At 38.7% G+C, this 72,089-nt stretch overlaps 2 protein-coding genes and 1 long non-coding RNA gene across 3 annotated transcripts; 2 read left to right on the plus strand and 1 right to left on the minus strand.

The window, feature by feature from the left end:
* Positions 1-6,879: 6,879 nt before the first annotated feature.
* LOC131225458 (uncharacterized) lies at positions 6,880-10,887 on the plus strand. Its single transcript, XR_009161360.1, has 3 exons — positions 6,880-6,989; positions 7,182-7,266; positions 10,751-10,887. It is a non-coding gene; the product is annotated as an uncharacterized LOC131225458 (long non-coding RNA).
* An 8,705-nt stretch (positions 10,888-19,592) lies between these two features.
* On the plus strand, positions 19,593-21,332 carry LOC131225738 (uncharacterized). The gene is made up of 3 exons (XM_058221328.1): positions 19,593-19,788; positions 20,312-20,686; positions 20,979-21,332. The coding sequence occupies exons 1-3, from the start codon at positions 19,627-19,629 to the stop codon at positions 21,054-21,056; spliced, it is 615 nt and encodes a 204-aa protein (XP_058077311.1). The 5' UTR covers positions 19,593-19,626; the 3' UTR covers positions 21,057-21,332.
* A 6,033-nt stretch (positions 21,333-27,365) lies between these two features.
* On the minus strand, positions 27,366-53,406 carry LOC131225739 (uncharacterized). Its single transcript, XM_058221329.1, has 7 exons — positions 53,203-53,406; positions 52,947-53,116; positions 43,153-43,229; positions 29,430-29,495; positions 28,868-28,942; positions 28,694-28,768; positions 27,366-28,128 (listed from the first exon to the last, which is right to left on the minus strand). Exons 1-7 carry the CDS (start codon positions 53,352-53,354, stop codon positions 27,640-27,642), a joined length of 1,104 nt encoding a protein of 367 aa, XP_058077312.1. The 5' UTR covers positions 53,355-53,406; the 3' UTR covers positions 27,366-27,639.
* Between the last annotated feature and the right edge of the window lie 18,683 nt (positions 53,407-72,089).

Below are 72,089 nucleotides of genomic sequence, written 5' to 3' on the forward strand. Positions count from 1 at the left end.
AGTTAGCCTTAACTATTTACCAAATATGCAATGCTCGCATATATTAAGTTCGATACTTTAAAAATAATAATAATAAATAAATAAATTCAAGTAACAATCAAAAAGTACCTTATTATTACAGTAGCTCATGTAGCCTTGGCACGCATGCCATAATCGTGCCTACATGGATTTCGCTATAGACATTGCAACTCTACCCATTTCAGTGTTTCTGATCAACTTGCATAGATTATGTCTCCGTTGTGCTTTCATCATAATAAGTGTCCCTTTCAAAACTTTAAGCACCCTATCATAACCAGTGAACTTGCAACCAAGTGTATCAAGAGCCCCTAGATATATCAAATTCTTCCCGAGGTCTGGAACATGTCGAACATCTATCAGAATGCGTTCTACCTCATCGAACATTCTGATGTGCACTGAACCCATTCCAACAACTTTACATGCAACGTCACTACCCATAAAAACTTGTCCACCGTTGTACTTATTGTATATGATGAACCAATCCCTATGAGAAGTCATGTGGTATGAGGCCCATGAATCCAAAATCCAGTCATTAATAAGATAACCAGATTTGGATGCAGTCAAGACATCACTACCATCCACCTCCTCACATAATTGCATTGTGTTGGTTACTTTTGGCACATTCTCTGATTTTTCTCCCTTTTGAGCCTTAGGGTTCCTGCTGTCCTTCTTTATATGACTTGTCATCCCACAATTCTATCACTTCATCTTGCCCTCTCCTTTCAATTTAGATCATGATCGAGAATTGTCCTTCTCCCTTTTAGTATTCCTTTCACTGGCAACCAATGCATTCATAGCAGTAGCTCCATTACTGTCTTTCTTTCTTAACTGCTTCTTATGAAGGTCGAGATAACAGTCACCACATCGATGGTATCCATATCATGGATCATTGTGTCTACTAGATTCTTGAAAGATGGTAAAAGCGAATTCAAGAGAATCAAGGTTTATTCTTCCTCTTCGATCTTAATATCTGAATTCATTGGTTTATATAGAAACTAGCTGAAAGTTCTCATGTGTTTATTAATGTCAGACCCCCCTGTCATCTTAAGATTATAAAATTACTTCTTAAGATACAAACAACTAGCCGGGAAATTCTTCATGGAACAAACCATCAAGTTTTGTTCATACCATTGTAGTGGTCTTTTGATCCTGGATATTATATAGGACATTGTCTTCTAAACATAATTATATTGAGGTTGTAGCCCTCTTATCTAGGTCATTCAACTCTTCATCAATCATCACTACCAAAAAAAGGGGCAAAGGATTTAGACCATGTTACTTTTTTGCTACAGACATAAACCTTAGCTATGATTGCTACGGTTTTAATCCGTAGCTAAAAATTTGATACAACATTAATAATTAATATTGTTGTAAGGGGTTTTATGAGGCCTAAGAAAAAATATATGTTCTATCTAAGCAGTCTATATGTTTTAAAATATTACTTTGGAGGATGAAAAAAAAAATCAGCTAGATCTAAGGCTCAAGTGGACCACACAGTAGGAAACATTGATATTAAATTATTGTTGCTTCTTATGGCGTGGTCCACTTGGGCCTTCAATATACCTGAAATTTTTTATCATAAAGTAAAATAATTTATTAAAATTATGGAACGGAATAAATTAATGAAATATGTCATGGTGGGCCCCACAGATCCCCTGATCGCAGCTTCTGCGTCCGTCCGTAAGTAAAACTCGTAATTTGGGCGTGGCTCTATTTCGAGCGCGCACCCAAACACCCGTATTTTTCACTCTCTCTCTCTCTCTCTCTCTCTCTCTCTCTCTCTCTCTCCATTCCCTAATCAAAGCTTCGGGAAAGCTCTTCTTTCCCTAATCCTCTCTCTTCCTCCCGATCTTTGCTTCATCTCTCTCATTCTCCTCCCTCTCTCTCCAATGCATTAGCCATGAATGCCCTCTCTCTCTCTCTCTCTCTCTCTCTCTCTCTCTCTCTCTCTCTCTCGATTGCAGCAATCGTGAATCTCATACCCGAAGAAACACACACCATGAAGCTCCTCTCCATAGGTTTGATATCTTCTTCTATTTGTATCTCTTTTCCTGTCTTTCAGATTTAATATATGCTAATTGTTTGATGAAATGGCATGCTATATGTTTGTTGAAATGACTGGATGAGATTTTATTTTTTTTAATCTTCTGTAATATATACATGATTAGAGAGTTAATTTGAAATGGCATGGTATATGTTTGTTGAAATGGCTGGACGAGAAATCATATGATCACTGTCCTAAAATGCTGGTAAACTGCCAGCATAGTTTAGGGCCGACTTTGAGGCACCCAATTAAGATAGCCGGAATCTCCTTCCGCAAATATTGTTTCTACCTGAGAGAACATTTTTTTTTAAATCTCTATTCCAATATTCTCTTTTTATCTATTTATTATTTCAGCTAGAAGAAAGAAATGGAAATGATAGACTCCCTATGATTCCAGATATCCAAAACACCCCATTATTCAAATAGTTCTCAGATTCTAACAAATTTCAACTTTTAAGTCACTTAATTGCAACTTGGAATTTCAAGCCTCGGGCCTCAACATATATCTTGGTTATTTCCGTTTTACTATGGACTAGTAATTGTAACTCAATTCGACAACACATCCAATCTATGGACAGGAGCATTTTCGCCAAGAACCTACAAATGACATCCATTTTGTGCTCTCTCATCTGGACGCCAGGGTGCATTTGGATGCACTACCAAATTGAATAGCAATTATTAGTCTAATGGAGTGGAAATAACTCAACTGTCTTTTCCTTTATTTTCCTTCCATTCATATTGATGGGATATGCATCAATTTACAATTACATCTCGGACATGGAAAGAACAAAACTCCAATTTGGGGGCCATGCTTCCTAATTATGAACACCAGAAAACATCTCATTTAATCTCAATTGAATTGATTGTTCATGATGCAATCAGCTCATGCACCCAAATGAAGCAAAAGAGAGTGATAAGGCAAGGCAGCCTCTTCAAAACCAAACAGATGTGTCTCAGTTTATAATATATAATGTTTCCTCACATTTGATCAAGATTAAGGTGGGTCAAAAAGCTAGCTGTTCAAGATCAGCTCAAACAACTCTTACCAAGGGACATTGCTGTGCATAGTAAGGATCTTGACAAGCAGAACAGCATTTATACAACCATCATTCTCTGGATTATTTGTAACTTGAACATATTTCCCTGCATCCATTAGTGAAATTGAAATTTAGTTCCCAGGGAATGAGATAAGGATACAAGGAATTGAAATTTATACAACCATCATTCTCTGGATTTTTATTTTTATTTTTTTTGTCAAGTCTATATTATAATCATGATATATATGAATTAGTTAATGAGAGGGATTCTTTTGATTATCTTTGAGAACTTAATATTGGACTCATCATCCACTGGCAGAGGGAGAGTTGCAAGTTGTGAATCTTAGTACTACATTAGCCATGACCACTTATAGAGAGTTTAGATCAATTGATTAGACTATCTAACTGAACTAATGTAATTAAAAGTACTTGATCATTCCTCAAAACTATGTACAACCGAGAATATTTTTAATGTGTTTATACGTACTATCAAATTGAATTGCAATTATTAATATTGTAAGGTGGAAATTGTTAAAAATAAAAATAAAGGAAACAAAAATTGCTTAACTTGAATCAGGAAGGGATTCCAAGAAGTCTTCCTTCATGATAATCTAGGTCCACTCATAAGATCGTTGTTATACAATCGATATGATATTATTGTACAACTCAAATACCATTTAGAAACAATCCAAAGAGTCAAAAGGAGAGGACTTAAGAGATTATTATTATTATTATTATTATTTTAAATTTTTGGCTTCTTCCAAAAACTGTTTATATTGAATTTAAATGGTTATTAAAAAGGGCCTGAGAGGATTCCTTGAAAAAAAAAAAAAACACTTGGGACTTTTGTCAAGAGACACTTCTTTGTCTTCTGATTTGAATTAGGAGCATCATGATAGTTTAATTACAACAATCAGCTAAACTAACTTGGTTAATGCACTTTCACATCAACCTAAACCTAAACCTATAACCTAAACCTAAACCATGAATCTTGCCTATATAGATTAAACAATCCATGATTGGGACTTGAGGAAAAGTTGAGGTGTATTGTTTTCTCCAGTCAAGTCATTATTTTGTTTGAGGTAAATTTGAGTTTGGATTCTTGTTTGTTGTAGTTTGATGCAAGATAGGTGTTTATTACCTAGGAGTTTCTGAGGATGTTGCGGCGTCTTCTCAGCCATGGACTTCTAGCATCTTGTTATTGTTAGGCTTTAGTAATCTCTTTTAGCCATGTAGTGGTGTCGTGGTTATAATTGAACATAGTTGTATAGCCTTCTTGACCTTAGGTAGTAAGGATCCTTGGAGTCTTTGTCCCCAGTGTTGATCATTCTTAATTCTTTCCATTAAGTCATGCATGATATGCTTGATACAAACCCATGAACATGCCATGATAGAGGTCGACACCACATGTGTCAAAATGGCATGTATGTCCAACATATGAGCCTGGTGCCAAGTCTGGCACTACATATACATGAACATGCCTTGTACCTTTTTTTTTTAGAAATAAAAAACAAGTTAATATCCTTCACCATCATGTCTTAAACCACACTTAAAATTTCTAAAATAAAAAAACCAATAAAGAAAAGCTTATGCCATCGATATCAAAATCCCAAATAACTTGGAAGCATCTCAACTTTCTAATAGTTTCAACGAATCTGATCTGACAACACAAAGTCACAGACATCATTGATCAGAATTACATGAACAAATTAGCTAGGCCTCGATGCCTTGAATGTTGTCTTAAGCTTCCTAGTTGGTGGCCTAACCTTCTTAAACACCAACGGGAACTTGATTTTGGAATCATGAAATTACTTGGGATTCTCTCTCTTACAAAGCGAGTCAGGTATGGTAGCTGTCTTGATGATCTGAATGCAAGGAGACCTTACCCTGTAGCGAGAAGCGATCTCATCATACATCTGCTCAACAGCACCATTAAGAGTGGTATCCCGGTATTCCTTGTACATATTGTGGTAACCAGTTCTACTCTGGTACCGCAACCAAATTCCGTAGTTCTCAACAATGGCGGGATTCCTCTAAAAAATCTCATTAATGGCAAGCACTTGCCCGATACTGATGGAACATGCCTTGTACCTAAATCCAAGTTGGTCCCAACCCTTAATATGGGCAATCCATCAAATGGGTCCATCCTTGATTGCCCCTCTCTCTCAAAAAATCACTTTTGACTAGATGATCTTAACTATCCAATCAATGGCTAAGGAAATTGATGGTTTATATTGTTCATACTACAAACAGTCTATTAATCTAGACTTTCCATGATGTGGGTCCTGAGCTTGATTGTCCATTCATTTTTCCATATCATCGCGAATCATGAGCCCAAAAATGAATGGGCGTTCAATAATCATTGTTTCATCTTTTGTAATCCACATAAGATTTGGATCTTCCTTTTTTCGGTCTCATGCCCTAACATGATGTAGAAAAATGGATGAATGGCATGGATGAAACACATACATCATGCGGTGACCCACACAGCATCGTCAGTAGGCAATCCAGGTCCCTCGTGATATGCCCATGAAAAGTTAAAGCTATTCAAAGACTAAACTTCAATGATAGTCATAGATGCATGTGTTTAGAATTAGATCTGTGAATGGGTGAAAAAGAATAATTATTATTATTATTTTTGTAAGGTGCAGCTTCAAAATGAACCCCGTGGTTAATCAGGATCTGGATATAACAGATAGGGAGTGGATGACACTAAGTTTTCCGAACCCTCGTTTTATTTCTGGAATCAGAAGTTTTGTGAAGTTTGCACGAGAACACCTTCCTGCTAGAGAAACCATTCTTTGTCCATGCGCCACTTGCAGATGTTTACGATTACCAATTTCTTATGATGATTTGGAAATACATCTAATGAAAAATGGATTTGACTCAAGCTATAGGGTTTGGGACATGCATGGTGAGCATGTATCACCTAAGCGTACTAACTATGCATCAAGTTCCCAACAGTACCACAATGTCCTAAACTTAAATGAGGTTCATAACGTGATTGTTCAAGAACTCGGTGGTAATAACCTTCATGAAGTTGTACAGGATGAGCTGAATGTGACTCATGTAGTTGAAGGCGTCTTTGGGAAAAATGAAACTGATAAGTTTGAAGAAAATCTACGAGACGCAATGACTGAGCTATACCCAGGGGCCCAAGATTTTACTATGTTGAGTTTTATTGTACAACTTTTCAAATTAAAGGTGAACCATGGATGGAGCGAAAAAAGCTTTACAGAGCTCCTTCAACTACTAAAGAAGGTGTTACCTTCCAGTAACAAGGCCCCTACTAATACCTACCAAGCGAAGAACATCATTACAAAGTTGGATCTTGATTATGTGAAGATCCATGCTCGTCTAAATGACTGTATCTTGTACTGGAAAGAGAACGAGATGAAAACCAGTTGTCCAACTTGTAAAGCTCCTAGGTTTAAGATAGAAATGAATGTTGAGAAAAAACAATCTCGAGTACCTGCCAAGGTGTTAAGGTATTTTCCATTCAGCTTTGAAATGGTTATTTTTTCACTCAGATGTACTCAAATTTTAGCTCTTTATTTATATTTTCAGATACACAATTTTCTGGTTGTTGCTTCTGTGTTGCAAATTGGCATTCAGCTTTTACATCTAAGTTAATTTTCATTTTATTGGTGTTGTTTATTAATCTGTCCTGCTAGTGCAGATAAAACCTTTGGTGAAGCCAACCAAAGACATAATGAAAGTTTGTCACATTAAATATGCTGGCATGAGTTTTTTCTTGAGGGCACTCATCTTCCTCTTAGTCCATGATATCCTGGCTTTTTGTCATTTCATTCGTATAATTTTTTTATTTTGTCAATGCAGCTAGGTACAACATTGGTGCAGTTATCTTGCTCTGGGCACCTGTAGTCTTGGTATGTCTCATTGTCCTTCAATAATTTAATATATTAAGATTTCTTTCCCATCATCATTTACATTTTTCTTCTTAATCGATACTTGGAAGTTAATATAATCATTTACTCTGTTTTACAATCTTTAAAATCTTTATATATAAATCTGGGCCCATATGCATTGTCGGAGAAACTAAAAAACTTACTCATTCTCAGATTGCATTGTGGAATATGCATCCATTATTCAAAGAAATGGCGACATTCCAAGCACTCACACTTTCTCTCCTTGCTAGCTAAATTGGTGAGTCTTCTTTCCTTCATACTATATGATTCATTGATGAAGTGGCCTGGTCATTTGGACAGGCCCATGTTTATATATTATCTTAAAATTGATGAAGTAGATCCGGATGTGCGTCGGAGCTATTCGGATGTTGAGTGGGGGTCCCTGGAAGGTAAGAACCGCTGTTATGACCATGATGAAGCTGTCCATTTCCTATGGACAGCATTGGAGGGGCCTGGCCATTTGGACAGGCCGTGTTTATGTATTTGCTCAAAATTAATGGAAAAGACTCGGATGTGCGTCGGAGCTATCCGGATGAGCGGGGTCCCTGGAAGGTGGGGACTGCTATTATAACTATGATGAAGCTATCCATTTCCTATGGACAGCATTAGAGGGACTTGGCCATTTGGACAGGCTGTGTTTATGTATTTAATCAAAATTAATGGAGCAGACCCGGATGTGCGTCGGAGCTATCCGGATGAGCGGGGGTCCCTGGAAGGTGGGAACCGCTGTAATGACCATGATGAAGCTGTCTATTTCCTATGGACAGCATTGAAGGGGCTTGGCCATTTGGACAGGCCATGTTTATGTATTTGCTTGAAATTAATGGAGCAGACCCGGATGTGCATCAGAGCTATCCGGATGAGCGGAGGTCCCTGGAAGGTGGGAACCGCTGTCATGACCATGATGAAGCTGTCCATTTTCTATGGACAGCATTGAAGGGGCCTGGCCATTTGGATAGGCCGTGTTTATATATCTATATTTGTAGGGACCACACCCTTAACCTAAACCACACCCTAAAGCTATAACCTAAACTTATTCTCAATTCCCTAAAGCTATAACCTAAACCTAACCCTAAACCAAAACCTATAACCTAAACCTTAACCTAAACATAAACCTAAACCTAAACCTATAACCTATATTTATAACCTTAACCTAAACTATAACATTAACCTATAACCTATACTTATAACCACCTAAACTTATAACCTTAACCTAAATCTTTTCTCAAATCCCAAAACCTATACTTATAACATAAACCTAGACCTAAGCCTATAACCTATAACCTAAAACCTAAACCCAAACCTAAACCCGATCCCGAACCCAAACCCGATTTCATAAACCTAAACCTTAACCTATAACCTATACTTATAACCTTAACCTAAACCTATTCACAAATCTCAAAACCTATACCTATAACCCAAACCTAAACCCGATCCCGAACCCGAACCCGATTTCCTAAACCTAAACCTTAACATATTCTCAATTCCCTAAAGCTAAAACCTAAAACCTAAACCTAAACTTATACCTATAACCTAAACCTAAACCTAAAACTTAAACCTAAACCTAAACCTAAACCTAAAACCTAAATGTATTCTCAAATCCCCAAACCTAAGCCTATACCTAATCCTAATCTCAATTCCCTAACCTAAACCTAAACCTAAACCTAAACTTGAAAACCCAAACCTAAACCCGATCCTGAACCCGAACCCGATTCCCTAAACCCAAACCTTAACCTATTCTCAATTCCCTAAAGCTATAACCTATAACCTATAACTTAGACCTAAACCTAACCTAAACCTAAAACCTAAACCTAAACCTAAACCTAAACCAAAACCTATAACCTAAACCTAAACCAATACCTATAACCTATAACCTATAACCTAAACTTATAACCTATAACCTAACCTTAACCTAAACCTAAAACCTAAACCTAAACCTAAACCAAAACCTATAACCTAAAACCTAAATGTATTCTCAAATCCCTAAACCTAAACCTACACCTAATCATAATCTCAACTACTTAAGCTAAACCTAAACTTGAAAATCCAAACCTAAACCCGATCCCGAACCCGAACCCGATTTCCTAAACCTAAACCTTAACCTATTCTCAATTCCCTAAACCTATAACCTATAAACTAAACCTAATCTAAACCTATAACCTAAACCTATAACCTTAACCTAAACCTAAAACCTAAACCTAAACCTAAACCTATAACCTTAACCTAAACCTAAAACCTAAACCTAAACCAAAAACCTAAATGTATTCTCAAATCCCTAAACCTGAACCTACACCTAATCCTAATCTCAACTATTTAACCTAAACCTAAACTTGAAAACCCAAACCTAAACTCGATCCCGAACCCGAACCCGATTTCCTAAACCTAAACCTTAACCTATTTTCAATTCCCTAAAGCTATAACCTATAACCTATAACCTAAACCTAAACCTAACCTAAACCTATAACCTAAACCTAACCTAAACCTAAAACTTAAACCTAAACCTAAACCAAAACCTATAACCTTAACCTAAACCAAAACCTATAACCTATAGCCAAAACTTATAACCTATAACCTAACCTTAACCTAAACCTAAAACCTAAACCTAAACCAAAACCAAAACCTATAACCTATAACCTAAACCTAAACCTAAAACCTAAATGTATTCTCAAATCCCTAAACCTAAACCTACATCTAATCCTAATCTCAACTACTTAACCTAAACCTAAACTTGAAAACCCAAACCTAAACCCGATCCTGAACCCGAACCCGATTTCCTAAACCTAAACCTTAACCTATTCTCAATTCCCTAAACCTATAACCTATAACCTATAACCTAAACCTAACCTAACTTAAACCTATAACCTTAAGCTAAACCTAAAACTTAAATGTATTCTCAAATCCCTAAACCTAAACTTGAAAACCCAATCCTAAACCCAATCCCGAACCCGAACCCGATTTCCTAAACCTAAACCTTAACCTATTCTCAATTCCCTAAAGCTATAACCTATAACCTAAAACCTAAAACCTAAACCTAACCTAAACCTATAACCTAAACCTATAACCTAAACCTAAACCTAAACTAAAACCTATAACCTTAACCTAAACCAAAACCTATAACCCAAACCTTAACTTTTAACCTATAACCTATAACCTAAACTTATAACCTATAACCTAAACCTAAAACCTAAACCTAAATCTATAACCTAATCCTATAAACTAAAACCTAAACCTAAACCTAAATGTATTCTCAAATCCCTAAACCTAAACCTACACATAATCCTAATCTCAACTCCCTAACCTAAACCTAAACCTAAACTTGAAAACCCAAACCTAAACTTAATCTTGAACCCAAACCCGATTTCCTAAACCTAAACCTTTACCTATTCTCAATTCCTTAAAGCTATAACCTATAACGTATAACATATAACCTAAACATAAACATTAACCTAAACCTATAACCTAAACCTAAACCTTAACGTAAACCTAAACCTATAACCTTAACCTAAACCTAAACCTATAAACTAAACCTTAACCTATAACCTATAACCTATAACCTAAACTTATAACCGATAACCTAACCTATGGATTTTTCCATAATTGAGAAGATTTGTAGGTACAATTTTGATTTCTTCATATATATGTGTTTTTTTATCTTTCGTCCTTTTGAGATGTAAACAAAGGCATGCTTGTTTGATTGTGTCTACAAATGTTGTTTTATATAGGCTGACAAGCTAAAGAAGTCAGTGGAGGATGAAATTCATTTTCTCAAGGGAAGGGTTTCAAAACTTGAAAGTGATCTTGTATCGAAGTCTACAGAAGTTACATCTGCAGTTTCAAGGAAAGAAGAAGCTCTATCTTCTGCATTTGCTAAAATCGACCGTCTGAAGGAAGAAAATTTTGTAAAAATGTGAGCATTATTAAATGCATATGGAGGGTGTTTACTATGTTGGAGTGTATTTGTTTCTTGTACATGAGGGCGTTGTAATTCTTATGATAGGTTGAGCAAAGTGAAGTATTGTTTATTTAGAAATGTGAATGCAGGATGCATTGTATGATTTGATTGCTATTTGTAATAAATGCATCATTTTTTCTCTGATTGCATTTTATGTACTATTTCTATCAACATTAAGCTTAGATGAGTTATCAATCACAGCAGGTTCTTGCAATGGAAACAGGTCGTATTATTACAATTTTTTTAAAAATAGCTACGAATATAATCTGTAGCTTTGGTATCTATTGCTACGGATATAATCCCTAGCTATTGGTATCTATCGCTGCGGATATAATCCGTAGCTATACCTTTAGCTACCCCACCAATAGTGACGGACGTGCTACGGATAAAATCCGTAGCAAAATGGCTTTTGCTATGATTTTTGGTCATAGCCTTTACCCCTTTTTCTTGTATTGCTTAGATGCAGGACATTTCGCCTTACCAAGGAGAACATGTTGTAATCCTTGCTGAACTAGGAGGCATCTCATCTTAACCTTTCATAGTTCAAAATTTTTTCTCCTAATGAACTTCTTCATTTCATACAAAATATTAGATCCCTTAGAAGACATGTTTTCAAATTCAAAAAACTCAAAACCTTAATGTTAGCTTGGATCCACTTGTTAGGGGAACGCGTGGAAGCAACCACGAGTTAGAATCAAACAATAAGAGATCAAACAAACCAAATACACAGAGAACACAAGGTTTTACATGGAAAACCCCTCGCGAGAAAAAACCACGGCATAAAGCAACAATAAATCCACTATGATAATTAATGTTATGAGAGATTGAAGAGCTGATCGATCCGAGAATACACCTCGAATACTAAAAAAAACCCTAGCTTTTAATTCCCTTTGCTCACCAAAATCCCTAAGCAATATTTCCAATATCCTAATCCCCGATTACAAACCCTTAAAAATAATTAAAAATAAATTAGGAAACAAAACCCATAATTTTGTAAAACTGCGCAAGTCAGTCGATGGGAGCTTTAATCATATCAAGTGCCATTGACGACCCATCAACATGATCGAAACCACCTTCGATCAGATCAATTTGGACCCAAAAATTGTCCAACGAGCAAAGGCCAAAATATGGGATTTTCTCTATGGGATCGAGTGGGCTATCAATGGGATTGATAGTTGCTCGATGGTATCGAGTGGTCTGTCGATGCCAATGATAAACCCAGTTACAAATAAATTAAAGACATCTGACAACAAAAATGAGCTGAAAAAAATGAATGGACAGCATGGATAATAAATTTTAGATCATGATGGCCCCACGGATTTTACTTACACATTGTAGCGTGGTGAGTTACTACACAATCCGCGTCCACCCAGGTGAGGGAGGGGTTATCGCTTTGTGGGTGAGGCATTGACCATGGGCCCACCTTGATGTATGTGTTTTATATCCACTCCATCCATCCTTTTTGCTAAATAATTTTAAGACGTCATTCCAAAAAAGAATCAAATCCAAATCTTAGGTGAACTACATTGTAAGAAACAATAGTCATTGAATGCGCACCATAAAAAGTTCCAAGGGCCCACTATAATGTCCATATGCCATCCAACTTGTTAATTAAGTCACGTAGATGGAAAACACATGAGTCAATCCCTTGGGAAGTTTTTAACAGTGGGCATTAAACGACCACATTTCCAAGTCGTGTGGTACACATATGAGATTTGGATTTGCATCCTTTTTTGGTCGGGCGCATGTGTAAAATGAGTTGGAAATTCATGTAAGGTCTTTTCCACCACCAATGTCTATATCAGGGGTTATTACCGAATCGAGTCTATAATAACAATCATACACTTGCATACATCATGTGTGCACATGGTATGTTCATAAGATAATAAACCATTCAAACTTCTAAATCATCGTAGATAATGTTTCTAATAAAATTCGTAATTGAAAATTTGAACATGTCTTTCTGTGCAGTGGCCTACAAATGAATGGTTGAGAAGCAAAGTATTCAATGAAATTTTGAAAAAGTAAATCAATGGTTAGGTTCGTACCATAATAAAGAGATCGTCTAATACATAATCAAAAGTAGACACCTTGATATGTACGGTTCGGATTGAGATAGATGCATGCCACATGTACATTCGGCATTTATGTGAGTATGATATGCAAGACATGCAGGAATAGTTGCAAATTCCGAGTTCTGACAAGAAAAAAATGTGAGCCCGGGATGAGAAGTAGTTTGTAAAGAGACTCGCGCGAAGAGACTGTGTGCACATCCTCACGGCACACCTACCATCTTGGCACACATATAATCATGAGGCGGGAGTCACATGAAATTGCCTGGCCGAAAACTTAGGCTCTCCCACCCATCAAGTGGGCCACATGTGTATAAGAAAAATAGATGGTTAAATTTGTTATATTTTGGTGGTAAAAATAACTTTTATTTAAATTAAAAATTCCTTCCAAAATTTTCAAAAAGCAACGAGTGCATTTTGTCTTGTAGTGGTGTGGGTTTAGTCCTACATCGGATATTAGATAGGCAAGAAGAAAAACTTGGGTTTATAAGAAGAGAATTTTGGATAGGGTTTAAGCCCCTTTTAGAGGGCATGTAAATTTGGTTGTTTAGGGGCTATGCAAACAACCCCAATCTATACCATGAATTGCGTGCACGTTGAACCAGGCCGTGGCGCAGTGTGGTGTGCATGTGCACGCAAATATACTTGCAAGCCTACACTTTTTTGTTGCCTTTTGAAATTTCGTTTTGCAACAGTTGAGCAAAACAATTACAACCATGACTGTTGGCATGGGTGCATACACACCCATTTGAGGCAACCTTTAAAGTCTATATGAGAGACTTCTCTAGTTCTGAATTTCATAATCAATTCAATCTTTTGGCTATCTTTCCCACTTCAAATCTTTGCAACGGCTTCATTTGGTTCAGTCTTCGAGTTGACATACAGTGACGGTTCAGGTCATCGTATATCGAGTGCATCGATGTGATGAGACAATATTCGAGGGTATCTTTAAGGCTGATTATCTATTGTTCCTGCTACACTGCGGACATCATCCAAAGGAGAAGAAATCAATTTCAAGCCAAAGTGACCTTCGTCGCACATCGAATCTAGTAAGTTTTTTAAATTCTTCCTTATTCGGAGTTTCAATTTTGCTTAAATTCTTTTTACAATTTTTAAATTTTGAATTTTCATAATTACTGATTTACATATCCAAAATTTCTATAAAATAAAAATAAAAAAGAGGAACCGCCCATGGACCCACAACCAATTTTGGGGTTAAGTAGCAGCTACCACCTAAATTCAATCAAATGGCTCTCTATCGGCACACATCTTGCCACTTTGTGCTTGTATAGCCGTATCATTTACGTACAAAACCAGTGGCTTCGAACATAATTCTAAAACTCACCAACTTGATTCAAAACTTAGCCTAGTTGAGTTAACTCAGCAAGATTTCAAGCCTAGTTGTTAGAAAACTCAACCAATAAGCTCCTAAGTGCTTTGACATTTGTTTTGTTATGATAATCACATCATCATAGCTATTATCATCTAAACCTTATCTGAACTAATTCAGGTCAGCCACGTGAATCATTTTTCAATGTTCCACTTTATCAAAGGCCATCATTTCATTTAGTAGACAGCTCATCATGTCTATACTTATTACCTCACATTCTGTCCTTTTAGAGCTTTCAATTTATACAAAGGCACTCTTTCTAACTAATATAGTTTGTGGTCTCAATTACACATGATCAAATCATCTTAATCTACTTTTCTTAGTTTATTATCTATTGATGTTACTCTTAATTTTCTCAAATGAATTCACTTTTAGTTTTATCTTCCACAGCATGTCCCTCATCCATTTGAACGTCTTCATTTCAGCTACACTCATCAAATGGATATGTCATTTTCTTAACTGTCCAATATTATGTCTTTTAAAGCATGGTTAGTCTTATAATCATCCTATAAAAAATCCTTTTAGTTTTAGTGCTACAGAAGAATCACATAAAACTCAAAAAGCTCATCTTTGTTGCTTCTACCCTGCTTGAGTTCTATGGGAAATGTCCTTCTCAATCTCTTCGCTCTCATAAATTATCGGCCCAAGATATCGAAAGTAGTCATTTCAAGAAACTTCTTGATCAACAATCTGTAAGTCTCTCGATTTGTCAATAATATGAGTCTTTGTCTTGAATCGGTTAAGCCTCATTGAAAGATGAAGACATCCAAAGACTTGAAAACTTGCAACATCAAGGTGTGAAGATTCAACTAAATTGAGGTGCCTTGGTGAAACTAGTTAGATCCAACCGACAACTAGTTGTTATAGATCTTTTGGAGCATTTTTCTTATAAAATTGACACTCTGACTTTTACAAATTAGACGGGGTTTTAGTGGCTTTAGAGGCTCTATGCATGCAACTCATTTTTTATACATTTAGACTCTAAATCAAAGTGTTCATGTCATCTTCCTTTTTATTCATCACTCTGTATAAGCATTCCAAGCGAACCTTGAAAATGTACATGTTCTCTTACATTCTTTAGAATGTTCATCTAATTGAATCCACATTTGGAACCAATTATCCCATTAGTTGTAAGAGATGTAACCACCCACTCTCGCATTACATTGCAAGATAGCCAATCATTAGAGTTGAAAAATATACACACCAAAGATCGGAGGAGCTAAAGAAAGCCATATCAAGATTGGTTAAACATCTCAAGAAAGACACTATCAATGGGGTTTACCAAAACTTGTAAGAGTTTTATTTAAAATCTATTATATACTTAAGTCTTGTGTGGATTTGAGTATAGAATTTGAAATCCAAACTTGAAATTAAGTCTCTCTGTGAACCACTGGCAAGTGTGTACGTGTAGTCTCTGTGTGAGCTTTCGGCTGGAGTGTACGCAATCTCTGTGTGAGCCTTTAGCGGGACTGTGTGGGTCCTTGTGTAAAACCGTAGGAGTTAGTAATGAACCTATAGAAAACCATTATAAAGGTTAATTGTGAATCTATAAAAAATCATTGAGATAGTGAAATCTGAAAAACTCGAGTTTGAGTTCGTCATCTAGTAATGGAGTAGGGATTTAGCTGAACCATTATATGTTGTTATGTTTGCAATTGTCAATTATGTATGTTATTTTATTTATATGCTTGTGATTTGATTTATTTATTTCATAATGATGCATAAATAGATTGTATGTTAAGTACATAATTCATTACACACAATAGATATAATTATCTCACATTATATATTACTTTGCATAGATAATTAAATCTTTTATAGTCTATAATCTTGGATCTATTTCTTCTTGTGGTGTAAATTGCATTAATTGGTAAATAATTTTAAAATGTCCTATTCACTCCATTGCACACATTAGATATAATTATCTCATATCATATACTACTTTGCATAGATAATTAAATCTTTTATAGTCTATAATCTTGGACCTATTTCGTCTTGTGGTGTAAATTGCATTAATTAGTAAATAATTTTAAAATATCCTATTTAAACCCCCCCACCCCCCTTAGCCATAATTCAAAGCTCTAGAAGCTTCCACGCAATTTCACAATCTTAACTAGTTTCTCATTATTACTCACAATTATTATTTAAAATTGCACTTTATATACTCTATTCTAGTTTGACTAATTTTAAATCATTTAAATTCTAAAGCATCTCTCTATAAATCTAACTTTGTGTTTTTGCCCTCCCTCATCTTGTAAATCAAAATTATATCACCTACAAATAACATACACCATGAGATCTCTTCCTCAAAATATCTCATTAAGTCATCCATAACAAATGCAAGGTATGGACTTAATACCAACCCTTAGTGTAAGCCTATAATGATTGGGAACCCACTCATTTCTCCACTAACAATCCTCACATTTGTTATTGTTGCCTCATATATTTCCTTAATCATATCAATATATTCTCTTAAAACTCTTTTATCTGCCAACACCCACCATTAGCTCTCTAGGAACCCTATTGTAAGCTTTCTCTAAATCAATAAAGACCATGTGGAGATCATTCTTCATCTACCTATATTTCTCCATCAATTATTTAAATAGAAAAATAACTTCAATACTAGATCCTCCTAGCATGAAACCAAAGTGATTTTCTAATACATTTGTCTTATGTCTTAATTTTTATTCAATCACTCTTCCCTAAAGTTTCATAGTATGATTTATAAGTTTAATCCCACGTTAGTTAGTACACCATTGTATTTCCTTTATTTTTATAAATAGGTATTATGGTACTTTTCCTTCCATTCGTTTGGTATTTTCTTTATCATACAATATTGTTAAACAACTTTGTCAACCAAAATAACCTAATATATCGCATACACTTCCAAACCTCTATCAATATACTATTTGGTCCATGGGCTCTTCCAGTTTTTATCTTTTTCAAAACTTTTTTTTTACTTAAGATATCATAATCATAAACAAATATTTATGAACTCCAATATGATTTAAGTTTATGGTTCTTTCTATCTCTATGTTGTTAGAGTGATTGTCATTTAATAAGTTATCAAAATAGCTTCTTCACCTTTTATTGATCTCATTATCCTTAACTAGTATTATTTGGCCATCATTCTTAATTTACCTAACATGATCTAGGTTCATATTCTTCCTCTCCCTCAATTTTACAAGTTTGAAGATATCTCTCTCAGTTCTCGTCCCTAATTTGCCTTAAAGTTCAACATCACTTACTTTTTTTTTAGCAATCTTTTTGCATTTTATATTGTTTGAGGTTTTTTTTTTTTTTTTTTTTTTATTCCAGTCCATTATTAGGACTTGAAACACGCAAACAATAATAACATGATTAAAACTATTTTGAATGAGAAGACACTTAAGCTACATATAGTGCTTGATATTCTAGCACTCACAAAATTGTATGTGTCTTATGTTAATTCAAATAAAACCAACTAGGACGTGCACCCCACTGTCACTGAGTCACAATTCTAGGATCAGAATGGTTGAATGATCCTAACCTCTAAATCATGGACATTTGTGAAAATAGCATCAATGTATTTTTTATTTTTTTTCACTTTTAACCGTCCAATAAATGTAATCAAATAAACTTATTTAGTTCATGATACATCTACACTAAGAAGCCATAATTTAAAACATTTTATTTTACCTGTCTGCCATGTGTGCAATTTTCAAGTAATTTATAGGTGGCAGTGTATCATCAATCATGCTTATGATTAGCAATGTATCAAAATTTCCTCCTTTAAAATATTTTCTACCAATCTTAGACTTTTAATATATAATTATTACTTGTTGAGTGGAGTTGACTCGATCAAGATGAACATCATGGTACACGCCGAGATTTTTGGGTTTTCCCACTGGTTTCAAAAATACATCAATAACCTGAAATTCGAGTTTACTGAATGCTCAGCCGAGTTGGGTTGACTCAAAGGCTTAACCCAACTCAATAGATATTTAATAATTATAGATTTTTATTTTTATTTTTTAGAAAAAGAGAGAGTAGAAAGCACGTATTTAACATGGTCAATACAGATATCATCATCAAACTAGTCAATGCTGAACTGGTTTATACATTTTATTAATTTTTGTGGCTGTTGATCATTTCGAGTAATCGAGTCATGTTGAGTCGACTCAACGGGTCGTGTACTGAATTGGAATTGAGTCATACCAAGAGGACTGAGTTTTCTAGAAAAGAGTTATAAGTCAACCTATGATATCAAAAGAAGCATTAAAACATGGGGCCCACCTATGAGTGTATACTCTTTGATTTTAACCATAGGATCATAGATGTGTGTCCCACCTGATGACTGCCCAGGACCCACAAACGTGTGCCACGTGAGCACATGTGCCCACGTGTCATTGAAAATCCCACGTGGATAAAGGAATAAAAGTAGTTGGAAGGGTGTCCCCCACCCCAACGAAGAGTCGCTAGTTTCGAGAAGGCCTGGGAAGCCGCGTGCAACCAATTGGCCGCAAATGGTATGTGAGGTCCCCTCGAGATCCTCGTGGGTTTTCCTTTCCACGATTTCCAAAGGCCCAGACCTCTCCTCTACTAACCCAACCTTTCATCTGATTCATCCACGTCATCATGGCCCCACTTAAACAAGGTTGACCAATCATCGCGCGCTTCTTTTTCTTCCAAACCCCCAACTTACCATTCCGCCCTTCCAATTTCCTCTCCTCCCAACCACCCCCCAACGTAGTAGCTTCCTATGTGTTGCAACACATGGCCACCCTCTAGGGCCCACATGCTTAGCTGTTTCTATGATTTGAACCGTTCACATTATCTTTACTATAATTAATAAGCTACTATCCCTTATTCAGAATCTATATATGATCCAAACCTTTGATTTTTAGAGTTGAATTCAAGCCATTGAAAATCTTCTTTCTGTCTTCTAGATTAATCAATAGATAGTGATGGTCACAATCATAAGTTCATTCCTGTAGGTGGATCTAATAGAATATATTCCACAAAATGGATGGTTCCGATTACCAGATCGCTCAGCACGTGGGACCATGTGGGCAGCGAGAAACACTGGATTATTAGTCGCGACGGAGGTGATACGAACTCCCCAAATACAGCCCCTTATAATAAACCCTCTCTCTCCGTCTTCCAACATCTCATTTCATTTCCCATAGAGAGAAATAGAGAGAGATGAAGAACAACCACAACGGTGCAACCCCAACCAATCCTTTAAAGGGCGTAAGGGCACTTCTCATACGCAAGAACAGCCCTGCAGAGCTACTCCTTAACCGGCTTCGAGAGTACCTTCTCTACTCAAAACTACGATCTTTGCTGCCATCTCAACCGTTCGAGGTAACCTATTTTCATTTTTTGGGTTTTGATAGAATGTGTAGATCCCTCTGCGTTGTCGTGTTACACGGTGTGATCGATCTGGGCCGTTCGTTAGGTGGTCGTGTTTTCATCATGGGATGCACTCATCAAGCGAGAACCATAGGCGAATCGTTTGTTATGTGTCCATTTTTCACATAAAAGTGTGGCAAGGCGTGATGAATGGCTTGGATCTCTAATATGTGCACCATCCAATGGTGGGAACCGGGCCCCACAATGTTTGCATTTAATTAAAATATTTTTTTAATATTAAGTGTTCACGACATGATGAGTGTGCCATCTAATGGTAACCATGTATCTTGAATTTGGACCGTTGTGTGTTTTTTTTCTCAGAGTGTCCATTTTTTAGATACAAGTGTTCACGACGTGATGAATGGCCTGGATCTCTAACCCCGCCTGACATCCAACGGTGGAAAAGCGGTCATGTTATGACTACATTATTCCTTATTTTGCTCTATTTACCTAATGATTCAACTTCTTTGATCAGGTAAAAAGATTGAAAGAAATTCCAATGGAATACGAGCCGGCCCCACATGAGATTCCCGGGAGGGATTCCGACGATGAAAACACTAGTGGGCCAGCGGAGGCCAGCAGGGCAGAAGATAGTAGCCAGAGCCAGGGAGAAGATTTCGATTACGCCCTAGAGAGCGATGAGGAGAAAGAAAAGAACAGCGGGCCTGGAAAGACATTCATCCCATCGATCAAGATCAAGAAGCTGGACTCCACCTTACTCATCAGTACCGTCGTCCTCAAAGACGTTGCATTATCGTCGGCTCTCTTCCGCCTTCTTGAAGAAGAGAAGCTCGACATCGTCTACGAAAACCAGTACAGAACTGAAACCAAAGTGGTTCATACAATTCAGGTGACGCCTCGTCCCAATTGATATGTTTCATTGAGTTTCACCAATGTGGGACAGGCGTGCAAAATCTGAGCCGTCCATTAGGCAGGCCCTGCTGTATAGAAGATTTGCTAGCTGGAAAATCTTGTAGGTTCAAGTATAGAAAAATGGAAACAAAATGGTCCGCCTGATGATGTGGACTGGCATATTTTTGGGCCACCTGATGGACCGCTCAGATATTTTGCATAGCCTTGCCAACCCATGTTTAATCTTCTTATCAATGATAACCGTTCTTTCTTTTCGATAAATGGTGTAGGTGAATTTGCCTTCGGAGGGGTTGGACATAGATGATTTGGAACAGAAGCTACAGGCATGGGCGGCAAGGAGGACATGACATATCGTAGATCAGCTAGCTTCCCATGGTGTTATTTGTTCTTTTTTGTCACCTTTCTACACGTTGGTCCATGTATTCTTTGCAAATGAACGATTGATATGAAATCGCAAGAGGGAGGATCATTTCTTTTGTGGGTCCCACCCAATATTAATGGCACAAATCAATGTAGAAAGGAAGGTCCTGTGTTGGGCAAACCTCATTCCCAAAGTTGGCATGCCGTCCATGTTGGATCTATTATTTTAATTAAAATTAATATGCACAAATGTTATGGTCAAAGGTTTGTTACTTTGAATGTTGGATGATGAAACGTGCAATGCATGTGCATAGAAAGGAGGTGATTTCTAAGACGCTAAGGAAAATGAACGAGAAGTCGTTGAAAAAAGAGAGTTATTTTAATACTTTCGATAATGTGCTGGTTGAAAAATAAATTAAACCATCAAAGTCATGAGGCACACTATGGACAGTTCATTCCGCAATATTTAAATTAACTTAACCACACTTAACGATGCTTAACATGGTTCTAAAATTCAATAACTCGATTCCAAGTTGGGTGAAGGTAAGCTCGACTCGACAAGAAATCCAGCTGAGCCACTCAAGAACTCGTTCTTGAGCTTGAGTTGCATACAAGACTAGCCAAATCAGCTCCACGTGACGCACGCGGAATCATTCAGGGACCGACTTCATTTTTTATCGTGAGATTCAAAGTCAGGACAGGCCAAGCAGGCTTTTATTTTTAGTTGTCCATTTTTTATATGCATTTAAAAATAGCAGTATGTGGAAAAGATAACCATCTTATTTTCCTATGACAAGCCTTGATTGTCCAAGGAAACTTGAATTCATAAGATACCAGAATACTCTAAATGTAAGAATCGAATTGCTAATGAATGAGTTGTTCCTTTATAGTGCAGTTGATACCATACATATAAACCTCGACTCTTAATCTCTTATACTTACATGAAATAGTAAACTTCTTAAAAATAATAAAAATATCTAAACTTAAAACTCTGATACCTAACACAAAAGGACTTTAAATTGTGAATGTGTTTTGCATCCAGATCTGTGGGGGGTGCCTACCGCGATGTATCTGTTTATCCACACCATTCATCCCTTTTCTCAAATCATTTTATGTTATAAGCTCAAAAATGGCACAGATCCAAAAATGAAAGGTCAATTAGCCCCCATTACCTTCAACTTTTAAAATGATCTTCTTTCATAGTACCAAGGCCAATTGACCTGTCATTGGCAAAACTATACAGTTTGTCCATAACTTTCAAAAAATATGTTATATGTGTGATTCATATAATCGGTCAGAAACTTTAACTACAGTGTGCATGGACCCTCCCAGCCTGATATCTTTTTATCTCCGTGCTTCGTAAAGTCATCCATGACCTTTCATACATCAATCCCTTCCACATGGTGAGAACCCATCCTAGTAAGTGGTTGCGCCTGCTTCCTGGTACACGATACTTGAACAAGTCTACAATGACAAGCGTTCACAACCTTGTCGTGTCCTCAAGAACATCAATAGCATATGCATTGTCATTGACTCTTGAGAGTATTTTGTAAGGCCTCCATGTTCATGCCCTTCCATTGGTGCATTTCCATTGGAAAATACTCTTTCCTCAAGTGAACCCATAATTAGCAAAATGACAAAACCACACCCAAATAATAATAATTATTATTATTATTAATTTCAAAAAAAAAAAAGAAAAAGAAATGTCCATGTTTAATTTGGCCTTGATGGTTAGAAATACAATTAGAAGTTTGGTTAAAAAAGGAAAACACCAAAAATTTGGAGAATGAAAAGTTTGGGTTTAATCCTGTTTGAACTAAAAAAAAATGGTTATATATGTGCATATATTTATATACAAATAAAGTAAAATAGAAACTTTAATTAATTAAATTAATTAGAATGTAAGAATAATGCATATAGATAGTTAGAATGGTGTTCTTTCTCTCTCAATTCCTTCCTTTTCAAGTAATCATCATATAAATGAATGTCTCTATTAAAAATTTCACCTTCCATTCTTTATTTTTAGATTGCCCCCAAAAGAATTTTCTTTGAATAAAATGTGTTTTATGGAAAGAGAAGTGTTTCCAGGGCTTGTAGTCTTTGAATAAAATGTGTTCAATTGGGTTTGCCGAAAAATAAACCAACTTCTTTTCTTTTCTTTTTTTTTGGAAATACATGGAATTTAAACATTTGATCAATATATGCATATTTTTTTTCTTAAATATGAAGTGTAAAATCGAGTTTTGGTAACAAGGGATGAACCATCACCTGTCACTTTCCTGGAATTTTGAAACGCTTACATTGGCCAAGTGGCAATCCATTTCAAGTATAGTCTATTGTAATCCCCTTGAACTCCTTCAATATCATTTATTTTTCAGAACTCAACAGTGGGCTTCACATCAATCCTTGTTACAAAATCATTAACGAGCAGGAAGGATTGCCTCTCCACTTGGGAAGCTTAGTTCTCTCCTCTCATAAGGGGCAAGGGCAATCTTCTTCCCCTTTTTTTGAAAAGCACGGAAATATTATCCTTACCTCTATAGGTAAAGTCAACATCGTACTTTCATGGTCTACCAAGCTTACATATATTCTACATAACACAATTTCATCTATATAATAATCATCAATCAAAAATAGAATTTGGTGTTTGTTCCAGTCCTCATGGGGTGGGCCAGTGAGGCCAAAGAGCTATTGTTCCTACTCAAATTCTAGTTTTGACTCGTTCCCTAACACAAATGAATTGAGTGAAGTTGGCGTAAGGGTATGAAATAAGATATCTTGAATTACTTGGGTTTGTCAAGTGGACAATCATAAAAATTTATTCATCGTCGTCAATGAGTGTATTCATTCTAGTGGTTGTAGCCCACCAACATACAATATAAGCTGATACGGACCCATCATTCCTCTCTTAAGGTGGTCAGATCTACTCTCTTGAGTGCCATGTTAAGGTTGTATGGAAATCGATCAATAAAATCTTCTAATGTGTCTCACTTCTGGGTCTTTTGAAAGAGGTGGATTATTGCCCCACTATTGCCTGCTAAGGCATCATGTTCACTACAAAAGGCCTTAAGGTGACTTGTGAGGCAACCACTACCATTGTACCTACCGAATTCTGGCACGTCAAAGTTTTCAGGTAGTCGCAAGTCTGAAAAGGGACACAAAGGTCCTGGAACTTGGTGGATGGGAGATGCCCTTGTTGCCTCTGCAGCTTATTTTCAATGGTGTGCAATTACTCTTAAAAGTGTTCTCTGAGTTGCTTGATCTCTAAGGAATTGGACTTCTTCCTCATAGTAGTTGACTTTGTTTAGACCCTTGTGGCTCCCAGTTAGAAGATGTTGGAGATGGCTCACGATCGGCAGAGATTGGATGTGGCTCCCGGTAGTGAGAAGTTGGATGTTTTGAGTAGAATAGAAAAAGTTGAAGACTATAATTGAGGTAGAGGAGGTTGAAGACTGGAGGAGATTGGAGATGTGATTAACTGGGGCATAAGGTAATTTGGGCAAGGGATGTGGCCCCATCTTTAGAGGAATCGTATCATGAGATCCTCCAATATTTTGATACTCTGGCCATTTTGGGCCCACCTTTCATAGCAGGCCGTTACAGGGGCAGTGGTCCTCAGACTATAATTTTGGGGCCTCTGGTTGAGGCCATATGATTGAACTAACTCTCCTGCAAGTAGGACTCTAATTCCTTTCCCCGGCCTACCAAACTCTACTGGAACACATTCCAGGCATTTTCCACCACCTTGGAGTGGAATCTTATCATTGAACCATTAGAATCATCCTCCAGCCATAACCACCTATCAGCTCGCTTAGGCCTTTGCTGCTCCTTGGAAACATCTCCTCCTTCCTTCTCTGCCTTGCCACCACCGGTTACCACGTCCTTGTATAAACTGCACGAGTCTCCTTCTTCTCCTCCCTTCCCTCTGTTTCAAAATCCTCCCTAATCCCCCCCTACTCCTGCTGACTTCTATCCTCTGTTCACTCCTTTTCTCCCAACCTATTAATCACCTTAAGCCCATATCTTGCCATCCACACCAATATCATTCGCCCTTCAAACATCTTTCCATGTATCTCCGACCTTTGGTTGACTCTATTGCAAACCCAATTTTCTCAAAGATTAGAGACATAATTCGTATTATGTCTCTGTCTCTAACCTATCAATTGAGGGGTGCTTCTTATCGTATTTGTGGTGCGACCTATCATTCCCTCACATAAGCGATGGAAGTGTCCTCCACCCTCTGGTGGACTCTTATCATTGAACCATCTGAATCATCCTCACGCCATAACCACCTATCACCTTGCTTAGGCCTTTGTTGCTCCTTGGAAACATCTACTCCTTCCGACATCTCCTCCTTCCTTGTCTTCCCTGCCTCCATCGGTCACCATGTCCCTATATAAACTGCACGAGTCTACTTCTTCTCCTCCTTTCTAAATCCAAATACTCTATTTCCTCCTTTTTTGCCCACCTGTTAATCACCTTAAGCCCGTATCTTGCCCCCTAAACCGATATCTTTTGCCCTTAAAATATATTTCCATTTTATCTCTACCACCACCTTGCTTGCTTCCTCTATTTGCTCGAGGGGAACAAAGGTGAATCATATACTTCCATGATCCCTTCTCCATGGGGACAATCACTTCCTTTAATGAACAGACGTCACCAAAAGCACTTGTAAAATGGAACTCTGTCCAACCTGCCGGAAAGTTTTTGACGAACAGGGTCGCCAGTTTGGATAGTAATCCTACATATCTAGTAGGTTTTCTCCCCTCCAGTCACTTCTTCTCCACCTGAACCCATTCCCTCTCCTTCCCTAGCTACTACTCCCTTCTCTCCCCACACTCCCTCTCCTGCTACTTGTTTACCCTTTTTCTCTACTATCTTCCCAATTCCTTCCCCAGGCGCATTTCCCCCCTCAAAATACTTCCCCATTTCCACTCCTCTCCCACCCCCTGCTCGGGGCTCTTGAGCTCCCCTGCACCAGTGTTCAGCTTCAATGGACAATACCTCTTATTCGTGACATAACCTTTCATGTCTGCTTTGCCTCCTGAACCTCTTCCCCAGTTGTGGATATAGATCTTCTCCCTAATAACACGTTTCTAAGACTGTCCCTGGGAAAACCCTAATGATTAAGACTATCCCTGGGAAAACCCTAATGATCTTCCTCTCGATCGTTCTCCTCTCATCTCGCACGAGCTCTGGATCGATCTCCTCTCACATGAACCCTCTGGTGTTCTCCCTCAATAACTATCGTTAAAATTTTCTAATGGAAGGTAGCTTCATGAAATTTACTTAATTTAATGAGGTAGTTCAATAAAACCATTTAAATAATTATTTATATATATATATATATAAAGGGTACCCAACTGTAAATTTCATAATAATGAGATAATATCTTACAAAATTCCCTTCTTTAAAATATCTCTGATCTTTGTCATTTTGCTTTTTACAGGCATGGTTAGTTGTGCAAGCACAACAGGATCAACTTTTGCAATCGCCATCTTGCTTTTATCGGGAAAGAGTGGTTGAACACCCTCCTCCCAATGGGCTGAGAAAGCCAGCAAGGCAGACCAACCATACATCAAGCGGCAGACTGTCAACATCTGCTACTTGCCAGTCTTCCTCACATTCAATTTGAGCCATTTGAGCCGTTTCTTGCTCCCGAACGGTTCTGGAAATATGGTCCACCTAGCATATCAATGGCCTGGATCAGCAAATCAGGGGCTTCACTCTTTCAAATTTGGTAGGTAAATCTGGTGTGCCTCCTCAAGCCGACGATCCAGGACATTATGCATTTCAAGATGATTGATTTAGACCCATCGAGTGCATTCAATGGCTGTAACTCGCAATGATTTAGACCACTAGATCAAGTGCCAGGAGCATACAGAAGACTCTAATGGTAACATTTCTTTTAGGACATAACCCCAAACTGTATCAACAATTAACTCCAGATGTTATAGTAAATGAAAGAAATTATTTTGGCCATAAGAATGCTAGCCTAAGGTAGCTTTGCCATGCCAACATGGCACTTACTCGGAACTGGGTCAAGTCAATTCAACTCGGAGATCTCAGGCCATGACAGTGAGAAACTCGATTGTGAATGTGACTCAGCCGAGTTTTGGGAGACCAGTCGATCCACTCACTGACTCAATCAAATCAATCTGGCTCAGCAAGACTCGAAACAAGTCACTCACCCAGTCAAAAGTTGCTTGAAAATGAAAGTTTCAGGTAACACTGAATGTTTGTTTGAAATGCAGCACCTTTAACCAGTACAGCACACATGAACTGGCTCTGTTCCATGTGCAATTTTATCAATATATTTTGATCTAGTTATTAAAGGTCACAGTTTCTAACATCGCACAACAACATTATTTTGCAATTAGTTACGTTGCATCCTTAAAAATATGAAGTTCGCAAACACAGAATGGCAAACTTAATATCGATTATCAAATCTAATATCTGTAAACATCTTAACTAGCAATTGCAAAATCACCGACATTCATTTGATCTTTAGCAACCTCTGATAGCTACCGTCAGCAAATGGCTTCCCAGAAAATTTGATGAGATGCTTACCTATGACGCTGGTGGCCTCGGAATCTGATGGGGCATGTTAGGAGGAGGTGGGGCTGGTCGCATCCCTTGGCCCTGAATTTGTTGCCCTGGAAAACCTTGTGGTGGCAGCATCGACGGTGGACGACCCATCTGAGGGGCAGGCGTAAAGTTCGCCATAGAGCTGCCAAGTGGTGGAGGTGGCGGGAGTTGAAGACCTCCAGGAGGCATGGGACGTGGAGGGCCATTTGCCATCGATGGGGGAGGTGGTGGTGGGCCACCCATAGGCGGTGCAGAACCAGGCATTGGAGGTGGCGGGCCTCTAGGGGGATTCACGACAGGGGCACTGGGTGGCGGTCCTTGTGGTGGTGGAGGTGGTGGCGGCAGGGCTTGAGGTGGTGGAGGCAATGGCCTAGGAGGAACACCAGGAGCTGATGTGCCATTCGCAGCCGGTGTAGGTGCTGCCTGCGGGTTATTGGCTTCAGGCGGTTTGGTTTTGAAATACAACTGCAACTGTCAATTAAGCCCACATATCCACACTCAGAAATCACACATTTTGCAATTGCAAATTAACTAAATCCAAAACATACAATAAGAGTACACTGGTGTAAGGCTTCACATGGGACAAAGGTTTCAAGTATTGTCCCCGCACTTCTATGTGAGATCCAAGCTGCAGGTCAGGTGGGGCCCACTGTTTATGTGCTATCATAGCCTGAACTATGCCAATCCACGAGGGCAGATTGTGGATGTCAATTGGGGACTGTTGATCTATCTTTTTTAACCGTCCAATTCCTTGTGGAATGCCCACATGATGACTGGACTTTTACCACAGAATATAGGCTATGAGGCCCGCCTGATGAAAGCAGTCCAAATCTCGAACACCGTGCCTCTTTGGCACACGTCAGGATGTGTAGGACTAAAAGTTTTAGCATTTCATAAAACCTGTGCATTTCTCATGAGTAAAGATGAGATAAGACAGACTGAACATTTTAGAATCTGGATCCCAGTGTGAAAGAACTCAGACAGACAGTGAGGTTAGACAGACCGTGAAAGCAAAGGTCAAAGAATTTAGACAGACCGTGAACATTTTAGAATCTGAATCCCAGTGTGAGAAGAACTTGGGGGTAGATTTGTCGATTTCCGTGCTAGGAACCTGAAAAGATGGAAGTAAATACACGACTCATGAACAAGAATAGTCTATAATTGAAATGGAAAGTTTAACATAGAAATGCATTGCAGTATCAGAATGTACCTTGAAAGCGATGATCTCATATGGCTCGGCTGCAAACAGAAGATACTGGTATCTTTTATCCCAGGACTCGATCCTCTGTGAGAAACAATATTAGCATGAGGTGACAATGTTGGTTCACATGCAATACCATGAGTTGCTAAATGAGTGTGCATTCAGCCAATTATGTGGCACTGGGACAAATGGCCGTGGTGGCCAGCTGAAGCCTGGCCCATAAGCTAAATGCCTCAGTCCCGGCCAGACCAGCCCACTAATAAAGAATCTAGGCCAAAGCCCAGCATGGTTAGCTACCCACATGCCATCGTGGCTACCCACATGCCATCGTGATAGCATTAAATTAAGTCCGGGCAGCCCGGGTGGTCATGTCAGGCATTATGCATGTCCAAACCCAGGCCCTGCCCAATTAGTTTTTGGGACTCGAGAATACTGCCCAAATCCAGACCAAAGCGGGGTTGAACACAAGCTGGGCTGGGCCAGCCAGGCTACTTTATCCCTAAAATGGCATGGGGAGCACATAAGGCCATGGCATTGAATTTGCATTAACAAAATCATATGAATATGTTACCTGCTCAAAGGACGACATAAACCGATGTCGTGGCTTTGCAAGGTCTTCAATTTCAGGATATTCAATCTGCAAAATTGCAGGTCACCATGTCAGAGAGGAAATATAATTCTCCTACAGAATGTGACTGCCATACTCTAATAAAAGTTAAAATAAAATGCACCTACAAAATACCAAACAACCTTAGCCTTCCAGTATCAGGTTCATAAGAAAGCATGCATGTGTGTGCTGAGAAAATAAATGTCCCCTTCATGGTAAGACCACAATAAAAAAGATACTTGTGGTCAAGGGGGAGCAGGAGTTGAACACAATGACTAATATTGTGTGGTCATGTCTTCACCAAACAGAACAATCAACATTTTAGATAATTAATATATTAGCCTACCACATACTCTCCTGCGAAGTAGCAAATTTGGATGTTGGTTATTTCTCAGGACTATCAAATCTGTGAAGCCAGTCTGAGGTGGTCCCTCTCTACAAAAAAGATGTTCAACCCTTCACCCAACTCAGATGACTTGGCTGCCCAACTTTAATCCAGCAAGTCAACAACACAGGTTGGACTCTACCCAGAAGGGCAGAGCCAACCATCCACCACCTTAATGCCGAAGTTAGGGCTCCAAGCTCTTGATACAGAGCTCAGCATTGAGATCTTGAGTTGGAGCCTGTAGCTTGACAGAAGGTGCCAGATGCACCCAAGGTGCAAGGGTCCAGGGAACATCCAAGCCACTACGCAATGCCTAGGCATATGTCTGGAGGCTGCAAGAGCAATTTTCCTTCATTTTAATATGTTTTATATCATACAGTGCACAATCCACATTGGTGTTTTTATGAGTTGTAGCTCAATAACTAATCTTAACACAAGCAAGTATACTAGTTTTAACATTATCGAGTATTGTAGATGCTTAGAACTTCCTGAAAGTCACATTCACTCAAAAATTCCAAAAAATAATAATTATTATTATCATTCCAATTAAACCATTCAAAATTTCTGCAAAACCATTAAAAGGTATCAAATCAGAATTCAAAATCACCCAATTAAATCAAACCATGACTATGCATGTATGGCTGTTCATTCAAACATTGTAGAAAACCAAAATTAGCTGAGGCAATTAAGCTAGTTATGCACCAAAACATCTCAAGGGATCAATTTCTGGCGATATGTAGAACCAATGTTCCATGTATCGACGATATCGACCGATAATTTTGGTATCGATATGTAGAACCAGTGTTCCATGTATCAATGATATCGGCTGATATTTTCAATATTGCTGGTCAGCAATACTACGCCGTCTTGGAATACACCCAAAAAAAAATAAAAAATCCAATCTATCGATGACAATATTGTCAATACATGTTGATATGTCGCAGTAACTGCAATATTTCCCATGATATTTGCGATATTTAGCGATATCTGCTACATTTCCCTCTTTTATTATCCACATAGAGAACCAAACGAAATTAGTTTCTGTTGATTAATCTTCTATACTTCACATATCATCTTCTTTGTATCTTTCAATCTTGAAAGTGACTTTTAATCACTCAAGCTATTACTCCCTTGTCATGTCATCTTCCTCAGAAGATTTTGTTCTATTACTTACCTATCAAGCTCTTAATACTCATTCTCTATTCAGTCAGCATTTTTATTAATTGCTTTCTGTAAACCACATTCTATCCCTTTAATTTGTGGGATGTTTGTTCCATAACATCCTAGTACTTCTAATACCTTTCAGTCTACCCTTGTTACACCGATACTTGTAAGAAGATGCCAACCAAACTTCGCACAAGCCAACAACACTCTTCGTGCCATCTTGGTTGTATTTTTTGTGTTTTATTGCTTGAATTGTATGGCATCTGAATGACATGAACTCATTTTTATATAATTACATCACTTACGAGCAACAGCTCATTTCTTTGGTTGGTTGTTCATGGTTTTCTATGGTGTGCTCCACCTGATAGTTGGTTCGACATGTTTTTTGGGGCATCACATTTTCATGATGGGGCAACCTCGATGGACAGATGAGACGTCATACAAACACCATGGTGGGCCCCACACGCAAACTAGATGGACATACAACTAGTGTGTGAGCATCTCATTCATGTATGGATGTAGGTAGGTAGGTATGTACGTACATACGTACATATCTATGCATGTGAGAAAATAAAAAGGAGCTTCCAATGCCCACATAGGCTGCATCAGTGCAATAAGCAATATTGATGCCTACATTGGCCGATTCATCACAAACTTTGGGATCCCCCAATTCACCTCAAATATCTTTCCTTTTTTTTTAAATCAATGCTTCAAACTTTATTAAAAGAAACAGAAACAAAACACCAAGACCACACTTACAGAAATACCATAACAAGGCACGCAATATAAATAGAAGAGAGACCACATTTGCAGAAATACCATTACAAGGCACACGATGCCAAATAAATGAGAGATCACACTTGCAGAAATTCCATTAGAAGGAACGCAATACAAATAAAAGAACCATCAATCAAGGACCTTCGACTTTCATATTTGGCACCAACAATATGTATCATATCAGCCATTGCGACCATGGGAGCCTTGGTATGTGATACATAACAGCCGATATGTATCTTACGGAAGAGCTCCACACTTTGAGTGAACTTACGGAAGAGCTCAATGGTGAGAAAACCATCAGAAGAAATACTTTCAGAATATCTAGTGAGGGTTATAAATGGAAATCTTTTAATTTCCTCACTTGGGCTTCTGTTGGGAGTTGGGCAAACAATCCATTTCATTATAAGACCCGACCGTGGAGAGATATCAGAAGAAATTGGCCACATGGAAGTGAAGCTATTTATCATTTAGAAGGCAGGTAAGTAATCAAAGTCATTTGTAGAAGAATTTGCCATTGACCAGACCCTTATTTAACAATTTGACCTTGAAAAGACTTGAAAGTTTTACAAAGAGAATTTCCTTAGGAAGGAAAGTGGGAGCAACAAAGATACACTAGACATTTGAAAGGAATAACATAAGGGAACTGATCACCTACAGGCAACTGGTATATCCCTACGTGAACGTAGGATTTCCGAACGGAAGACGGTCTTCTTCGAGGGAGACTGGCCTCCTAGCACCAGGCTGAAAGAAACTTTGCAATTCCCTTATTTCATTATTCATATGATTTTTAATATTCACTTCACCCTGGGCCCACATGTCCTACTTAATCTTAAACCTTTCTATAAGACCCCTCATCTAAACAACAATGAAGAAAATGAACAAGGAAATCCTAACATAACATCCCACTAAGCAGCTACATAATCACCACACCATGTTAGCAGCCATGCTAACAGCACGCACATCACTAATCCCATGGGTGCATATCATCGTTCCCCCTTCAAACGAACCTTATCTTCCCTAGAGAGTGTTAGTGTAAAGTGTGTGTTAAGTGCCTCTTTTAATGCAAGTGCATGTGCATACTTTCTTCTTTTCCTGCAGTGTACTATATGTTCTATTCTAATAAAACATTGTGTGTAAGGGCATGTTGCCAATACACAACATTTTCCCCAAACTCCCTTCTCCTCTCTTCTTCTTTCTCACTCTTCTCCTCTCTTCTCGAAACCCTAGTCATCAAATCATCTCCTACTTGGTATCAGAGCATAGATCAAGCCATTCCGCATTATACCAATTGAGCGGTGATACGTCAGCTTGCTGATGTCGGCATTGTATGGACGCATGGAACCCATTTGAGCTGAAAGTTTTGGGGTTTGATAATAGATCTTGATTTTAAAGGATTTTTTGGGAATTTTTGAGACTTTTTTTATGGTGTGTTGGCCGAAATAAAGAGATTCAAAAACCGAGCCCCTAATCAGATTTTCTTCAATTTATCTCGAACCGGTAAGGTTTTCTCCAGTTTCTTCGAATCATTTACTACTGTCCTCAAGGTTCAAAATCGAGAAAGCGAATCTTCAATTGATCAAGGTCTTCCCATATAGCATCGTTGACCGAGTGATGTTGCCACTGAACCAACACCTGTGTGCTATCTAGTTGGAGACACCCCTGAGAACTTGGCTGTCACGAACAAGGTGTACTGTTACGGTAACAGTGGGCGTAACGGTCCCCACTGTTACCGATACGGTTACGGCTCGTATCGGCCAATACAAGTCCCTAACAGCCAATACAGGCCCTGTAACGGTTGGTGTTTTTTTTTTTTTTGGCAAAAAATAAATAAATAAATAATAATAAATAATAAAAATAAAAATAAAAACTGAAAAAATATCCATTAAATCTGAAAATTTCTAAATATTCCAAATATGCATTCATTTATAATTTTGAACATGTTTATGGTGGTGTAACGGTCCACTCTTTGGTGAGAAAGTGTATCACGCTATCTAATAAATTTATGAACCTAACAACCTGGAAGTGCCTACAAAATCCGTAAATTTAATTTTCTATCTAATATCAATTTTATATATATATATATATATTAGAATGAATGTAATATCAAAATATCTCACATGTGTAGGTGTTTGCTATTATTGTTCATAATTTATTCTATATTACATACCTGAGGACTTACATAAATTACAATGTTCATTCTATTTTAAAGTCTTCAACATGTCAAAACTTCTCCTATCCTATGATTCCTGTCATATCATCCTCAAGTCAAGATATATATATATATATATATATATATATATATATATATATATAGAGAGAGAGAGAGAGAGAGAGAGAGAGAGAGAGAGAGTAGTGTCCAATATACTCCCCTGCAACTTGATTAAGGATTACTTGATTGGTTTTTAGGGGAGTTATTTTAAGTATAAGTTCGGCAGTGTCAAGTGTGTGCTTGCTTGGTGAATGTGTGGGTAATAGGTATATAGCAATACTTACCTTAAATGTAAGTAATGTTTATAAAAATATATACTTACCATAATAAAATTCACGAGTCAGCACCAAAATGAAAATCTACTTTGTTATGGTTGCTCGACCTCCATGTCGTCGTCATCATCAGGCTACGGCTATAGAATAAGTACTGCCTATCCATAATTTCCAGTGCCAGAGGGAAAGACCAGGTCAACGAAACCAAAGGATGACTTATCCTAACTAGGCAATGACTCCGACCCCGAGTAAGAATATCCACCAGTGCCCATCGAATAGCCGTATCAGTGCCCGTACTCATGCTGTTGAGAATCTTGAGATTGAGAATGTGTCTGTGCTGAGTAACTTAGATTTGAATCTAGATATCTATAATCATATGGACATGGATCAAGACTACTCCAATATAAATGTGACAGAACAGGCTCTATATAACTATAATCCCATTGGCCATAAAAATATCCATCATAATGCCCGAGACCATGGATCTGCTAATGTTTCGGACCTCCCGGTGCACCACTAGACCTAGCCTCCTCCTGCTGGTTGTATCGTGACTCAATACACTCATAAGTCCAACCACGTATACCCTGTTGATGTTCATTGGCCTCGCGATCCGTAAACGGTTGTATGGAGTGCTGAACAACACCATAAGTGGGACCAGCATCAGGTGCGTCATCACCACCACCATCATGACCATTCGGCTCGATATCACTGCTATCACTGCTCGTACTCTTCCGTTGAGCCTGACTTTGCATGAACTCTACCCCACTTTCTGGGTCCAACACAGCTGCACGACTCTCTTGTTGCGTCGTACGTATTATTGAGTTGTTAACTTCCAATTCTTCATTATCCTCTTCAATCTGTTTTTCCCTTGCTTCCAACCAAGGTAGAAGTGGGTCGTCCTCATCATAAATATTGTTCAAGTTTATTGGACAGTAGTCCATGTCACCAGCACCTGACGTCGCCGCATTCTTAGCCTCAAATTATAGTGCATGAAAACAAGTCTATCAAACATCCTAGTTTGCAATATATTCATATTCCTCGAATGAATAAGTGCAAAAGAATTTCAGTTCCTTTCGTAGCTAGAAGTTGTCTGGCTCAAAACTTCCACTACAATTTTTTAAAGAGACTTCGTATTCTCTCCAAAATTGATCCACCGTTCGGCTGGTTGCAACCTAGATATTGCATGTTGTGCAAGAGCATCTCCAAAGCTACCCTACCAATTTCCAAATGTATCTAATTCATTCAACATCTTTATTTATATATCTAAGTCAGGCTCTAATCTCTTTATCACATTCTTTAGCTCAACACGAACTTCATTATCCGCAACAAATGATTAGACATATCTGTACCTAAGATTTAGGTAGTAACCTGCTGCATAAAGATCGTGATGGAGTTGAGTTGTCAATCTCTTGTCGATCATCTTCCAATAAGACGCCCAGCTTATACAATCACATTAAATTGCCAAAGCTACCCTGTCGATTTCCAAATGTATCTAATTCATTCAACGTCTTTATTTATATATCTAAGTCAAGCTCTAATCTCTTTATCACATTCTTTAGCCCGACACGAACTTCATTATCCGCAACAAATGATTGGACATATCTATACCTAGGATTTAGGTAGTAACCTGCTGCATAAAGATCGTGATGGAGTTGTGTTGTCAATCTCTTGTCGATCATCTTCCAATAAGACGCCCAGCTTGTACAATCGCATTAAATTGCCAACTTCACCTTTTTCATGGCATCATAGAGGAAGCCCATGGAAGGTGCTTCGTTGACGGAGTACCCTTATTAGTGGCTCCATCACCTTTAGGATCCTCTGGACCTTCTTTCAATATTTGTTGTCCCTTATAGTGTTCACAACATCAACCGGTGTCCCTGATGTTTTATTCTCATGTTTTGTGTTAAGCCAATCTCAGGAAGCAAACATCTCACTCAACTCTCGCCTATGCTGGTGTAAACTCTCCAAGGCTATAAAGTTTGTTGCAAATCTAGTCACCGCAAGCCTCAGCAACTCTCATCCCTTCGTGAACTTCCTCACTATCGTGACTACTTTATTATGGTTGTAAATAAATGTTGTCACTTGTCTTGCCCTTTTCAACCATTTCCTTAGCACTCTTCTTCTTCCCAATATCTTCCAATATAAGATCAATACGATGGGCAACATCATCAGCCACAAGCAGTAAGTTGGAGGATACTAGAACACGAGAGCCAACATGTTCTTGAAGCAAGGAAACATGAAACACCAAGTTTAGTTTAAAATTCAGTGGAAGTGCCAAATGATGTGCAACCGGGCCAATGTGCTCTGTCATGCGAAAAGGGACAAAGAAGTAGGGAGCCAGCTTGTAGTTAGGGCAAAGAGCCAATGAAGATTGTTGGTAACGATGGAGGCATATGTACACCAAATCACCAACCTGAAATTTGTGCTCAATCTTATGGTGGTCATGTTGCACCTTCATTCAGTTTTGGTCTTCAGATAAATGGGCTTTTAGTGTGTGAAGAAGTTGATCTCAGTCCTACAATTGTTGGTCGACCGGTGCAACATTAGTAGTCCCTAGAATGCATGCACTGATGGTCAGAGGAGGTTGGCCATAAATGGCCTGGAAAGGAGTCATCTTGGCAACTGTTTGATAAGAGTTGTACAACCATTCAGCCCACAGAAGCCACTGAACCCAAATTTTGGGACGGTCACCCATAAAGCACAAAGATAGGTTTCGAGGCAACAATTAAGCAATTCAGTCTGGCCGTCAGTTTGGGAATGATAGGTTGTACTCATACGAAGCTTTGTGCCTTGCAAGGAGAAGAATTCCTACTAAAAATTGATGAGGATGTGGTCACGGTCCGATACGATAGTATGAACCACGCCATATAATTTTGAGATATCCCTAAAAAAAAAAAAAAGCGCCAGCCACCATACGAGCCGTATACGGATGAGTGAAAGCTGAAAAATGGGCATACTTACAACCATGATTGTTGACTTGCCTGTGGACTTAAGCAAGCCCTCGATGAAGTCCATGGAGATGTCCTCCCAAATACGGTCTGGAATAGGCAAATGATTGGACAAGTCCAGCGGGAGAAATAGTCTTGTACTTGTGTTGTTGGCAAACGGTACATTCAGAAGTAAAGTCCTTTACATCTTTCTTCATTCCATGCCAAAAGAAGAAAAGAGACAGCCGCTTGCAAGTCCGAAATAGGCTAGCGTGGCCAAAAGATGGTGTGGAATGGAATTCCATCAAAATAGTCAACTTGAGAGTGAAATTTGTTGGAATAAAGAGACAACCCTTGTAAAGGAGGAGAGAGTCAGCATAAGCATACTGGAGCGAGGAGGGGATTGGATTGTAATTGTTGAATGCGGTAGTGAATCTCATTGGACTGAGAGCATTCAGATCTTAAACCCTCTAGGAATGAGAAAACTAGTATGGTAAGGCATGAATGAACCTTCTTCATGACGGCAAGAAAGTACATCTGCAGCAGCATTGTCTTTCCTTTTCCTATAAACAATCTCATAGTCAAACCCCAGTAGTTTTTGTTGCTCAAGAGAGGAGAGTCGCTGCTCCAAGAAAAATTTGAGGCTGCGATGGTTGGTCGAGATCTGAAATCACCGGCAAAGGAGATATTGGCACTATTTGGAGACCGCATGAACAATGATGAGCATCTCTTTTTCAAAAGTCAAGAGAGCAGGATTTCCAAGACAAGGCCTTGCTAAGGTAAGCAATGGGTCAGCCTTCTTGCATCAATACCGCCCCTAGGCCCCTCTCGGATGCGTCGCACTCGAAAACAAAGGTCTTGGAAAAATCCAGAAGAGCTAGAACAGTTGGATTGGTCATTGCCTTCTTAAGGGCCCGAAAGGCATGAGTCGCCTCATCAGTCCATTGGAAATTGTTTTTCTTTAGAAGAGTGGTTAGTGGGGTACTAATAATGCCATAATCCTTGACAAATCACCAATAGTAACCTATGAGCCCCAGGAAACCTCGCAAACCCTTAACTGTGGTCAGCTAAGGCCATTAGACCATATACTCGATTTTGGAAGGATCGGCAGCCACACCATGCCTGGAAATGTGCCCCAGCCCAGATAGTCAATTTCTGATTGTCCAAAGCTACCTTTCGAGAGCTTGACATATAGCTGATTGGCCGTTAAAATTTGAAGTGTGTGTCGAAGGTGTTGTAGGTGATCGGATCAAGACATGAACACCAAAATATCGTCAAAGAATACTAGAATGAACTGGCGAAGATACGGCCTAAAAAGTGTTATTCATTAGGCTTTGAAAGGTAGAAGGTGCATTAGTGAGGCTGAATGGCATAACCAAGAATTCGTCGTGACCATCATGGATAAGGAAAGCGGTCTTGGGAATATCAATGTCCCGACACATTTAATGATACCCGGACCGGAGATCCAGTTTGGAGAAGCAAGCGCCATGTAATTCGTCCAATAGCTCATCAATTACTAGAATCGAAAACTTGTCCAAGTTGTCCTTAATAGTAATCCACTAAAAAGTGCAATAATCAACACAAACACCATGAACCATGCTTCTTGCGGACCAACAGCATTGGCGACTAGTAGGGGCTGATGCTTGGCCGAATAATACTCGAAGGAAGCATTTCCCGCACAAGATGCTCAATTTCTACTTTTTGCACATGCAGGGAATGATAAGGTCGCACATTGGCAGGAGTGGTAGTGCAAGAGTATTTTCACACTGGGCTCGAGTGGGGTTGCCTATGGGATGCAGGGGCACACTTGGGGTGGGCGGCCCATGCGACGCAGGTGGCTCGTGTGAGGCAGGCCCCACCCGTGTGAGGCCGGTGGCTCGTGTGAGGCGGTACCCATGTGATTTGGGGCCCACGAGGGGGGTTCGGCCAAGGTCCTAACACATGAGATGTGAGGCTTGGGCTATAAGATAAAGGGATTGATTCGCCATGCTCTAACAGTTCGAGCTTTTAAAGCAAGTGTTTAATTGTCCTACATCAAATTGGTATCAGAGCCAGGTTGGTCTTGTGTTCAAGACTCCTCACTGGGAGTGATTGATGCAGAGGCATTTTCACACCGGGCTCGAGTGGGGTTGCCTGTGGGATGCAGGGGCACACTCGGGGTAGGCAGCCTGTGTGAGGCGGTACCCATGTGATTTGGGGCCTAGGCTATGAGATAAAGGGATTGATTCGCCATGCTCTAATAAAGTAGGTACTGCCACCGTCATGGCATCATACAATCGAGCCGACAGGCCAATTTGGTGGTGGTGGTGATGGGGGGGTAGATACTGACACCGTCAATCGGCTATTAAAAAAGTTGTGGATACTGCCACAGTCAATCAGAATTAAGACCAGTTGTTTCGTGATCGACCCTAACATTCTCATGGTCTAAGGGGGTTTGAGTCAAAAGCGAACGTTGAACGAGATCTCCAAGGAATCTGTTTCAGGTCCTGGTTCTCCCTGGTCCTCTACTCCTTTCTCTTTGTCACTTCAGTTTCCAAGAAGGAAAGTTGTTGGATCTTACACGTATGAGTCATAAGTGTAAGACTTGGAATCCAAATTCCAAATTCATCTTTGTAAGTGGTGAAGTAAGATCCACTGAATCGCAAAGAATGCGATGAAAAGGCTTGGAAGAGAGAGAACCATTGGTTGCCCACTTCCAACCCTTTTAGTCGGACCAGAGGGTTGCACATGAACCCATAGTTTCTCCATTACCCAGCCAATCTTGAGACTTTCTTCACCCTAAAGGTTTTTGCGAAGCGCAATATTCAAAACCAAGAAGTCCGCAGCATACACATAGAAATCAATGATTCTTGCTTCCTTGTTCCCTGATAAAGGAGGCAGGCACAAGAGACATATTATCAATCCACATATTCCACGAAAACCCTGCCTTGTCCCCTCTATAATGATGAAGCACATAATAGCCTCAAAACAACTCTCAACACCCAATAGACTACTACTGCAGCTTGAAGCACATCTACCAATCAGGCTTATGTTTCTCCATGCGTCTAAGCCCTGGCTCCTTGCCGAACCACCAAGAAACCAACCCCCTTCAAACAGACCATATTTGCAGTAGATGGCATTACTCCACAACACATCTGGCTCTTTGCCCAATCCCGCCACCATTTCCTCAGTAAGGCTCAATTCTTTTCTCTAAGCTTCCATAAACCCAAGTCCCCCTAACTTTTCACTTTTTACGTATACTCCCAACTAAAAAAGATGAAACCTAGGCCCTATCCTTTTGACTATGATACTTGGATAATGTGGACTGAGCAGAAAAAAGAAAATTAACTTATTCATTCCCGCTTTCAAGACCAACCATTCATTTCCTTAATTCACAACTTCCATTATTGCGGACCGTGGTCTTTCCATAAGACTTAAAAATCCATCAAATTCAACTTCGTTCAAGTTTCTACAGAATAATGGAGACAACGAATTGGTTCTGAACCACGAAATAACATTGTGCCACCTAGAGTGGCTGGTAATTGTGACACACATCATCCCAAGAACAAGTATATGACACCCATACCCAATGCATGTAAAACCTCTATTCTGAACTGGGTGCACATTTTGAATATCAGCTTCAACACCCCTGAAGTTCTATACAAGGATGACATTTTAGTAATCCACCCCCAAACTTCCAAATCTCTCTCTCCAAGCTCTATGGACCTGCAAACCAGTCCACAATCTACAAAGTTGAATTTATGTTTATCTCAAGCATGAAAGGCATTGCTTCCTTGACTAACATAATTTTGCACCCCACCGCCCCCACGACCCACCCCCTTGCGGAGAGCTTCCATTCAAAAACGTTGTTGCAATGACATGCATGTTGAAGGTGACTAAAAGAACAAGTATTTCATGAGCTTCCTAGGAGTAAGTCAACCCTTGGGACCATTCTTTTATTTTCAATAAAATTCGCCACTTTGAACATGAGTCAAACTGACATTTCATTGTACATGTAGGAAGAGAAACATACGAGATTGTCAATGCCATGGACAAGGAGGGAAATTGCAACCTTTTCTTTGAATGAGAGCTACTATTTATACTTACCTTTTTCACTACATTTTTCATAGATACTTTGTCGAGTTGGTAGTCATGCAATTGAACAAAGTCGTGCCATTGTATTTCCAGAAGTTTAAAATAAAAAAATAAAAAAATAAAAAAAAAAAAAAAAGAGTTAATTATTAAAGAAGGTGATGTAATAACCCTTCATCTAGAGCCCTCCATGCACGGTGTTTCTCCATACACGGTGGTTCTGTAGTTTGGAGCCCTCCATGCCGGAGGAGCTTGTCAGAGGAGGAGGCTCTTGAGTTTATTAGCCTGTTGGATTCTCTCAAGTGCATAGTGCCTTCGCTTCAAGAAGAGGATTCAATGATTTGGAAGGGACACCCATCCCGGAAATTGTTTATTTGCCCTCTTTCCATTTTTTTTTTATCTCACTCAACCATAACTCCCGGTCCTTCTCACCCGTTCCATCATTGGTTCTCCGGTGCCACCCCTCAAGTAGCGGTCTTCGTCCGGTTGGTAGGTAGAAAGCAAGTGTTGACTATAGATAACCTCCAACATTGATCGCCTATTCTCCCTAACATTTGTTTGATGTGTATGGAGGATGTGGAATCATCATATCACCTCTTTATCTACTGCTCCTTTGTTCACAAGGTGTGGGATTTCTTTCTTTGCACGTTGCACATGGCTTGAATCATGCCAGAGTTGGTGGAGGTCCTTTGGGCGTGGCATGGAGGCAATGTCGAGAAAGCCAGTAAAGCCATTTGGAGGCTTCTTATTTTGGTTATCTTTTGGGCTATCTGGAATGAGCGATGTTTCATGAATGGAAGGGCCTCAATTGAGGGTGTGATATGTATAGTCAAAGGTTTTGTAAGGGGTTTGGCTTCTTTTGTTAAAGCACCTCAAGTTGCTTCCATCTCCTCCCTTTAGGAGTGCTGATTGTTTTTCTGTCATTGTTGTATTCTTTTCTCGCTTTTGGCAGGCTTTCTAATAAAGTTGTTCTTTCCCTCAATATAAATAATAATAATAATAAATCATCTTGATGTGCCATTTTATTTCTCAAATATTACTTTATCGTCATAAAAAAACTAATACTAGTTATTTCCAAATCTAGAGAGATTATAAACTGTTATAAATACTATTGTAATGGAAATACTATTAAATATGGTGCAAGTTGTAATGAAGGCTTTTATATACATGCGTAGTGGTAACAGCCTGCGCATTACAGCAGTATCCATCATAAATGGTTATAACAACCACTCTTGATTTTTATTTTATTTTTTATTAACAAACCTTGATATTTGACGAATGAAATATTTTAGTTTCAAACCCATCAAGGTATCCAATTCAACTAGATTGAAAAATCAAGCTAATGGAAAAGAGACTATGCAGCCCCTAAAAGCAAAGCGAATCTAGCATCGAAAACTGATATATTAGCTAACAAAACCTGATATTTGACAAATGATATCTTTTAGTTTCAAACCCATCACGGTATCCAATTCAACTGGATTGAAAAATCAAGCTAATGGAAAACAGGAATGCAGCCCCTAAAAGCAACGCAAATCTAGCATAAAAAACTGATATAGATTAGTTTCAAACCCATCACAGTATCCAATTCAACTGGACTGAAAAATCAAGCTAATGGAAAACAGGCTATGCAGCCCCTAAAAGCAATGCAAATCTAGCATCAAAAACTGATATAGATTAGCTAACAAAACCTGATATTTGACAAATGATATATTTTAGTTTCAAACCCATCAAGGTATCCAATTCAACTGGATTGAAAAATCAAGCTAATGGAAAACACGCTATGCAGCCCCTAAAAGCAACGTGAATCTAGCATCAAAAACTGATATAGATTAGCTTTATCGCATTGTACAAATTAAATAGACCAAAAGGGATGGTTAAGCACCTGGAAGAGAAGGGAACGCTGCTTAGTTTCTGAATCGAATTGCTTCGTCACCCTGTATCCTGGCCTGCCAATCTTGACTGCAAGCATGACAAATCATGATGTCAGCCCGAATAAATGTGATCAACATGCCGAACTAGCATCTCCAAATAAAGGCAAATCTTAGGGATCGTTTGGCTCCCCTGAATCAAGGTGGAAAGAAAGTCTCTCCAGGAAACAGATTCTCTGAGAAAGATTATGCTTATCATGTTTGGGTGTTTGGAAAACTATTATAAGGATTTTATAAACTTTGTGCTTGGAGAGAATGAGAAAATAGAGGAATTCAAGATTTTGACTGTCACTTTTGCTTGAAACCATCCCTACGTGTTTCCAGGGACCCAAACGCAAATAACGGACAGTCGGACATACTAATGGGTTCCGCTTCAATAGGGGCTACTTTCCAGGTAGCCAAATGACCCCTTAGGGTTTCAGCTTCCCAGGAGCGGACTCCATTGATTTCCTTCAGTATCAATAATTCCTATAACTTCCAACTCTCGAGACATTTCAAACAAAAGTACACAAGGTTTTTCTGATTGACCAGGTTTTTGTATGGCCAGCCATCCATGGAAAAGCCCGCAAAGTGGCCCCATCCTGATCTCTGTTAGTAATACCCCGTACCATACAGTGTTTTCTTTTTTTAAATACACATTACATTACTTATCCATATAAAATGGCGTCTCTCTCAAAATATAGGGAAAAAGGTGATTTTTTTCATGGATCCGATTAAAACACCTATAAAATACAATACCATTAAAACAGCAAAAAAAAATGGCAAGTAAAAATGTTTTATACTCTACTTTTCTCCATCTTTCTTCTTCAGTCACTCTCTCTTGCCACAACAAGGAAATAGAAACCTACAATTCTCGGAGATGAAACCCTGCAATTCGGTACGATACTTTTCTCTCAAATAGCAGTATGATATTCGAGCTATGTATGATGCTTGATACACAAGCTCTCAGAAACTGTACATGTGGGCATACATTAAATTAAGTAAAACCGACTAGATTGTGCAGCCACAGTCGCCAAGTCACAATCCTAAGATCAGATTGGTTGAACAATCCTAACCTCTGGTTTGTTGATACTTGTTTGCGGAAATAGAACCCTTGGATAATTTTTCATTTTTAACTGTCCAATAAATGCCCACCAATACAATTATAAGATAATCAAATAAGCTTATTTTTTGCACGATAATCAAATAAACTTATTTTTTGCACGATACATCTCCACTGGGTACCATAATTTGGATGGTTTAATTTGACTACTTGTATACCTTGCATACAATTTCCAAGTAATTTCTAAGTGTTTGTGTATCACCCATCATGCAGTGCTAGAGTATCAAAGTTTTTCTCCTCTCCCTCTTTAATGCATTACTGCTTACTGAGATCATGGAGCAGAGATGGACAGACTTGAATATAGTAGAACCTCTCCCAAAAGTAAATGTGCCACATTAATTTATTAATCAACAACTTCCATCTAGTGGCACGTACTATGGATGGCAGATATTGAAGGATCTAGATAGATAAGAGCGGCCCACCTCATCCAACCATCATCATCCATCCACATGGCCCGATGCCTCTCAAGACAGATCCATTCGCTAATCAAGCGCCACATTCTCACCAGCTTTCCCCATTCAAGATGGATGACACCAAGGCTAACAACTCTTGCCAAAGAGATTTCGGCGCATGCATTGGCTGGTCAGTGAGAGAGAGCTTCCCAGGATAGATGATGTATCAAGTTTTGCAGCTAGCGCTCCTGGCTCTCTCATCGGGGCAGCCGTGTCCCAACATCGTCACTTCCTCTATCTGATGACAAAGGAAACATTTATGCCTTTGACGCCTGAAGCAACCCTCCATCATCTGAGCATACGTGTAGACGGTCCTTAGCCTCTCTCTCTCTCTCTCTCTCTCTCTCTCTCTGACAAAGATTCAGCCATTCAGGTGATGGCGTCAGCAAGGACTCTAGATCCCTGACACGTAGCACCTCTTCACAACCCATGGAGATGCATGGCTTCAACCATCAATGCCCAACCTCCCCTTCCTACGCCATCTACTTGTTGTGTGGCATGCAAAGAGTCTTCTGGGAGATGTCTCAAGCTGCTTGCTGCTAACAACGATGTCAACCACAATCCTTTCTCCTTCAAAAAGCTCCCTCTCTATAGGATGTGTGGCAACGCTTTTATTTCCACTTCATAGATTATGAGCATGAGCATTGATGCCACCCCCAGGGACCTACTTGCACCAATGAAAGTATTTCCCCTTTTCATCCTTAGGTCTCTCCTAGCTTGCCTCTTCCTCAGGCCTCCCCTCATCTTGTCAATTCCTCTTCTTTAGACCTTCACCTCATCCCTGACAACCCCTCCACCCTCTTCTTGCCTCTATATCTTTCCCCCTTCCCAGATTCCTCTCTCCCACTTCCCCGAATTGGGCTCTGATCCCCTTTTCTCCATCCCTGTGAATTTAATGCCTCGTTTCGCTAGTGGAGTCCCCTCTTCCTTCACTCCCCGGTCATCTTTGAGGTTTCTCCAATTCGAGTTCAAGGTAAAGCCTCTCTATGTTTTGGATTCTTCCCTCTCCTCCCCTTCCTTCCATCCCATCTTGGCCAAATGAAAGGACCCCCAATGGATCAAAGATGCCCTTATCGAGCTCAGGAAATTAATAGGGGCATCCTTTGGCGATCATGATGATGACTATGTGGCCCTCTAATGCAAGGGTATTGTCACACTAGGCTCGAGTGGGGTGGCCTATGTGAAGTAGGGGCACACTCAAGGTGGGTGGCCTGTGTGAGGCAGGTGGCTAGTGTGAGGCGAGACCCATGTGAAGTGAGCCCATGTGAAGAGGGGCCCACGAGGGGAGTCGGCCGAGGGCCTAACTTGGGCTATGAGATAAAGGGCTTGATTCACCACGCTCTATAAGTTCGAGCTTTTAGAGCAAGGGGTTTGTTATCCTACATCAAAAGTGGTATCAGAACGAGAGGTCTCATGTTCAAAACTCCTCACCGAGAGTGATTAATGCAGGAGCATTTTCACACCAAGCTCGAGTGGGGTGGCCTATGTGACCGTGTGAGGCGGGTGGCTCGTGTGAGGTAAGACACATGCGTAGTGGGGCCCACGAGGGGGGTTCGATTGAGTGCCTGACCTGGGCTATGAGATAAAGGATTCGCCACGCTCTGTTAGTTCGAGCTTTTAGAGCAAGTGATTAGTTGTCCTATGTCACCCTCTTTTAGTTTGTTGGAGCTAAAGGCATCATTGCAACTTAAGAAGCCGAAAAGGCCCAAGAGTTGCCCAGAAGATGGAAAGAGTTCGTCGGACTTGAATCTTCCATTAATTACAACACCAGCTCAAGCTCTTGAAGTTCGAAGAAGCGCAGACAGGTTGCCTAGGTTCTTCAATGAAGATCCTCTCTCAGAATGTTCTCAAGCTAGGGTGTGGGCAGAAGAACACCCATATTAAGGATATGTGCAGAAGGTTCAAGAGTCAGATCATCGCGCTTTAGGAGACCAAGCTCTAGTCTTTCAGTCGCTCAGTGATGGATTCCCTTCAGGGTTTACCTCGAAGGACTAGCTCTCTCCCGATGAAGTCGGCTCAGTGGGTGGTATTCCGGTTGCTTGGGACACCAGACTCTAGGTAAAAGAGGATTCTCTTTTAGGGAAGTACTCAATCTCTATTGTGTTCAAAAGTCCCTCTTCTGGGTTCAAGTGGGTTTTTTAAGCAATCTATGGTTCATGTAAGACCTCCTTGAGGCACCTGCTCTGGGACTTCAATGTTATTTGCTTTTCTTTCGAAAAGTAAAATGGTAGCCACCCTACCTCTGGCAAGAAGGCCTTCTTAAAGTGGGTTGCAAATAACACTCTTGTTGACCTTCCCCTTCTGGATGTTAAATATACTTGGTCTAATGGCTAGAACCCACCGATCCTTTCTCGCCTTGACAAATTTCCCGCGTCTTCGAACTGCTAACATTTTTCTTAATGTTTCCCTACAAAGCCTCTCATGTCCTATCTTTGACCATTGTCCAATCTTTCTAGACTCTATCAAGGAGAGTTGGGGCCCTACGCCCTTCAAGTTTGAGCTATTTTGGCTTATGCAGGAGGGCTTCTCTTCATTCTTTGTCTCATGAGATCCAGGACTCAACCTTAGATAAAAGCTTACACTTTTAAAGTCTAAATTGTCCTCTTGGAGGAAATCTTCTCTCGACTCTATTGAAGTTGACATTAACAACATTTCGTTGGCAATTCAATTTTTGGACGCTAAGGACGAGCTCAACCCACTCTTTGACACTGAGAGAGACTCAAGATCTGCCCTGCTTAAGGATTATTCTAGTAAAGTCAAACACGAAGAAATTAAATGAAGAGAAAGGTCACGTGCTCTATGGCTCAAAGAAGATCGCCCGCAACAACAAGATCAGTAGTATCTTTATTAATGACTCTTAAGGTTGAGGAGAAACAGCAAGTTATGATCACAATGTTTCTTTCTACCACACTACTTTCCTCCAAAGGTTGGACTCGACCTAAACTAGACAATCTTACCTACCCAAATCTCAACTGGGGAAGCCATCTCCCTCAAATCCTCCTTCTTCATGGTGCAGAGCAAGGAGGTGGTGTTTTCCCTCGACAGAGCTAAAGCCCCTGATCTATATGGGTTTCCCTTGGCCATCTTCCAAGTCTTTTGGGAAGTCGTTAAATCTGACGTTATGAGTTTTATTTCTAACTTCTCTCATGGTCAATTGCCTCATGCCATGAGTGCCTCTTTCATTACTCTCATCCTAAAAACTGATGGTGCGGCCCACCTCAAGGATTTCTGACCCATTAGCCTTTTAGGCGGTCCTTACAAGATTCTTGCCAAAATTTTGGCCTTTAGGCTTCAACCAGCCCTTTCGAGCGCATTTTTTTAAGCTCAAAGTACCCTTGTGGCTGACCAAAAAATCATTGACTGCGCTCTCATCACCCACAAAAGCATAGACTCCAAGCACCATGAGGGTAGAAGTGGTGTTGTTGGTAAACTTGACATCGAAAAAGATTTCAACCATGTCGACTTAGGACTATTTGGATGACATGTTGGGGCGCCTTGGCTTTGGGCTGAAATGACGTGGGTGGATCAGTTCCTATATCTCCTTAGTTAAATTCTTTGTCCTAGTTAATGAATCCCCCAAAGGTTTTTTCCACTCCACCAGGGACCTTAGGCAAGGCGACTCACTCTCCCACTTTCTATTTGTTATTGTTGTTGAAGGTCTCAGCTGAATGATTGCTAAGGTGAGTCAGTTGGTCTCTTTAGAGGGTTTGATATTTCACATTCAGGGCCTTCTATCTATCATATTCAATTTGCTTTGTTTCTCATACTCAATTTGCTAACGATACTCTCCTTTTTTGTGATGCTTCTTAAGGTTGCAATTGAGAAGTTCAGAAAAATAGTTCGATGTTTCAGGCCATATTTGGTCTAAGGTTAATTTATCCAAGAGTGAAATGTTAGGCATCAATCTCACTCTTGCGACTCTCTTCCACTTGGCGAAGGTCTTTGGATGCAAAGCCAGCTCCTTCCCTTCTACCTATCTAGGTCTCCCCTCTGTATTGGTATGTTGGCCAAGCATCTATGGGATGTGGTTATTGAAAGGATTGAGTGGAAGCTGTCGACTTGGAAAAGGTTTGTCTCTTGGGGGTCGTCTCACCCGTATCAAAGCCTCCCTCTCTAACTTCCCCTCTTATTTTCTCTCCCTCTATTGTTGGCCTAAATCGGTTTTATGCAAGCTTGAAAATTTGCATAAGGATTTCTTATGGAAAAGGGACTCTGAAAATCATAGGTCTAACCTGCTCAACTGGTCTGAGGTTCGCAAACCCCTCTTGAGGAGGGGTGTGGGACTACGTTGTTTTTAATTCTACTCTTCTGGAAAAATGGCTTTGGCGGTCCTGTTCGAAACCTAGATCTTGGTGGTGTGAAATTCTGGCTTGCAAAGTTTCTTCTGTGTGGAAAGCTATCTGCTACCTAAGGCCTTTTATGCAGCCAAGGGCCCACAGTTCTCTTTTGCCCTAGGAAATGGCCTGAACATCCATTTCTGATTGGATCCCTAGATCTTTGATAGGCCTCTTCTCTCTTTTTCCAAATCTAGTTCATGTTGCCCCTTCCATTTCCGTCTCGATCGTTGCCTGTTTTTCTAATGTTGGGTGTAAAGCGTGGTGTCCTCGTTGCAAGACATCCCTTTCAGACTCCAAGGCAAAGGAATTCTTGAGGTTGCTAGAGCAGCTACGGAGCATCCGTCCCTCCCCCAATGTGGTCGACTAAATTTTCTGGACTCTCGTTCCTACGGGAAATTGCTCCATTCGATCCTTGTTCAAGCAATTCAGCTCTCCTCTGGCCCCAGCTGCTCCTGCCTTCCCTTTCTTTGATTGGGTGTTTGAAGCCCTCATGGAAAACTGCAGCTTTAATCCAGCTCCTACCCAAAGTAAGAACCCTCACCATTAACAACCTTCAGAGGAGGGGCATGATCCTACCAAACATCTAGTCGCTCTATTTAGAGAATGCGGAATCCATCAACCACCTATTCATTCATTATTCGTTTGCCTATGGGATTTGGTCATTCATTCTAGACCATTAGAACACATCTTGGGTGATGTCGTTCTCAGTTCTCGACCTCCTCTTCATTTGGCATGTAGCGAGTGGAGGAACGGTTGGGAAAGCTCATTGGCACCTCGTCATTCTTACTGTCTTCTTGATTATCTAGAGGGAGATGAACTTTTGGACCTTTCAAGACTCCACCTCTTTGTCTGCTCGGGTGTTGGCTCTTATCTAAAGAGATGTCGAAGATTGGTCTTCTTGGCTTTAGGCCTCGGATCATCATTTCCTCCTCACTTAGTGCCTATCTTTCGAGGTTTTGTCCCCTGTTTCAAGTTGTATAGTTTTTGTTTTTTTTTTTTTTCCTCTTTTTTTTTACCGTTTTCAGTCTTAATAAATTCTCTAATTATTTTTTTTTAAGATGATTTTATCAATTTGGTTATGGACTCCAAAGCAATGGTACAAAACAAAAACATTAGTACTAAATATTAAATGCCTAAAAATGGAAGAAAAAGTGAGATTAGAATTGTTCCATATGTATGATTTTCAAAGTATAGGACCCATGATTAGGCCCATTAGATGTCGATTTAGTTTGACAGATTATTGTGCCACATGTACTGTATATGAATATGGATATTCCTTCTTCCAGTTATTCTAATTCTACTACATTATCATCTTACTCATGGTTCCAGTGGAACCAAAGAGTCATAAGTCACTACAAATACATCTTTTAGGGACGTGAACTATACATGGTGTTAAAAAGCGGTTACATAATAGTTGTAACAACCGTTACGTAACTTTACCAATGGGAGCCATTACGCGATATGAGGTTGTAACGACCATTGTGAGAAGAAAAAAAAAAGGCCCTTAACGGCTTGTTATGGATCCAATATTTTCTTCCTTTGGAAAAAAAAAAATAGCCATTACAGGCCTTTATGGCCCCCAGTAATGGCCATAAGGTTAGCTGTTATGGCCACCATTAGTGTTATTGAATACCTTGAAACTATGCAATGCTCTTTTCCCTCACAAATCACTTGTGCATAAAATCTAAGCCATGCAACAGGTGGGGCAGACCATAAACATTACTTGGAGAGAAAATTTGAATAATCTACTCATCATCTAGCTTGCAATGTCAAAAGTAATGGATAGCCAATGGCTTTACCCAATGAGTAAGTGCGGCCCATCTAATTGTTAGGTCGATTCCAACTTTTGTAACACATAAATCTTTGTGATTTGGTTGGCCATTTTCATGGTTCAAATGTTCTACAATTGGTCATTTTAACTGTAAAAAAAATAAATAAATAAATAAATAATTGTTGCAAGTTAATGTAAACCCACAACATATTCTACTAAGTGTGAACATTCACTTTATATATATATATATATATATATATAGAGAGAGAGAGAGAGAGAGAGATAAGTGTGTGAACATTCTTACTTTGAGTTTGCTAATTTACACACTCAAGTCCTGCCCATCGACTGCAACCACACAAACACTTATGCCAATGTCGACCATGTGTACATGATCTTTTTGCTCTGAAAATCTTGCCTTTTCACACTTCGTCTAGGCCACATCATACATAACAAATAGACAGCCATACATTTTTTGTTTAACCATTGAATTACTTTATACATTGTGGCCCACACGAGTAAAACAACCTACTTTTGAGACCAATTGATGCAGGACAATTAACCACTTGCTCTAAAAGCTCGAATTGTTAGATTATGGCGAATTAATCCATTTATCTCATAGCTCAGGCCCCACATCTCATGGGTTAGGACCTCGGCCAAAACCCCCTCGTGGGCCCCAAATCAGATGGGCCGCCCACCCCGAGTGTATCCCCGCATCCCACGAGCCACCCCACTCGAGCGCGGTGTGAAATGCGCATCAATCAACCCCGGTGAGGAGTCTCGAACACGAGACCTCCCCTATGGGCCCCAAAACACATGGGTCACCCACCTCAAGTGTGTCCCCGCATCCCACAGGCTACCCTGCTCGAGCCCTGTGTGAAAATGCCCCTGCATTAATCACCCCCAGTGAGGAGTTTCAAACACGAGACCTCACGCTCTGATACCAATTTGATGCAGGACAATTAACAACTTGCTCTAAAAGCTCAAACTGTTAGAGCATGGCAAATTAATCCATTTATCTCATAGTCCAAGCCCCACATCTTATGGGTTAGGACCTCGGCCGAACCCCCTCGTGGGCCCCAAATCACATGGGTCGCCTACCACGAGTGTGTCCCCACATCCCATAGGCTACCCCACTCGAGCCCGGTGTGAAATGCACATTAATCACCTCCGATGAGGAGTCTCAAACACGAGACCTCCCCCATAGGCCCCAAATCACATGGGTCACCCACCCCGAGTGTGTCCCTGCATCCCACGGGCTACCCCACTCGAGCCTGGTGTGAAAATGCCCCTACATTACCAATGTAATCATTGTTTACAAACAAATGGAAAGCTCAAATTTGGTACATATGCTTCATATTGGCACAAGCATGAATGAGAGCGGATTGAAAGGGCCTCACATATGGGTAGAATCAGCTAACCTCAAGCTTTCAGTGACTTTTTGAAAGAACCTAAGGCGATAGTTCACCTCACCTCTTTAAGTTATGAGGCATAATGCATTGGTATACATGTCACACATGCATTGTAGTCTATACTGCCCAAATTGTGGAGTTGTTGGGGCCCAAATTGCAGGGCACACTACAAATGGAGTATGGAAAATTATATCAGAAGTGAGATAGTAAACAGAAAATCAAACATGTATTAAATTAGGTGCGGCTTGTTGCTATATGGATTATCACTTATTAAACTTGATTTGGTTGAAGATCTTTATTTCTATTGAATATAAGGACACCAGCATGTATACATGGCAGTTTTTTTAACCTTTTGCTCTGTTTTATTGAATTAAGCTGAATTAAACCTGCACTTTTAACTTGGCGTAATTTTGGTGAATTTGTATCTTCGACCAAATTTTTGACCGTTTTCACTCGGATCAAATCCGAATTAAACCTTGCTTTTCCCATATCTTTTTTTTTTCTATCTAGTGTTTTGCTAACTATGGTCCTGTCCATCCCCCATTGCCAAACGGAAGATGGAGGTCTGTATGATCTCCCCCCCCCAAAAAAAAGGGGGGTTCAATTTCCAAGTAAACTCCAAAAACAGAATCAAGGACTATGATTGAGAGAGAGAGAGAGAGAGAGAGAGAGAGTACCAGTCTTGCGGAGGGTGACCTTGCGTTTGTGGGGCTGAGGCTGGGCGGGGGCATCTTTGGCCTCGCGGGCGGCCCGCTTCGCCAAGTTGGTTTGATGGCGCTTGCCCTGAGTGTGAGCCAAGTAGTTCCCCTCATTGTTGTGCAGCGTCAGGCAAAGCTTGCATTCGTAGCTGAGACAACGACAGCAACGTCAGTCATTCCCCTCCTACGAAGATGATGATGTTGTATGGATAACTAGATGGATGGGAATGGGTACCTGCCGAGATGATTACGCATGAAATAGGGATCCTTGGCGAGATCGATGGTCTCAAGGGCGAGCCTTCGAAGACGCTCTCTCCTGTCGATGGCTTCGTTCTGAGCTGAGGCAGCGCCTCCGCTCCCCGGCTTCGATCCCCAGTCTCTGTCCATCTTTCTCTTCTTCCTCCTCTTCTTTGCCTCTCTCGCTCTCTCTCTACAAAACCAGCATTACCGCCTTATAGAAACGGGACACGGATTGCCTACTGACACTGCCAGTAGCGAGGTGGGTACTTGACAGCGCTCTGTAGGCCCCACCATGATATATGTCTTGTATCCACGCCGTCCATCTATTTTTCCAGATATTTTTGGGGCATTACCCAAAAAATAAGATAGATCAAAATCTCAAGTGAGACACACCACTAGAAAAAATGGTAATTGAACGCCCACCTTTAAAATTTCGCTGAGGCCCACCGTAGTGTTTATTTGATGTCCAACCTGTTAATTAGGAGTTTCAACACCTGGTCAAGGGTTCGAGTACCCGTAGGGTGGTGAAATGCCACTACGGCGTGAGTGCAGGGTGTGTGTGCGTGTAAATTAAAAAATATATATATATATATATTAATAAGGTCACACGTACATTGATGAAGAGAGAAAACACAAATAGCGCTTCATCCAAAACTTTTGCGGCACCAGTTCAGTCACATATTCTTCATGTGGTGTGGTCCACATGAGGTTCAGATCTGCCTCATTTTTAGGCTTATGCCCTGATGTGATCAGGAAAAATGGATGGATGGTGTGGATAAAATATAAAAATCATAGTTAGCCCATAGAGCACATCTACTAGCCGCTTAATGCAATCGCCCTCCGTTGAGACCCGAAGTGGATTGCGTAGTGAGTAACTCACTAGGCTTAGGGTACTGAGTAAGCTCTGTAATGTCCATCATGATTTATGTATTTTATCCGCTCTGCCCATTCATTTCTACAAATAATTTTAGAGATTGATCCAAAAAACGAAGTATATACAATATTCAAATGGACAACACCAAAAAAAATAGTTGACTTGAACTTCTACTCTTGAAATTTTCTTTGGTTCACGGAAGTTTTGGATCAAGCTTATATTTGTATTTTCCGTTCATCCATATATGTATGATCTTATGAACAGGTTGGATGACAAATAAACATCACTGTGGGGCCTAGCAAGGTTTCAACGGTAGATATTATTATCCCCACTGTTTCCCGTGGTATAACACACTTGATCTTTGTATATGTTTCAATTTTGGGCTCGACCCCTTAAATTAGATGGAAAAACAGATGGACGATGTGGATAAACTACATACATGCAATCTGTCACACCTCGACATTCGGGTAGCCGAATAGGGTATTCGGGACCCGAATCCCAAGTTCGTGAATGTTAATACATCGATATTTATTACAATCCACGTGATTCAATCAAATTTAATAGATATTCAAAGTCATCTAAAAGGAAAATACTGATGAAATGTTTATTAAATTTTTAAAACCCGTATCATAGTCCGTACTGTTCTATAGGCTTCCGCGGTCCTTCCGGTCGAATTCCGGCAATCCTCGACCCGTATCCGACGTTTGCGCACGATCCTAAGCCAAGTCCTGTATACCGAAGTCGGCTCGATCCGAAACTTGTATCATAGCGACCGCGTCGTTGCCGCGGTTCTAACGCCGCGACTCGCACACCGATCCGATACCCAGGCCAGGAGATGTGGGCCTGTGTTCATTCCAAAGAAACGTCGCGCATTGCGAACTTCGAGGGAATCTCTACGACATGTCACATCAAATCAAGTCAAGTACACCACCTTACCTCCATGCCACCTCACCCAACAACAAGTACAAATGGTCTCTCTCTCTTTTTCCACAAGTCAACCCTCTCTCTCTCCCCTCACCACTCCTCTTTTACACATTTTCAAATAAACCCATATCTTTCCTTACAACCACCACATCACCCCATCCCTTTAACCCATTACTTCCCTCTCTCTTTCATTCCATCTCCTCACTCTCAAGCAACTAAGAATTCCATACGTCCAAGCTCTCTCCCTAAACAACAAGTGTGGCCCACTTTCCCACCCTCTCATCTCTCATCCCCACCATCAAAATTTCATCATCCACCGTCAAAGGTTAAGCGTAGGAGCTAAGGAGGCTAAGGGACCAAGGAGAAGGCCTAAAGGTGGGTGATCCACCATTAAATTCTTATTTTAGGGCCCACTTGTTGGTGGGACCCATTTTGATCTATGTAATGTAAGAACGGAGGGCCCATAGTGGCGGGGTCCCTCCTCTCTATCACCACATAACTTGTTTAGTATAGATCCATGATTCATGATCACACGCATCATATATATGCCTGATATGAGGAGTGATTGATCATAGCATATGCCCTCGGGCAGATTGTTTATGGGCTTCCAAACAGGCGGAGTTGTCCCACATGAGCGCGCAGTACGCGCAGGATTGTTGCATGTCTGGTAGGATGATTCATGCAGTTGCATTTGTGTGATTGTGATTACTGGATGCCCTAGTGACATCAGGGTCCTAACCTCCACAGACACATCGTGGGGTAGCTAGATTGGATACTGAAAATATTGTTTCTAGCATCGGTGCACCATAGATGTCCCTAGGTGAAAACCCCTAAACCCGATGGTATCAGACGATGACTCCAACGTCGAGACCGAGTGGATACATGAGCGCGCAAGGGCCGTATACCAGTAGGTCGTATCTCCCACTATGTCGTGGTTGGTTGGAAAGGGGTGTGACCTTACCCACCTGAGTGATGGGGCAATTTCTAAGTTGAGTTTGACCAGCTTGAGGAATGGATCCGCTATCAACGAGCCAGGCCCAATATTAGCAGGCGGATAGTGAGGTCTTTTTCACTCTCCCAGTTGTGCTTTCGGATAGGGGCGACAAGCTGACGTAGAGTGTACTAGACCCCGGTAATTATCCAGAATGTGAACTGTACTAATATATGCTGAGGATTAACATGTTTAAACTGCATCTCGCATCGCATGGTCTTGACATGGCCGATAGCATTCATATCTTGCACCGCATAGCCTTGGTACGGCTGATTGCAATCATGTACTCATCAGTATGATTCTAAATTACTCTGACCTCGCATTTTGAGCACGCTTATATTGCGCACACACTTACACCACCCTCTAAGCTTTCTATAAGCTTATGCATGATTGATGCGTGCAGGTGACGCCAGGACACAACCGTAGCCTTGTCACAGTTGGAGTGTGCAGCCGAGCTTTTGGAATTTCTGTTATTATCATTATCTTGTATTTCCCTTCATACGCACTGTATTCAAAGTTTTCTTATCATAGTGGATTTTATGATATTCTTGTGGTTATTGTTCGTGGGTTATGCTTATACTAAATCAAAATCATGTTTGAAATCCTCCTTGTAGGATCCCAGGATCGGAACCTGGTCCATAAATGCCAGGAGCCGAGAATGGGGTACTACGGAGGCTGTTGGCGCCAGTTTCGACGATCGAAAATTTTGTGAGCCCGGTTTTCGAGTTTGGGGCGTGACAAAATTTAACTATCCTGATAGTTTCCTTTTTCTACATCGAAATTTGAAATTTAAACTAAACCTAAATAACAAAAATTGAATTGAAATATAAATTAAATCTAATTTTCTAGAAAAATAAAACCTAATAATAGAGGCCCGCCTACTCGTAGTATTCCAGCTCTGCACCTGTGCATTTTTATAGTAGGGTAAGCATAACAGTCCAGTAAGATCATTTCTTACTTAAAATTTAAAATGTTCAGATCATATCAAATTTTTATAAATAAGAGAGAAAAATAGAATATGAATAATAAGAGAACATGAATTTAAACAATAAAATTATAAAAATGTTATGCATGTGATACTTTCCATGAATTCTCATAAACAACATATGCCATTTCTTACAACATCGTACTCAAGTGGATGGTCACGTTGCATTAACGCACATGCACCGACACCTCGTGGTGAGTGACTCATTTATACATTAGCTGGTCAGACTACTGCTCCAGTTGTACCTTTGACGTATGTCCGTGTACACAATTGTACTCATACGTCGTATACAAATGAGACTCCAAAGGATTTAATGAGTTCTAGGGTCTTTCACCTAAGGGATACAATTGCCCTACTTACTGGCTTTAAGGTCTTCCGCCCAAGGGATACAATCGCCCTACTTGCTTATATTACATCCCATATATTAATATCGATACTCAATTAATGTTAAACATGTATGTAAGATGAATCACTGTTTCACAATCGCAAAGATCAACATAAAACTATCATGGATTTATTTACATACTTTTACTACTTTTAAAAAATATTAAAGAGTCAATAATTATTGAATTATCAAAATATCAACAATATCGATTTTTTTAATTTCTAATTAATAAATTTAGATATAATTTCGTCGAAACTTTAATAATTAAAATACTTAAATAAATTTTTTTTTTCCTATTATTGAATTTAAAAATTTCTAAGATATGATAATGAAGAAGAAATTTTATTTTAAATTCTAACTTTAATTAAATCATTTTTAAAATTATATTAAATATAATAAATCATATTAGCATGAAACAAATTATTATTATTTTTATTCACTAAATTCTAAAATTTAAAATTTATTTTAATTACAACATAAACTTAGTAAATAAATATTTTTTATTATTTTAATATTAAATTAAAATTTAATAAATTTATATAAATCAAGTATTTTTACACAACAAAAAAATAGATTTATATTTAAATTTTACTTTTAATGAAATTGATTTAAATCAGTCAAATTATAATATAATTTTTTAAATAAATTCCAAAGCTGATAAATTTGATTATTTATTTAAATTATTAATTTCTAAAAGTTTAGAATTACAATTAGATTTTATTTTTATTTTAAAAAATCAAATTATACTTTCAATAAATTATTAATTAATCTAAGCTAATTAAGATTCATCATTTTTTTAATATAATTGGAATATTAAATTAAAATTTAACTATAAATCAAACCGATTTAATTCAACAATTATTTTAATGTATATTCCAAAATTTCAATAATTAAACTAAATAATTAAATAAATTTTAAATAAAAAGATCAAGCACGTAAATAATTAATTTAAGCAATATTACTATTAAATTTTGGAATAAGATGACATAATAATAGGCTGAGAATTTTAAACTTCAAGTTAAGATCACCTACCTGATTTGAAGTGGTGGACCAAACCTTATGCAGAACAGACCTGACGTATACACTTAAAGTGCACAATGTTTAAAATTGAGTCTTAATTGACTCACACCTATGCATCATGTACACACTAACTATTATTTTATGATTCTAAGGGTGGGGCCCACACAAACTCTACTGGACCCATACTCTTATCGTAAGCCAATGTCTAGATCCCTATTTATAGGGCCTATGCCATAAATATTCATACACGTGCTTCATATGTAAAGCAAAATGTGTCTTGGTGTTTCATGCATGAAAATTTAATATTTTAAAAACTCCTATATTAAATACCATTTCATTATTATATTTAATACCAATACTAAAATGTTTCAACCTACGTTATCACCTCTCATGCTAATACCTCTACATTTATCTAAAATAATGTGTACATAAGCAAGATTTGATATTAGAATACGATTCATTAAATGTATGCTTAGATGGTTCGGATAATGAATGGTTTAGATTTCTAGATGGGCACTCCACATGACAGATTCTAATTCAATAGTTCAGACGATACAGTTCGCCACTAGATGGTTTTGATTGGTTAGACCATCTATTGGGAAGTAGGTCATGGATTGAACTCTTTGAATGATTCAAATTGATGTGAGGATACATTCGTTAATTGATAAAGGTGAGTATACTAAGATTTGAATGGTCCAGATGGGTGGGGTGTGTGGAATTCTAACATTACTTACGTTTGTCTAAATTAAATTCATTTATTTCCTCTTTTTCACATGTGTATCACATGTGTGCAACATGTGAAGGGTGTATGGTGTGTGTGGTTTGTGCATGCATGCATAGGTTGGTTAAATTTTATCCAGGCTATTACATTCTTTCCTCCTATAAAAAAATTTCGTCCTCGAAATTTAAAGTACCTATGGTGAAAAAAGATGCGGGTATTTTTCTCGAATTTCGCCCTCGCACTCTCACGAAACTTCTTCTTCACTATGATGTCCTTACTGCACTTTTACAAGTAGTATGGTCTTGGTTCGAAGTACTTGACCCCTTCTGTCAAGGATATGAACTGGTTGTTCTACGTATGTTACATTTTCGCAAATTTCTAGTGGCTGCCAATTAATAATGTGCGACGCATCCCTCTCATACTTTCGTAACATTGATACGTGAAATACATTGTGAATGCCAGATAGCTATGGGTGTAGAGCTAGTTTGTAGGCCACGACACTTACTCTCTGCAGGATCTCGAACTTCCGGAGTAGCGTGGTGCTAACTTCCATTTCCTCCCGATTCACATGATTCCTTTCATTGGTAATACCTTAAGTAGGACATGATCGCCCACAAAGAATTCTAAGTCTTTCCTTCGGTGATCTACATAGCTCTTTTGTCAACTTTGTGTTGTACGTAGGCGATTCTTAGGGCATGTTTGGCCGGGCGCTGGATGTGGGATTAAGTGGGATTAGGAGGGATGGGATCGGCAATATCCTGGGATCGGCATGACGAGCCAAATAGATCTGGTGAACTTTGTCCTGGGATACGAGCAATCCCATGGATCTCAAGACAATCCACTGACATCACCATCATTACCTTAAAATTGATCCTATCCCTTGGTTGGATGGATTGGAAGGTAAAATCCCGGGATATGCAGGGCGTGTCAAACAGACCCAGCGAACTTGTCCGGGATATAAGCAATCCCATGGATCTTAAGACAATCCACCACCATCATTACCTTAAAATTGATCCCATCCCACCAAATCCCATGGGATCGGCCCGGCCAAACACGCCCTTAATGATTTGTATCTTCTCGGTTGTTTCCTGCACAATCTTTGGTCCAAGCATGCTTCTTTCACTAACTTTAGTCCAACAGTTTGGTGATCAACACGATCTTCCATAGATGCTTCATATAGTGTCATACCGATGCTAGTCTGAAAACTATTATTATACGAAAACTCAATCAATGGTAGATAATTGATTGGTTGCCTCCAAGTGCAGAGGTTTGTAAGTAATATCCTGTGAATACAGGGTCAATTTTCACAGGGAGATGAATTGCGAGAAGGAGAAAATCAAATGCAAAACAAACTAAGTAATAATAATTAAAAAAAAAAAACTAAACTGATGCTTTAATTTTGGGGGTTTTGAATGGATATAATTTAATTAATTTGAAAACAACACCCAAGCTTCAAAGTTCCACACATACGTTAATGTTCCAAAATCATGATGACTTGGATAACACAACTAGGATCTAAGCACTATAATCGGCCTAATCGGAAAATAGAAAATTTAAATATTTTAAATAAATAATATAAAAGATTAGAAAATCATGGATTTGCACCATTGATATATATTCCCAAGCGCTAGTGATTTTAAGCATTTAATATCCATGAGATAATGAATGAAACAAATGTAGTAGGTTGAGAACCTTTTCTATCTAGGAAATCTAATTGATCCAGGGTAAGCCTATCCATCAATGTGGATCTCATATGATAGAAACATATGGATCGCACATTAGGATAAAAAACTAAACCTAAACAATCGATAACATGCATACACCATTCTTCTCATTATTAAAATAATAAATCATTATATCTATAAAAACATTAAACCAATGTGCTTCCTTTCTAGCTTGGGATAGAGGGAACTTAGAAAAACATAATTAGAATAGAGAAACAAGAAAGAAATAAATGCAAATAGAAAAGATCTAAAAGAAAAAAGCAATTTATAAACTTTAATAAAATTGAAAACCCTCTAAAAATCCTAAATCTTACTCTTGAATGCTTTTAATGATGCTTATGAAGCCCTATTTATAAGTGGGGAACTCTAACTTTCATACAAAGTTGGAAAACTCTAGAAACCGCCTTAAATTGATGCAATTTTCTAAAATAGACTTCACGCTGCGCGGTTTGTTAAAATAGACTTCATGCTGCGCAATTTTTCAAAATAAACTTCAGAGTTTCAGAATACATTTTTTCAGGACGATTCCAGGATTCTTTACTTCAAATCTTCGATTCTTTTCATTCCCTACTTGGTTTTTTGGGATCTTTGGCATGTGAATTCTTCAATCTTGGTCTCATAAGATTCATCCCTTACCTTGGTATTTTTTAGCATCAAATTCATGCTTTTAGGACCATTTTTCAATCTAAGCTCTTAAATTCACCTTGCAACACATACATGAGTAAAATAGAACATTAAGCTGATTCATGTTCATAAAACCAAGATATAAATAGAGAAAATTATGCAATATTTGAGTCTCAACACACCCCCAACTAGCATTTTGCTTGTCCTGAGCAAAATAAGCGAAGAAAAATAAAAATAAGAACAAATTAATTCTAGAAACAAAATTAAAACGAAAAAATTCTAATTACACCACTTTTGCAGGTAATCTCAATTGGATTTAGCATATGCAACAAGCCTTTAAACCCCTAGGTTTTCCCTAGTGGACGAGTTATAGTCTCGTGAGGGTTTTTAAAAATGTTACCCACAAACATTGAAAACATGAAAAATAGTTCAACACCCAAAAATTTATACCATTATGCCTCCATTGATCATATGAATTCCAAAACAAAACAATACTTACCCTAAGTCTGAAGTTAGAATCTCAATTTACTAATCCATTACATCTTTGAGTTTAGAGACCTAATCAAAATTTAGAATAGTTATGATCCAATATACTTAAATGCTCCGTGACACTAGTCTAACTTTCAGAAATATGCATGTTCCCTATCCTAACTCCTTTCAATCATCCCAAGAATATGAAATCTCTAGTTATCTTATTTCCTTCATGACATTTCTTCTTTTATCATCATTTCTTTATTATTATAGACCACCCTTAAATGAAGATTCCCACTACGTTTACTTCATAACATAAGGTATCGTACTTGTAATGGTAACAGTAATGATACTTAGGTATCCTTACTTTGGATTACTGACACGATTGTTATGGTCATTACATTCATGCTCTATAATAAAATTTTCTTTTTCCATCACTTTATTTTCTTTAATATTCTCTCTTTTAAGCATATATCAATGGTACTAGTTCATTCAACCTTGTTTGAATCAAAATTTTTTATTTTAGTTCACATATCACATTCATCACTTAGTTAGCTAGGGTGTATTGTGAATTCAGTATATCAAATTACAACTAACTTTAAACTAGTGATTAGATAATTGAACTCAAGTCTATAATTTTCAGTTATCAGAATTTTGACTACTATCAACCTAGACTAAGTATTAACTTTGCCTTTAGCATTCGCATAATATCATGTTCATATTCTTATATATAAACATATTATTTTGAAAATGTTTAAAAAAAAATTCTCATAAACCTAAAAAATAAACTGAAACTTAAAAAAAAATAAAAATAAATTGAAACCTAAAAAAAAAAAAACCTCACATGGATGACTATTCACACCCCAACCTAAAATCTACATTGTCCCCAATATAATGATAATGTAATGTAGAGAACAATAAAAATAAAAGAAATGGTGGATAATACCTACCATGAATAACTCACCTGCTAGGTGATACTCAAAAAAAAAATTTTAATATGATATAAATCCTACGTAAATGCTCCGTAAGACTAGGAGCATTAATTTGAATATTCTGGCTCTTGAAGAGGGACAAACTCCTCACTCAAATGAAAGTTTTCCACATAAGACTTCAATCTCTGACCATTAACCTTGTACACATTGTCATTACATGGATTCTCAATTTCAACAGCCTCATGAATATAAACATTCTTCACAATGAAGGGACTTGTCTATCTTGATCTTAATTTTCTCATAAAGAACTGTAGACGAGAATTGTACAATAAGACCTTTTACTGAGGTTCAAAATTCTTCCTCAGGATGTTTTTGTTATGAAAAGCTTTGGTCCTCTCTTTGTAGATTTTAGAATTTTCATGGGAGTCTCTCCTTATCTCCTCTAATTCATTCAACTCTAATTTCCTTTATCTACTTGCTTGATCCATGTCAAAGTTTAATTTCTTTATTGCCTAGTAGGCTCTATGTTTCAATTCCACTGGCAAGTGACAAGCTTTCCCATACACCGATCTGTATAGGGACATTCCAATCGGGGTCTTATAAGTAGTCCTATAAGCCCATAAAGCGTCGGATAGTTTAAGGGACCAATCCTTCCTATGTGGCCTTATAGTTTTCTCTAAAATGTGTTTGATTTTCCGATTAAAAATCTCAGCTTGCCTACTTGTTTGTGGATGGTATGGGGTGCTCACTTTATGCTTGATGTCATATTTCTTCATCAAAACCTCAAATGTCCTATTACAAAAGTGAGACCCACCATCACTAATGATGACCTTTGGAGTTCTAAATCTAGAAAAAATATTTTCCTTGAGGAATCGTATAACCACTTTGTTGTCATTAGTCCTACTTGGAACTGCCTCAATCCACTTTGAAACATAGTCCACACCAACCAATATATAAAGAAATCCAAAAGAAGATGAAAATGGGCCCATAAAATTAATACCCCAATAATCAAATATCTCCAATGGTAAAATTGGGGATAAATGCATCATGTTTCGCCGGGATACTCTTCCCAACCTTTGACATCTATCACAAGCAACACAAAAAGTATGGGTGTCTTTAAACATGGTGGGCCAGTAAAAACTACACTGTAGGATTTTTACGATCGTTTTCTTAGTGGAAAAATGGCCATCACATCATGTGGCAAAAGGAAATAACACTCTAAACTTCATCCTCTGAGACACAACGTCTAAAAATCTAATCAGTCCCTTATTTATATAAATACAGGTCATCCTAGAAGAAGTTTCTAACCTCGGTTTCAAAACGCTTCCTATCTTATGACTTCCAATGATATGGCATTTTTCCAATTACAAGATAATTTACTATATCCGCATATCAAGGTAATTTGGAGATTGTAAATAATTGTTCATCATGGAAAGTGTCCTGAATATGTATATCCTCAGTGGAATCATCTAACACTAATTTGGAAAGGTGATCGGCTACTACATTTTTTACTCCTTTCTTATCTTTTATCTCTAAGTCAAATTCTTGGAGTATGAGAATCCATCTCAAAAGTCTCGACTTTGCATCCTTCTTAGATAGAAAATATTTCAAATGGTCCGTGAAAATTACCACTTTAGATCCCAGCAAGTGGGACCTAAACTTATCCAAAGCAAAAACTAGTGCAAGTAACTCTTTTTCAGTTGTTGAGTAGTTCACTTGGGTTGAGTTTAGAGTTATACTCGCATAGTGAATAACGTAAGGCCATTTATCTTTCCTTTGGTCCAAAACAACCCCTACGGCATAATCACTTGCATCGCATATTAGTTCAAAAGGAAGTGTCCAATCTGGTGGACACATGATAGATGCAATGGTAAGGGATGATTTAATTTTATTAAAGGCACTTGCACACTCATCTGTCCACTTAAATGGGACATTCTTTTGAAGAAGATTAGTCAAGAGTCTAGTAATGGCACTAAAGTCCTTGATGAATCTTCTATTAAAACCAGCATGCCTTAGAAGTGATCTAATATCTTTAACAGTTTGGGGGATAGGTAGATTAATTATAATGTCCAGTTTTGAGCGATCTACCTCGATTTCATTTTTGGAGATAACATGGCCCAAAACAATTCCTTTTTGAACCATGAAATGATATTTCTCCTAATTTAAGACAAGGTGCTTCTCTTCACACCTAGATAAGACAAGAGATAAATTGTTGAGATATTTTTCAAAACTACTCCCAAATATAGAGAAGTCGTCCATAAAAACCTCAAGAAACTTTCCAACCATATTTGAAAAAATACTTAATATACACCGTTGAAAAGTTACTAGGGCGTTGCGCAATCCAAATGGCATTTGTTTGAAAGCAAACGTGCCAAATGGACAAGTGAACGTGGTTTTCTCTTGGTCTTCTAGGGCTATCTCTATTGGGTTATATCTGGAATATCCATCAAGAAAACTATAGAAGTAGTGACCAATTACCCTCTCTAAAACTTGATCAATGAATGGTAGAGAGAAATGGTCATTCTTTGTGACCTGGTTCAATTTTCTATAGTCAATGCAAGCACGCCAACCTATGGTGACACGTGTTGGTATGAGTTCATTATTAGAATTTGAATTTTGCATGATAGTTATTCCAGATTTTTTTGGGACTACTTGAGTTTGACTCACCCAAACACTATCGGATATTGGGTAGATGATTCCTACATCCAATAATTTGATCACCTCATTTTTTACAACTTCCATCATGTTTGGATTGAGACGCCTTTGAGGTTGTCTAATTAGTTTGGCGTCCTCATCGAGGTGGATCCGATGGGTGCATATGGAATGACTTATGCCCTTACTGTTAGAAATGGTCCAGCCCAAGGCTTCTTTGTGGTCCCTTAGAACATTGAACAATTTAATCTCTTGATCCTTGTCTAAAAATGAAGAGATCACTACAGGATAAGTTTTATTTTTACCTAATTATACATACTTAAGCTCATTTGGTAGTGGTTTTAAATCAACCCTTGGAACATTGGTTGGTGATGGCAGAGGTCGCGAGTCCTTGATGGATATGATTTGAGTGCGCGGTCTCCATTGGTACATACTAATGTCCCGGGTGGTAGGGCTCTCATTATCATTACAAATTTCAGCAAGCACATTTTCTAAATCAGAATTTTTCAAGTCCCCAAAAGACTTAAATCAGTTCCTTAGTCAGACTAGGTTCCAATTCCTCTTCTTCTATCAAGTAGTCCATGAAATTCAGCTCGTTGATCTCATTATTGTCAATAGGCTGCTTATATAGATTGAAAATATTTAGCTTTAGAGTCATGTTAATAAAAAACAAGTTCATTATTCCATTCCTGCAATTTATGATTGCATTTGAAGTTGTTAGGAATTTACGACCTAAAATGATGGGAACTTGAGCGCTAACGTTTACACATGGTTCAATGTCTAGTATAATAAAATCTATGGGAAAGTAGAATTTCTCCACTTGGACTAGCACGTCCTCTAAAATTCCCCTTGGTACCTTAATGGAGCGGTCAACGAGTTAGAGTGTAATCGTGGTTGGTTTAAGCTCGCCTAACCCCATTTGTTTGTAAACCGAATAAGGTACTAAGTTGACACTTGCACCCAAATCTAGCAAAGCATGCTTAATTTGAAAATTCTCAATAATACAAGGAATAGTGGGACTTCCCGAGTCTTTGTATTTGGGTACGGCCTTTTGTTGAATAATAGCGCTCACTTTCTCAGTAAAGAAGGCCTTTTTGTGTACATTTAATTTCCTCTTTACAGTGCACAAGTCCTTGAGATATTTAGCATATGATGGAATTTGTCTAATGACACCAAACAGAGGAATATTGACAGTAACCTTTTGGAGCACATCCAACACCTCTTAATATTTCATGGGGACAGTCGGGTTCCAAAGTCTAGATGGAAATGAAACTGGAGGCTCATATGACTTAGTCTCTTTAGCCTTTTGTTTTTGCAGCTCTTGAACCATAGCCGGGTTCATTATTCTCTTGAGATAGTGGCTCATCCTCCTATATTTTCACCAGTTGTATTATCTTGTTATCGACTTCTTTTCCACAACTCAAGGTAATGCTGGTCTTAGCTTGTTCATGATGTAGCTCACTTAGATTTGAGTCTCCAATGAAATGTGTGTTTATAGAGTTTGGCACAGGTTGAGAAGGAAGGGTGTCTTTTTTCATAGCATTTAGTTGAGTCTCAATCTTAGCCACGACGTCTTTAATTTCTGATTTGATTGGATTAAAGACTGATTCATTTGAGTTTGAGAGTTCATAAATGCGGTCAATGCATCCTCCACAGATGATCGCTTTGATGGGGGCACATATAGTGCATTATTAGATGCCCTAAAGAAGTTATTTTGTGGAAGCATTTGAGGTGCATAGGGTGCATTAATTTGTGGTCCATTCCTCCAACTAAGATTAGGATGGTTACGCCAATTTGGATTATACGTGTTTCCCATTGGTTGTATAACTGACCTTTGATAGTTATTTATAACATTTGCTTGCTCATGCTCATGCGTGATATTTTGTATAACTAAGATTATTAGACAATCCATTGTGTCATGGTCTGCACCACCACAAATGTTACAAAAATTACCTAAGGAAGTGTTTGCTTTAACCATATCAACCTTCCTAATTTCCACGACTTCGACCTTTCTAGCTAATACAACGAATTTTGCATTAAGGTCGTCTTCCTCTCTTAGGACATACATCCTCGCTTTCTCTCTAGGAATGGGTCTAGTTTGGTAGTTTGGTCTGGTTTAGCAGAGACATCCCATGTTTGTATATTCTCTGTTAACATATCTAGAAAATCCCAAGCCTCATTATGATCTTTGTCAAGAAAGGTTCCACTACACATCATCTCTATGAACTCACGGGAATCCATGGTGAGCCCCTTTCAGAATGCATCAATCACGTGCCATGGTTCACAACCATAATGTGGACAAGTAAGTAAAAGGTCTTTGAAACGCTCCCAAGCTTGGAAAAATATTTCATTCCCCTTTTGGGAGAATGACATGATTTCTTGTTTTAGTGCATTTATTTTGTGCTCAGGAAAGAATTTTTTCAAAAACTCTCTACTTAAGGCTTGCCATGTAGTGATGGTATTAGGTCTTAGAGAGTTGAGCCATGCTTTGGCCCGATCCTTTAGAGAAAATGAGAATAACCTAAGCTTAAGTGCATCCCTATTGCCATTGTTTACTCTCAATGTTGCAATTACTTCCTCAAAGTCCTTGAGGTACAAGTAGGGGCTTTTAAAATCCAAGCCATGAAATTTAGAAATCAATTGAATCACACCTGGTTTTAAATCAATGTTCCCTGTGTGAGCAGGGAACACTATGCAAGATGGTAAAGTTGATCTCTTTGGGTGTAGACGTTCACGTAAAGTCTGTGGTTGGTTTAACACATTCCTATGAACTTCATTTTCATCCTTAAGAGGAGGATTAGGTTGATTTTCTTTGTTTTGATTTATAGTTGGATCTGGTAGATTTGGATTTGGATTATCAACTGGGTCTGCCATGGAATCTAAGTGATGTTGAGTGCCTCTTCTAAGTGAATGATCAATGCCTGAAACTAGTCCGCCTTTGGAGGAGAGTCGATTATTTTGATCCCTATTCCAACGGAACATAAACCATCCACACCACACAACAAATACCACTAATTCAAATAGCAAGTATGATACTTAAAATAAAAATAAAAGCTTAACCAACAACCAAGGCGGCAGAGCCAACCATGAGGGTTCAATCCACAAAGCAAAAATAAATCAATAACTCAAGCAGCAGGGTCGACCATGAGGGTTCAATTCACAAAGCAAAAATAAATTAACAACCTAAGCAGAAAGGCTGACCATGAGGGTTCAATCCACAAAGCAAAAATAAATCAACAACCTAGGAGGCAGGGCCGACCATGAGGGTTCAATCCACAAAACAAAAAATAAAAAATAAATCAACAAAAGGAAAACTAATGCAGAAATTCAACTATGCCAATCTGGAAAATAGATTCAGCGGACGATCTTTGTGATCAAACAGCGACTGTAGGACAACCATAGCACTTGGGTGATAAAATCCCAAGCAGGGCAACCTTATGTCATAGTTAGTGCTGGAAAGACCTAACTGAATTTACTTTCAAAGAAAAATAGAAAATCTACATAAAATTTAGAGGGTTTGGAAGAGAACTTACCTTAGCTATCTTGCACAGATCTAATCTATCTCAGTCTCTCTCCAGCAACGGGGTTAAAAACTTAATTGCTTGTCTCCAAGTGCAGAGGTTCGTAAGTAATATCCTGTGAATATGGGGTCGATCCCACAGGAAGATGAATTGCGAGAAGGAGAAAATCAAATGCAAAACAAACTAAGTAATAAAAAAAAAAACTAAACTGATGATTTGATTTTGGGAGTTTTGAATGGATGTAATTCAATTAATTTGAAAACAACACCCAAGCTTTAAAGTTCCACACATAGGTTAATGTTCTAAAATCATGATGACTTGGATAACACAACTAGGATCCAAGCACTATAGTTGGCCTAATCGGAAAATAGAATAATTTAGACATTTTAAATAAATGATATAATTGATTAGAAAATCATGGATTTGCATCATTGATATATATTCTCAAGCGCCAGTGATTTTAAGCATTCAATATCCATGAGATAATGAATCAAAGAAATGTAGCAGGTTGAGAACCTCTCCTATCTAGGAAATCTAATTGATTCAGGGTAAGCCTATCCATTAATGTGGATCTCATATGATGGAAACATATAGATTTCACATTAGGATAAAAAAATTAAACCTAAATAATAGATAACATGCATACACCATTCTTCTCATCATTAAAATAATCAATCATCATAACTATGAAAACATTAAATCAATGTGTTTCCCTTCTAGCTTGGGCTAGAGAAAACTTAGAAAAACATAATTAGAATAGAGAAAGAAAGTAACAAGAAATAAATAAATACAAATAGAAAAGATCTAAAAGAAAAAAACAATTTATAAAACTTTAATAAAATTGAAAACCCTCTAAAAATCCTAAATCTTACTCTTGAATGCTTTTAATGATGCTTAGGAATGCCCTGGGAAGCCCTACTTATAAGTGGGGAACTCAAACTTTCGTACAAAATTGAAAAACTCTAGAAACCACCTCAAATTTATGCAGTTTCCTAAAATAGACATCATGATGTGTAGTTTTCCAAAATAGACTTCAGAGTTCCAGAATACACTTTTTTATGACGATTTCAGGATTCTTCACTTCAAATCTTCGATTCTCTTCATTTTTCACTTAGTTTTCTTAGATCTTTGGCATGTGAATTCTTCAATCTTGGTCTCCTAAGATCCATCCCTTGCCTTAGTGATTCTTGAGCATAAAATCCATGCTTTTAGCACCATTTTTCAATCCAAGTTCTTAAATTCACCTTGCAACACACACATGAGTAAAATAAAACATTAAGCTGATTCATGTTCATAAAACCAAGATATAAATGGGTGAAATTATGCAATATTTGAGTCTTAACAATGATCGTCCTAGTTTCCTTTGAATTCGAGGATGTAAGCGTGAAGCATATCTTCAAGGATCTGATTTACTCGTTCGGTTTGTCCGTCCGTCTACGGATGAAAAGCAGTGCTGAAGTTGAGTGAAGTCCCCAGAGCATCCTGAAAGCTTCTCCAAAAGTGCGATGTGAATTTGGAATCTTGATCTGATACAATGGATACGAGGATACCGTGCAGTTTAATGATCTCCTTGATGTAAAGCTTGCTAACTCATCTAAAGATGATGAAACATGAATAGGGAGGAAGTGTGTAGACTTAGTTAATCGGTCAACTATCACCCAAATAACATCGTGATTGCATCTGGTCCTCGAAAATCCTACAACAAAATCCATGGGAATGTGCTCCCACTTCCATTCTGCAACTGACAAAGACTGAAGTAACCCTAAAGGTTTTTTATGCTTGGTTTTGACTTGTTGACATATGTAGCACTTAGACACGTAGTCGATAATTTCTCTCTTCATGTTGTTCCACAAATATTGTCGTCGAATGTCACGGTACATTTTTGTCCCTCCCAGGTGAACTACGAATTTCGAGTCGTGTGCTCCGTCTAAAATTTCCTTTTTCAATTTGAGAATGTACGGAACGCATAATCTTCCTTGAGATCTGATTCCATCATTGGGGCCTACTCATCATTCCAAGTTATCATCTCCTATCGCTTCCGCTATTCTGGCCTATAGCTCGGTGTCATTCTTTTGCGCTTCTATCACTTGACTCACCAAGTGGGTTGCACCACTACATTGTTGAGATAAGCCCGTGGACCATCTGCTTTAAGTTGAAGATTAAAACCATTTATTTTATCAAGCAGCTTCCACTCTTGGATCATTAGAGATACCATAAGTTTATACGTCTTCCTACTTAATGCATCGACCACAAGATTTGCCTTACCTGGATGATAACAAAGGTTAAAATCATAATCTTTTAAGAATTCCATCCATCTCCTCTGCCGCATATTTAATTTTTTTCTTGTTAAAAAGATATTTTAGACTCCTGTGATTAGAATATAGTTCAAACTGCTCGCCGTATAGATAATGTCTCCAAATCTTTAGGGCAAATACTAATGCTGCTAGTTCCAGATCGTGCGTAGGATAATTATGTTCATGAGTTTTTAACTGCCTTGACACATATGCTATTACTTTACTGCCTTGCATGGGAACACATCCCAACCCCTTGTACGATGCATCACTATACAATACAAATCTTTTTCCTTCGGCTGGTAAGGTTAGAACTGGAGCTGAAGTTAACCAATTTTTCAATTTGGAGAAAGCTAATTCACAATTTTCATTTCATTTAAAATGCATGCCCTTTCTTGTCAGTTAAGTTAACGGTCTAGCGATTTTAGAAAATCCTTCGATAAATCTTCTACAATATCCAACTAAACTAAGGAAACTACGCACCTCTGTCACGTTCTTCGACTGCTCCCATTTTATTATTACCTCGACCTTTGATGGATCTACAGACACTCATTTCTCTGAAACCACGTGACCGAAGAATTTCACCCCCTCTTTCCAAAAATCAAACTTCGTCAACTTAGCATACAACTAATTTTCTTCTAATGTCTGCAAAATGATCCTTAGGTGTCCCGCATAATCCTCTTAGGTCTTGGAATATAGTAAGATGTCATTTATAAAACCTATCATGAATTGATCTAAATATAGTTTGAATACCCTATTCATAACAT

Source organism: Magnolia sinica, chromosome 14 (assembly GCF_029962835.1).
Source record: "Magnolia sinica isolate HGM2019 chromosome 14, MsV1, whole genome shotgun sequence".
In the NCBI taxonomy this organism is placed as follows: Eukaryota; Viridiplantae; Streptophyta; class Magnoliopsida; order Magnoliales; family Magnoliaceae; genus Magnolia; species Magnolia sinica.

What these genes read in the sequence shown, in the direction of transcription:
- LOC131225738 (XM_058221328.1), top strand. Translation starts at nt 19,627, where the DNA reads ATGAAGAACAACCACAACGGTGCAACCCCAACCAATCCTTTAAAGGGC. An exon ending in TGCCATCTCAACCGTTCGAG is followed by an intron (nt 19,789 to 20,311) that starts GTAACCTATTTT and finishes TTCTTTGATCAG; the next exon opens with GTAAAAAGATTGAAAGAAAT. An exon ending in AAGTGGTTCATACAATTCAG is followed by an intron (nt 20,687 to 20,978) that starts GTGACGCCTCGT and finishes TAAATGGTGTAG; the next exon opens with GTGAATTTGCCTTCGGAGGG.
- LOC131225739 (XM_058221329.1), bottom strand. Translation starts at nt 53,354, where the DNA reads ATGGACAGAGACTGGGGATCGAAGCCGGGGAGCGGAGGCGCTGCCTCA. An exon ending in ATGAGATCATCGCTTTCAAG is followed by an intron (nt 28,769 to 28,867) that starts GTACATTCTGAT and finishes CCATCTTTTCAG; the next exon opens with GTTCCTAGCACGGAAATCGA. An exon ending in CAGATTCTAAAATGTTCACG is followed by an intron (nt 28,129 to 28,693) that starts GTCTGTCTAAAT and finishes CTTAATTGACAG; the next exon opens with TTGCAGTTGTATTTCAAAAC.